The following is a 72,089-nucleotide window of genomic DNA, read 5'->3' on the forward strand; positions in this document are numbered from 1 at the left end:
TGATTAGGATAATACAGATGAATATATATGTTATTTGTTCTAATTAGAATTCCATTTAATTCTGGATACAGCCAACTGGCCTGGCTAAACATCTGCAGTTCAACTGTAATCCTCTTAGAGTGAACTGTCCAAAAACTTAAATGTGTAGTTTGTTAAACAAGTCACAGTAGTACTTTGCTGCTGGGATTTGGTCTACAGCTCTAGATAAACTAAATAAAAATGATTACCACCAACAGCAAGTGTCCTTGAATATTGTATTTCTACAATTGGAAAGTGAAAAGAGGATTTGAACAAACCTACATTTAAAATCATGTTTCCTCAAAATGTGTGTTGTCACTCAGTCATGTCCAAATCTTTGTGACCTCTGTGGACTGTAGCCTGCCAAGGCTCCGCTACCCACGGGGTTCTCCAGGCAAGAATATTGGAGATGGTAGCCATTCCCTCCCCCCGGGGATCATCCCAACTCAGGGATCAAACCCGGGTCTCCTGCATTGCAGGCAGATTCTTTACCATTGAGCCTGGGAAGCCTCAAAACAAATGTTTTAAGTGGCTCATTGTATATATTCATTTTGAACTCCTTGTAAATCACTATGTGCCTATATCCAGTACTGATGATAAGAAGATTGTCCTCAAAAATCATTTTTATCTTCATATTACTTAGAACTAAGATTTTATATATATACATATATTTATTTATATAATATCTGTACCTTTCTCTTTAATAAGTCATAGATGATAAAAGCAGATGTAAGTTGAAACCCAGAGTTGATTCAAGGGAAAATATGAATAATATTATGGTGTATTCTAATGCCACATGCTTCCTGTCAGAGTTAATATGATTAACAAAGGTATTATTTCATTCATCATTTCCTTCAAGTACAGGACTTTCCAACATTTTCCCTCCATAGTGTTCTTAGAAAATATTTGTTCAGTCCATCAGGACAAGCTAACAAGAATGCTTACAACTTGAGATGGCAAGCAGCCCCAGGCCACCTGGCTGCTAGTAAGCTGGCACCTGTAACACATCTGCAGTACACTGATTGGACAGCTATGCTTAGACTCTCCTGGTCTTCCTTACCCTGTACCCCATTCTCCCAGTCCCCCAAAATGCCATTGTACTCCAACTCTCTTCTCAAACACAGTACTGAGTTAAACACTGAAGAATAGGAGGATGAAGTGTGGAAGAGATAAAGGTAGGCATCCACTGTATTCATGGCAACTAAACTGTCTTTCTTTGAAGTTGGGACTGTATTACTTTCATCTTTGTATCCCCTATAGTACCAAATTCAGTGACTTATATGCAGTTGTTGCTCAAAATTTACTGAATTAAAACTTTGGGTACCCACCACTACATCATTTTTAGACTTGCAATTCTAAGCATCATACTTATGTCTTTAGACATACTCTAAAACATATGATAAATATTTTTTATGAAAAGGAAATTATGATACTATTAACACAAAACATTTGCCTTTGATAAATCTTAAAATGATAAAAGTAGATATAACTGAAAACCAAGAGTAAAAGGCATCAAAAGCAATGCATTGCTTTCCTGACATTAATAAGTTATTTTCTGGTTGAAAGTTCAAGTCAAAATTAAAATACCAATTGATCTAAGTTTCAGTTTTCTTAACTGTAAAATGAAAAGTAGCAATAATAGATGACATCATAAGGCTGTAGGAATTACATAAAATAATGCATAAAGAATGCTCATTAAGTGCATTGACAGAAATAGCTCTTAACATTTTAGCTATTTGAAGATTAATTTTACTTCTTTAAACACATTGGCTCCTGAGGTAACTTTTCAGTCTATCACATTTATATTTCTTTACAAGTATTCAATAAACACAAATATTATGTTGCAGAAACCAGTACTTGAGAAGCCAAGCACCACACTTGGAGTTGGAGAACTCATGAATACATGAATACACCGGCAGGCAAAGCTCTGAGCCCCAGACAAAGGGGTTACAGAGTTTTTATACACGGATAGGCATGATTAGGCGGGTTTGTGGGTTTGCAGGGGCTGGGTGATTGCAAAGAGCAGGACAAGGGCAAGTGAGATAAGCTCCAGTTTCTAGTATTGTCAGTACCCATTTTCTGAGACCTACATGATCCAGACTTCACAAGGAACAAGCTGAGTTACAGAAGCAGAAGGAGCAGGAGGTTATGTAAAATTTTAACTTTTCCTCTCCAATTATAGAGTAACATTAATTAAAGAAAATGTCTGTAAATGTATGACTTGTGTGTGTAAACTGTACAATTTTTCCCTAACGTAAATAAATAGCACAATATACTTTTTCCATTTTTTTTTCTGTAAGAGCCATAAGCTTTCTCTTTAAAATTCAAATAGTAAAAAAAAAAAAAAAAAGATAAAATTCAAATAGTATCAAAATAAGACTATTTAAATGAGTCAATGTGGTCTTTCATACAACCTTCTTCATTCATTAAAATGACAGTTTGACTTACAGTAGAAGACTGTATGAAGAATAAGCTGACTTTAATTCCACAGCAATGTTTGATGCCCTCTCTTGAGTCAAGTCACAGATGATGATACATACTATATATATGTTTTCAAACTATTACAAATGAAAGATCTTGAAAATATTAAAACTTTAAAAAATTCTGTAAAAATCTGTTATTTCAAGGTTTTCTTTCATTGGCAAGTATTTGAGTGCTAAGTAATTGGAGTGGTAGATGAATGAGTACTGCAGCTATTAATATAATAGGCAAAAATACCTCTTCTAATTATATGTATACAGACAATAAGCAAATCAGTAAATATGTATAGTATTTCACAGAGATAGATGCTATGCAAGAAAAGTAAAAGGCATGGAAAAAAGAATGGGAATTCCATGGTTCAGGGGTGTTGCAACTGCTTCTACCTTTTTAAACCTATGCACAACTTATCAAAGAGTCAGCTAGTATTTTAGGAAGGAAAAAATGTCGAAGAAGGCAATGCTTTTAACATGGTGATAAGTAACATGAATATTCAAAATTTTAGGAAATTCCATATTACTTAACTCAAAAAACACAAGATTATCCATAAGAACAAAATTAAAATTAAGATATAAACAAGTAAGAGTGTAACTTAAAAAAAATTATACTTTATATGTGAACAAATAACTTCTGGAATAAAAGACTTTATCTCAAATTCATGAAAGCTTACATTTGAGTGAAAAATGAAAGTGTTGTCACTCAGTCGTTTCCGACTCTTCGCAACCTCGTGGACTGTAGTTGGCCAGGCTCCTCTGTCCATGGAATTCTCTGGGCAAGAATACTGGAGTGGGTTGGCAGTCCCTTTTCCAGGGGATCTTCCCAATCCAGGGATCAAACTCAGGTCTCCTGCATTGCAGACCAATTACCTTATTTAAAGAAATCTGACTTTAAGCTCATTCTTGACTTTTTATAGGTTTTTACAGATAGCATTTGTTTTTATTCTGAAGTTATTGACAAATTATTAAGACAAAAAGGTCAGTTTTATTTAGAGAATGTACCCTTTAATATTTAAGAATTAAATATCTGAAACAGATTTGGTATTAGAATTCTAGGTAGTTCTAATCTCTTTGTGGAAATTAAAAAAAAGTTATTATCAATATATTCTATTAGAATGTGAAACTCATTAAATGAAAATAAACGTTCAACTGTTCTTACAAAATCACTTTAAGATACATTTCCCAAACTTTTAAAAAAAGTTTCCTTTGAAGACTAACCATTTGAAATATATTTTCCCTTGTCATTTTCAAAGCTATTTTTAAAATATAAACATAAATTTAAGGTTTTACTTGCCCAGTTATGAAATATATTTCAGTCATCAGCCAGAGCAGCTTTAAACTGCACTGTTATCATTAAAGAAGTGACTGGACATCATACTCTAGACCAATGGTTTCGGGGTCCATTGTGGAAGATGGATAGTGAGGGATTGTGGGTCTTCCCCCAATAACATCAAAGTGGCTCTGTTTTGCCACTTATTGGGGCTCTACATAAGACTTTGTATAAAAAAATAGGTTTTGTAACTTAAAAAAAATTCTGAAAGTCACTGAACAAAAAACAGACATCTATCAGGGGTAAAAAAAAAAAAAAAGAAAAACACCTCATGAATTTGTTCTTCTTTCTTGAGAAATTGGCTAGGAAATGCACATGCACATAATAAATCTTTTTTTCACCAAGATACTACAGATCACATTTCATCTAACTTCAGATCATGCGACTTGATAATAGATTTTTAAAACCTTTAAAAACACTAATTCTAAGCTAGCAAAATGCATTTGAATAATGATTATAAGTTTAAAACAAGTTTTAAGTTCAGTTCAAAACAAAAAGTTAGAGTTCAAAAACAAAATAAAAAATATTCTTTGTGATTAGGCAATTCTTTTAAAAGTACACAAGTGGAAAAATGTCACCAAATATTTCAGAAAGTTCCGATGAAAAGGAGAGCAGGGTAGGACATCTGAGCAGGGTGTTGGAAAAGAAGTTTGGGAGACTAAAGAAATGGTTAAATAATGTTCTAGAAAAAGAGAATGAGCAAAGTGTGGACAAAGGAAAGGAATGTTTCCAAGGAATGGGAAACATCTCAGTTTGCCTGGGGCATAAGGGAGGGGCAATGACAGGAAATAAAGACTATGAATTGTAGGTTGTGGCCAGATTGAAAAGAGATTCCCAACACCACAGTTGGGACTAGGGCTTTATTCAGTAAAAAAAATTAGGGACTAATAGCAATAGAGGTTTCAACTACAAGACAGATTTCAGAGACATTAGTAGACTAGACAGTATTATATTAGGCAATAGATTAGAAGGGAAGCAGATGAAAAAAATCAATTTCAAAAGCATAACCAAGACACTTGACTGATACAAATTTTATTTTTCATGCTAAAATTTTTACAAATTTGATTTTGTCATACACAATTACAAGAGGAACAGTTACAAGTGAATTAAAAAATAGTATTTGGGGGCACTTCTATTCACTTTACTGTCATAAGTATGTTTTGTTATAGGTACAGCAACAATAGTTAAAACTACAGAACTGCTCAACTTGGAAATTTAGTATGTTATAATGGAGGCTAATACCTAATATAAACAAATAGTAAGTGCCCAAACATAGTCTCACACTCTATCATTATTTATTGCACAATTAAAATCACTGGTTAGAACCTACCCACCAATGCCAACAATTTCTGACCAAGCATGTCAAGTCAGAAAGCATTTTAAAATGATTTCCCAAAATCTTACTTAATTTAGTTCTATGAGGAAATATAAGACAAAACACACAAGACAAGCTTGCTGATATTATATGCCTAAATCATTATACAATGAAATTATGCATCTTGTGCAATGTGGCATTTCCCCCTTCTCACACAGTAACAAAAGATGAATACAGCTTACAGCATTTAGTCAACCGCCGACAGCTGACATAGCATCTCCCAGACTTCTAGTTTCTAAAATTCTGGGGGGAGTGGGACAATTTGAACTGTAACAGTCTACAAGGTAGAAACATTACCTCTTGGCCATTGGCCCAATACTAACCCCTTTTGTTTTTTAGTATACAAAATATGCTGAAAACATTTCTCTTAAACACATTTCAATTAATGTAATTAAATAGAAGGCAATAACTTCCTTCTAGAAGAATTAGATTCAGGTATGAAAAACCTGCCATATATTTGTTTAATTTATGGAATACTTTTTGGGTCAATACAGACCACAGTGTATTTTGTAACTTAAAAGTCCATGCTAAACATGAGTAAAAGGAACTAAAAACATAATCACACTGGTAGCTTTTTAAAAATGAAAATTACCATTTTTATCCCTATAGTATATAAATATATCACTTGCTTTCATCCTAATTAAAGGTCAATTTCAAGAAAAAAAAATCCACTGTGAAATTTAAATTCTGACTAAGCACAAAAATATACAAATATTGGTTCTAATCAGAAATTTCAGCTGACAAGTGAGCATTTTTACTTTGAAATATGTAGATCTGGGATACAGTAGTGAATTTTTTGATTGAACACATCACAAATATATCTAGTTTTCATGTAAAAATAATTTTTTTAAAGAAATAATGTTTAACAGTCTTTTTATCCCACCTCAAACATATTTTTTCCTTAAAATAGTTTAACATCTTATTTAAAATCTGATATTACAAAAAAAGAGAAAGAAATAAAATTCTTAGATGTATTTGAGCCAAGTAGTTACTGTTTTCAGATGTTATGAGCTAAAAAATCATAAAATGGTGAGCAACCTCTGGCTTACAATCTCACTAATGCCAACTGGGAAGCCCAATCTAGGAAGACATATGTACCTGTAAATTTAAAATTTTATCTCTTTTAGAAAGAAACCCTAACAGATAAGCATTAATAATTAAAGATAAACATTTTATACTGAAGATTTATAAAATAATAAAGTATCTTAATAGTATTCTTAAAAATACTATCAAAAGCCTCAGTCCTACATATTAAGTGCAATATCCAATACATTTTTATGAATAAAACATTTTCAAAGGCTAGAAAGAAAATATGCTTACTGTAAGAACAATGATGCTTGAGTAAAACAGACCTGTTATGAATCTCTAATCTGCCACTAAAGTAGCTTATGTATATTTCTTAATCTCTCTAAAACCCAAATTTGCTCAGAGATAAAATGGGGGAGGGGTAATGACAGTAACTACCTTAAAGGACTCTTCTGAAGGATAATGAGAAAAGTTAGTACAGTACAGTATGTGACACAGAAAGTAAAAAAAAAACATTAGCTACACTGAAAAGTGACTTACTCTGGGGTCAAGTATCTAGCAAATCATTTTCTTAAATAAGACATAGCAATATACAAAAAATTATTTTAAAACTCAAAAAAAAAGTCAAATGGCATGACAGAAAGTTGGGGACACGTACTCAAACATCCAGAATTATATTGCAATAATGATAAGACTAAGAACCACAAAGATTCATCAGGCTGACGTCTGAAGTCTTTTAAGTTACTTTCATTTTGTTTTGGCGATCACTTCCTATCTATTTGAACACCACACTGTGTTGTTCCCAAACTACAAACCAGAAGATCTAAAGTGAATTTTATTTTCTTGTCATGAATTCTTCGAGAAAATAATTATGTCATTTGCCTAAACAAACAAAAAAGCATGGAAAAAATGCACACAAATAAAACCATGGTCATTTACATGTTACATGGTACAGTAAAGATGGCTATTTAGAAACTGCAAGCAGTTTACCTGGGTCTAATATTTTCAAACTTATTTCAAATCTTAAATCCATTAATCTCTTCTTTATAATTAGTCTATTATCTTTACTGGAATAATCACAGATTTAACAGAAAATTAAGCTACTTAAAAAAATTAAGTTCTAGATTATGCTCCAAAATATCTTACAAGTGTTCATTTCCCATTGAAAATATTTAAGGTACTAATTTCAAGATATCCAAAATCTTAGTTCATTAGTATTAACTGGACTGTCACTATGTTACCTATGTATCTATTTTCTCTGATTTTTACTTATACTAACCTGAGTCAACAGGGCTTTCCAATGGGTGATTTAATTGACCAAGCACAGATATGGCAGACAGAAAAATTCAGTCTGGCATCAGTTAAAGTATTTATTAAATATTCAGCAAGTCCCTCAACTTCTCCATGCCTCTTTTTCCTTTTCTAAAAGATGGGGCTCCTACCACCCTCCTTTTCTGACTCACAGGACTCTGGCAAATGATATGACAAAACAAGAGTTCTGCAAAGGGCATGGTGCTATATAAATATAATATCAAAACATGTAGGCTTGGTTAGAATGACCAGTCTATTAAAGGTGCAAGGAAGTTATTCTTGGAAGTATCAGAAAAAAAAAAATTAACATCTTTACCATGTTTGTTGAATAAGATCTGAGAATAGTTTTTAAAAAATCTTATTACCATGTAAGAGACTGCACTGGACAATGACCTAAGAAATGACCTCATCTGTTCTTTTCAGATTTTTTTTTTAATAGCTATAAGTCTGCATCACTAGAATGTGCTTTTGTAATTGTATTAATTTACAGCCTACTTTGCTCTAGGGTTCTCTGGCAGTTACTTAACCCTCTGTGAAAATAGTCACAAGTGATCTTTATTTCTCTACTATTTTTCTTTAACTTATTTTAAATTTCAGTTTCTTTCTGATTTGAATGCCAGAGAAAGCAGGAATAATAAGGAATTTTTAATTTACAGAATGAATAAATATTCAGAACTAAGTCAGTAAAAGCAAATGTTCTCTAACTTTCCTGACTTTTCAGCAGATGCTCTGTGTCCTCTCTACAAGGATATTAGAGCTACATATCAAAACAAAAGTCCACTAGTTTACACTATATAGTTTTCCAAGGTTAAAAGATACAAAGTAGCAAAATAATTTAGGATTGATTTTTGAAGAAGGCATACGTGAAAGGATGATTTTGAACAAATGGGACAAAACATGTTTTTTGTTTTTTTTTTTTAACATTTTTTCCTTTTACACAGTCACTGAAATACTATTTTCTCTAAAAGCTGTCAGTCATTCAGTCGTGTCCAACTCTTTACCACCCCATGGACTACAGCCTGCCAGGTTCCTCTGTGCATGGAATTTTCCAGGCAAAAATACTGGAGTGTGTTGCCATTCCCTTCTCCAGGGGATCGTCCCAACACAGGGATCAAACCTGGGTCTCCTGCACTGCAGGGAGATTCTTTAATGTCTGAGCTACTGGGGAAGTCTAACTCATTAGCTAAATGAGAAACTAGATAGGTTACTGGTCAGGGATGTAGGAACGGATCTGGATGTACTAACGGAGGTGATTGTTTAAGACACAGAAGTAGAAATTTTGAGGCAGAAGAGGGTCTGGATACTATTCATAATAACATCAGAAGATAGGAGAGTGAGAAAAATGAAATGAGAACAATATGAAAAATACAAATAGAACCCACATGGTAGTGAAGTGTGCAATTTCAAGGAGACAAGGGGTGGTCAAAAAACATGGCAGAAAAAATATTAAAGATTGGGTTGGACCACAAAATCCATAATTAATTTAAAGGGGTGATTTTAGTTTAATAGTAATAAGGATGGATGAGTTAGCAATGGATTAAGGGGAGACTAAGTAGTTAAAAACAAAAAAAGAAGTTAGTACATTTCATCCATTAAAATGGTTCATTGAGGAAAACTTAGAAAAAAGGATATGAGAGCTAAGGGGAAACCTGAGTAGGTTTAAAGGCAGAAAGGAGGGCTTCATTAGCTTTAATTACTTATAATTAAATAAAGCTCATGTTTTATAGTTGAGAGAGTCAGACTTATAAATAAGAATGTTTCAGACCTAAGTCAGGCACTTTTCGGGCAGAGAGAGGGGTAACCTGATTTGCCACTAAGGAACTGAAGGAGATTAACCTCAAGCCAATGACTGGTTTTGGTATCAACAGTCAGCCCCAATGCTCGGCAGCATGTATTTAAAAGGTACTCTGAACCTGGGAAGTGAAAAGGCCAAAAGCCCAAATGCAAAATGGTAGTAAAAATATAAAATAGTAAAGTAAGTCAACAATTTACACTTGAGAACAACTTTAAACAAAATCTAAACCAAAAGTAGAAAACTTAAAAAATGTAACTCCTAGAGGCCTGATATCGATGATATGCAAAGTAATTAAATTTTAAAAAGCAGAGTATAAGTTTTATTTTGCTATAGCCACCATAATTTATAACAGGATTTCCTGGATAATTTTACCAAAATAATAATTTCACCTCTAAAACATTCATAAAATTGATGATCTGAGTACCTAACAGTTGTGAAAAGTGTCTTCATAATTCTTTAGTATGAAAAGCAACATTAAAAAAAAGTGGATCACCAAAATATTTTATTTCAAATCTATGTTATACCTGATCAAATATGTATTTGGAAACATATTCACATTCTAGAGGTTTCTGAATTTCATTTTCCTGTTTTTTTTTAATTTTTATGAGCAACTTACTAGATTTTAAATCTGTACCACTTTAACATTTATTACAACTATTTAGAATCCATGCATAATTTATTTACAATACTGTACATTAAATGGTTATACTTGCATATTACACAAAAGTTTCACACAACTATAACATGGAAAGACATGTGAAACACATTATATAAGGGTTTTCAAAATTTTTCAGGTACAGAAATTTTGCAAAAATTATTTTGGTTTATAAGTGTTATGCAAACACTAGCTTGAAATAACACTGACAAAACCATGCAAATGAGTGGGATTTCAAAATGAAAAAGTAAAAATATTTAGCTAAAAGCTAAAATAGCACATAGTTTAAATACTACCAAGTAGCAATGGGAGTTTATAAAACAGGAAAAAAGAAAAGGTATTCTTTAAATGTCTTCATCAGTAATAGGCCCTCTGTAATTTTCTATAAAAACATCCAGAAATAAAGTTTCTCAAATTATGTTCATCACCAAAATTATCTTTTCAGTAGTGATTAGAGCTGTGAATTTTAAATAAGTATCTATTATCCTGAAGGAGAAGTCTTAGTTTTCCCCTTTGGGAAAGGAGCGAAGAACATCAATCAGTAAATTTAGGTTCAAATCAAGGATGCTGGTACAAATATCACAAACACAGAATGGAGAGTTGTGATAAACTACAAGTCCACATATTTTTAGATGTACTCTTAAAACAGAAGTGTAAACTTTAGGTTGTTCAATTTAAGATCTCCTATCACGAAGTACCTCATCCTTCAGAGTTTGGAAAATATCAGTAGGTATTTTTTTTCTCCAGGTGCATCTCTGAGTCTTCACTGTTGTGGCTGAAGTACATTTAGATATTCAGATTGCCCCAAATGATACGTGGTGTTTCTTCCACAATCAACATACTGGTACCTTTCCTGGGATATCTGTTCTGAATGTCCAAAGTAAGTTGTCGTTACAGTAACTCTAAAAATAAAATAAATGGAGAGAAGCACTGAATAGTTATATATAAAAAAATCTTTCTAAAGTGGGAATACTTTATATATTAAAATTCTTTTCAGGGAGAGGTCATTTGATTAATGATAACTTAATGTTGTAGACATGGGTCTCTTAGGGAGTACTTCCCCAGTAGATAACAGGAACGCCGGCTGAGCTAGCCCTATCCAAATAATTATATACAAAAAAATGTAATTTTTTTCAAAACACCTATCTTTGGCTAAAAATATATTTAGTTCATTGCACTCTTAAAAAAATTCACACAGTTCTCTCATCAGAGGAAAAGGGTTAATCAGGTGTTAGCTAATGGCCTAAAGACCCAACCTATAACTGACAATGTTTTCATGGCTTAGGAAAACACCCAACTTGCAAACCAATAACACTGTTTCTCTTCACTACTGTTACTGAAGGAATTGGCTGTTGAGCTCATCCTTCTCTCTGTATCAATTTATAGCATCTTCCCGAGTTCTCGGAAGGTCCAGATTCACTACGTGGCAGCCATGTGGTTCTTCACTACTTCTCTGAGCTCCCATTTCCTCATGTGTAAAGTGGGAAACTGTTTACTTCACCTCACTGCACTCATGTAAGGCTTAAAATACAAATGAGACAGCATTTATAAAGATGTGTATACTCTAAGCTAATGTTATACATCTGAAGTTGAAACAAAGAAATTCTTTCCAAAAAAAATTCATACTTACTGCATCATGAGCACTATGTTATGTACTTTGATGGTTGCCAGTGTACAGAAATCACTGTTAAAGAAAAAAGCAATGTAAATACACACAAACTATGACATTATAAATTTATTAATAAAACAGTTAATTACAATTCCTCTCCCTATGTTAAAGCCAGTAGAAATACTATTAAGATATAATAAATAGTCATTAAATGGTTGAGCATTTTCTGTATCTCAAATGATTAATATTTTCATTGCTTCTTATTCTATGCAGTTGTCTACTAACTACTTCTATTTTTTTTCACCTTTTGAAATTTTAGTAACCAGATTATTACCTACTCAGAAATTCTGTATCAGGCTGATATCAAAAGAGGATAAAAAATTATCACAATTTTTTACTTAATGAGAGTTAATAATCATTTAGACCTAATTTAAAAGTTTCACAACTTCAAACCAATAGACTATTGGTTTGAATAGACTTCAAAGAATAGACTATTAAACATCATTAGCATTTGCAGTCCTCCTATACAAAAACAAAAAAATTACAGAATATGAGAATATGATTTTTATAACATAGTAAATAAAAAGTGACATGGTATGCAAGATCCTAATTGTGAAAAAAACTATGTGTACAGGCCATTTTGAAAAGAGAGAACAGAGATGATCAAAGGCCAGAAGGAATATTCTAAAAATGTGGTCTTGTCTCTGCTAAAATGATGGAAAATTAAACACATATTTTCATTAAATATATATATTCACACATATATGTCAGACTCTTTGTGACCCCATGACCCCATAGACTGTATATGGAATTCTCAAGGCCAGAAACCGGAGTGGGTAGCCTTTCGCTTCTGCAGGGGATCTTCCCAACCCAAGGATTGAACCCAGGTCTCCCGCACTGCAGGCAGATTCTTTACCAGCTGAGTCACAAGGAAAGCCCAAGAATACTGGTGTGGGTAGCCTATCCCTTCTTCAGTGAATCTTCTCAACCCAGGAATTGAACTGGGGCCTCCTGCATTTGCGGGCGGATTCTTTACCAACTGAGCTATCAGGAAAGCCCTATATATTCACACATACACACACTTATTCTTTATAATTTAATAAGAGAAAATAATTAAAAATCAGAACTTACAACATATAACTCATCTCCTCTGCTATGATGGTAGGTACTGTATAATCAATCTGAAAGGCAAAAAATGAAAATAAACCAACAGAGAATAGTATCAAAATATCAAATATTTCAGACATATTTGAGAGTTTGGAAATCTCTCTTTTTACGGGTTTGATTCTATGACTTTCTTTTACATATGTATGGGATACATTTCAAAGTCTAATTTTTTAGGAAAACCCCCATCTCCTGAAAGTTAATATTATATACAAAGTTGAGATGCATTTAACTCCTCCAAAGTATTTTCTGAATGAAGCTTACTTGTTTCATATCCAGTGGACCAATACTGGTTATGTTGTTTAAGCGTGCCTTTCCAATAACTGTTTTTGAAAACTGAACTTGTGCAGTGATGTTTTCAACTTCAACAGAATAATAGTTATTGTTCGTTATATTTAGTGTATTCTGAAAAAGAAAGGAGGTAGAAAATGTGCAAGTTGTCTTAGAATAGGCATAATAAAGAAGTATTCAAAATTAATAGAGAAAATGACTCCAGCTGTGGCTATGCTTCATTTACCAGGAGGAAGTAAACTGTCCCCCAAAACATCAAAGAACATTCAATGAACCAATTATTTGGATTTTGCATGAGTGCTATGTATATAAAATGCCTACAATGAACATACACTTTTAAAGAGTCGGCCCAGGAAATGTATAGCACCAGCACATAGAAAAATCAACGTTATAAAATGTATCTGTGGCCTTAGCAAAAATTCAATAAAAGTTGTTGTTCAGTCGCTAAGTTCTGTTCAACTCTTTGCAACCCCATAGACTGCAGCACGCCAGGCTTCCCTGTCCTTCACTATCTTCTAGAGTTTGCTCAAACTCATGTCTATTGAGTCAGTGATGCCATTTACCATCTCATCCTCTGTGGCCCTTTCTCCTCTTGCCATCAACCTTTCCCAGAATCAGGGTCTTTTCCAATGAGTCAGCTCTTGGCATCAGGTGACCAAAGTATTGGAGCTTCAGCATCACTCCTTCCAATGAATATTCTCAGTTGATTCCCTTTAGGATTGATTGGTTTGATCTCTTTGCTCTTTGCTGTTCAATGGACTCTCAAGAGTCTTCTGTAGCACCACAGCTTGAAAGCATTAATTCTTCAGCGCTCAGCCTTCTTTATGGTCCAACTTTCACATTCATACATGACCACTGGAAAAACCATAGCTTTGAGTCTATGGACTTTTGTTGGCAAAGTGATGTGTCTGCTTTTTAATATGCTATCTAGGTCTGTCATAGCTTTTCTTCCAGGGAAAAAGTGTCTTTTAATTTCATGGCTGCAGTCACTGTCTGCAGTGATTTTGGAACCCAGGAAAATAAAATCTGCCATCTTTTCCATTTATTCCCCTATCTATTTGCCAGGAAGTGATGGGACCAGATGCCATGATCTTAGTTTTCTGAATGTTGAGTTTTAAGTGAGCTTTTTCACTCTCTTCTTTCACCTTTATCAAGAAGTTCTTTAAGTCCTCTGCTTTCTGCCATAAGTCTGGTAACATCTGAGGTTTTTGATATTTCTCTGGGCAACCTTGATTCCAGCTTGGGATTCATTCAGCTCAGCATTTCATATGCTGTACTCTGCATGTAAGTTAAATAAGCAGGGTGACAATATACAGCCTTGAGGTACTCCTTTCCACATTTTGAACCAGTCCATCGTTCCATGTCCAGTTCTAACTGTTGCTTCTTCACCTTCATACAGGTTTCTCAGCAGGCAGGTAAAGTGGTCTGGTATTCCCGTTTCTTTAAGAACTCCCCACAGTCTGTTGTGATCCACACAAAGGCTTTAGAGTGGTCATTAAAGCAGAGTAGATGTTTTTCTGGAATACCCTCGCTTTTTCTATGATCCAACGGATGTCTGCAATTTGACCTCTGGTTCCTCTGCCTTTTCTAAATCCAGATTGTACATTTGGATAACCACAACATATTGGTTATCCAGTTTATTAAGAACTTTTTGTACAGTCCTTTTATGTATTCTTCTACCTCTTAATCTCTTCTGCTTTTGTTAGGTCCCTGCCATTTCTGTCCTTTATTGTGCCCATATTTGTATGAAATGTTTCCTTGGTATCTTCAATTTTCTTGAAGAAATCTCTAGTCTTTCCCATTCCATGTTTTATTCTATTTCTTTGCATTGTTCACTCAAGAAGGTTTTCTTATCTCTCCATGCTACTCTCTGGAACTCAGTATTCAGTTGGGTATATCCTTCCCTTTCTCCTTTGCCTCCTGCTTTTCTTCTTGTCTCACCTATTTGTAAGACCCCCTCAGACAGCCATTTTGCCTTCTTTCATCTTTTTGGGGAATGGTTTTGGTCACTGCCTCCTATACAGTGTTATGAACCTCTGTTCATAGTTCTTCAGGTACTCTATCAGATCTAATCCCTTGAATCTATTTGTAACTTTCACTGTATAAACATAAGGAATTTGATTTAGGTCATATCTAAATGGGCTAGTGGTTTTCCCTCCTTTCCTGAGTCTGAATTTTACAATAAGGAGCTCATGATCCCAGCCACAGTCACTTCCAGGTCTTATTTTTGCTAATTGAATAGAGCTTCCCCATCTTTGGCTGCAAAGAATATAATCAATCTGATTTTCACACTGACCATCTGGTGATGCCCATGTGGAGTCATCTCTTGCATTGTTGGAAGAGGTATTTGCTATGACCAGTGCATTCTCTTGGCAAAACTCGGTTAGCTTTTGTCCTGCTTCATTTTGTACTCCAAGGCTAAACTTGCCTATTATTCCAGGTATCTCTTGATTTTCTACTTTTGCATTCCAATCCCCTATAATGAAAAGGACATCTGGTTTTGGTCTATGTCTAGGTCTTGTAGGTCTTCACAGAACCGTTCAACTTCAGCTTCTTTAGCATTAGTGTTTGGGGACACAGACTTGAATTACTGTGATGCTGAATGGTTTGCCTTGGAAACCAACAGAGACCATTCTGTGGTTTTTGAGACTGCACCCAAGTATGGCATTTCAGACTCTTTTGTTGACTATGATGGCTACTCCATTTCTCCTAAGGGATTCTTGCCCACAGTCGAAGATATAATGGTCATCTGAATTACATTTGCTCATTTCCATTTTTCTTCACTGATTCCTAAAATATCGATGTTCACTCTTGCCATCTACTGCCTGACCACTTCCAATTTACCTTGATTTATGGATCTAACATTCCAGGTTCCTGTGCAATACTGATCTTTACAGCATTGGACTTTACTTTCACCAGCAGACACATCCACAACTGGGCATTATTTCTGCTTTGGGCTTTGGCTCAGCCTCCTCATTCTTTCTGGAACTATTTCTCTACTCTTCTCCAGTAGCATACTGGACACATCAACCTGAGGAGCTCATCTTCTGGTGTCATATCTTTTTGTCTTTTCATACTCTTCATGGGTTCTCAAGGCAAGAACACTGAAGTGGTTTGCCATTCCCTTCTCCAGTGGACCACGTTTTATCAGAGCTTTCCACCATGACCCATTCCCCTTGGGTGGCCCTGCACGGCACAGCTCATAGCTTCACTGATTTACACAAGAGTATGATCCATATGATCATTTTGGTTAGTTTTCTGTGATTCTGGTTTTCTTTCTGGAGGCCATGGGGCTGTACTTCTTGCTTCTTCTGTCTGCTCTCTGATGGATGAGAATAAGAGCATTGTGCAAGCATCCTGATGGGAAGGACTGGCTATGGGCAAAGGTAGGTCTTGCTCAGGTGGGCAGGGCTCACTAAACATTTAATCTAATTTTCTGCTGATGGGCGGGGCTGTGCTCCCTCCCTGTTAGTTGTCTGGCCTGAGGAGGCCAGTCCTGGAGCCTGCAGGCTCTGTGGTAGGGCTGGTGGCTCAGATGGTAAAGAATCTGCCTGCACTGTAGGAGACCCAAATTTAATCCCCAAGTGGGGAAGAACCCCTGGCGAAGGGACTGGCAACCCACTCCAGTATTCTTGCCTGGGAAATCCCATGAACAGAGAAGCCTGGTAGTCTACAGTCCGTGGGGTCACAGAGAGTCAGACACAACTAACTGACTACACGCACAGGCTCTATGGTGGGGCTAATGGCTACCTCCTCCAAGAGGGCTTACGCCAACACGCTGTATGTCTCCGAGGAAAATTACTTTTCTATTTTTCAATAAAAGTAATTCTAAAGTTCCATCCAAATTTTTCTAAATGTTAGTATGTACATGTCTTCACAGGCTAAGTTATTTCTGATTCTACTGAATACAAAGACAACCTTTTAAAATGTTGAGCAAAACTTTAAATAAACTATTTTAAAAAAACTATTTTAAAAAAACTAAATAAAAAATTTTTAACTTATACATGAGTAGAGGTTTCCAACAGGTCACTTTTAAGAGGAACTGGGACAGATTCAAGACTTGATAAAAAGAAATATAGCTGCATCATTTCCACACTTAATTAACAGCTGGGCCGAACTCCTGCAATTCTAACTTAAACAACTGTTTGAAATTAAACAGTCAATGAAAAGAAAAATTGTTAAATCAGGAAATAACCAAACATCTAAAATAGTGCTAACAAAAGAAATAATAAACAAAATCACGAAACATTAAATAATAAATCTTGAAGAAATATTTGGAAGAGATAGTAATGGTTATCACCTATACTACGAGGCCTTACAAACTGGAAAAGACATAAAGCCTCTTATTAAAAAAAAAATAAGAGCAAAGGATATGAGTAAAGAAATCAGAAGAGTACAAATATAAATGGCCAAGAAACACTATTTGTCAAATTAATTTATGGTGAGAGAAAAGTTGATTTAAATAAAAGTCAAATATTGTTTTATATCCACTAAACTAAAAGTTATAGAAAATGACGGATTCTATTTCTGGCAGGGATATGGGCAAAAGGGTGTATTTTTGCATTCCTGGAAAATATATGAAGGATTACAGCAATATTCATTGAAATTTAAATTATGTATTATCCTTTGACCTAGCAATTCTACTTCTGAGCAATTATTCCACAGAAATAAACACATTAGGATATTAATGACAGTGTTATTTGTAGTGGCAAAAAAACAAAACAAAACACAAATCTTGAAAATAAAGTGAATGTTCAATATAAAGTAGAATGCTTGAAAAATAATATTATGTTATTACACGCAATAATATGCAGCCATTAAAAAGAATGAATGAACTATAAGCAGAAAATCAGGAGTGATTCCTGCAAAGTATTAACAACTGAGAAAACCAAGATGCATAAAAGTATAAAGAAAATATTATTTTTAAAACTAAATAATGATTTAAGAAAAGCTGAACATGTGAGTTTGTAAACTAATATGAATATGGAGAAAGATAAGGAATGAGGCAACATGGGATAAGTGAAGAGAAGATAGAAAATGGTCTTAGTATAAAAATGATTAAAAAAAAAAATGTGCTAGCAACCAGCAATTTTATGATCACATTTATGCATTCATTTTGCTAAATGTAGAGAAATGTTTTAAAATTCCATAAAATAGTAGAAATAACCTGTCTCTAAATATATAAACATTTCCACCTACTTGGCTCTTAATACCAGTATCATTTTATTTCTAGCTGCTGCTGCTGCTAAGTCGCCTCAGTCATGTCCGACTCTGTGCAACCCCATAGACGGCAGCCCACCAGGCTCCTCTGTCCCTTGGATTCTCCAGGCAAGAATACTGGAGTGGGTTGCCATGTCCTTCTCCATTTATTTCTAGACACTACAGTAAAAAATTGCAAATTTAAGGTCAATGGACCCTCTGATAAAGACCAAGGAATAGGATCCAGGAAAATTTTAGAGTCCTATTTAATATTGGTACACATTTTTTCTGATGAGGTGTCCATACTTTTCATTAGAATATTAAAGGGGTCAAAGATGCAAAACAGGCTGGAAACAGAAATACTTGTAAGAATTACAGAAAGATAAATTGGTAGTTAAAAAGATAACACAAAGATAAACATCAAGAGAGACAACAAAAAGTAAGACAGGACAAAAAAGTTTAGTATGAAAAATAAAAAATTTTACTGCTGAAAACAGTGAGAATCCATTTAATTTATAAGGCAAGGAACTGAAGTAATAGGCTTTTAAATAATGATGATTTATTATCAAAGGCCTTAAACTTATCTATGATCTTTAACTGCAAATTTACTTTCAGGAATTTATCCTTAAAAAATAACCTGAAATGGAAGCACAAAGTTTAATCACAAAGATGTTTTTGGAATAAATATTTATAATATCAAAACTAAGCAACTATTAAGAAGGTTGAGTAAAAATTGTAATATGGCCGTGTAAAAGGCTACATGCAATCACATAATATGGGAAAATGCAGTGAGATAAATTAAGTGAAAACGTGCATGTATATACACTCACATATATGTGTGTACCCTTTATATATAATTCCATTTTAAAATGTATATGTGTAAATATATGCATGGAAATGCTTATATACAGAGTTAGCACATGTATGTTTAGTCATCTCTTGGTATCCATGGGGGATTGGTTTCAGGACCAACTATCCCATCCACTCAAGCTTCCATCATACCAAAACCTGCAGATGCTCAAGTCCCTGATATAAAACGGTGTATATTTGCATATAACCTATGCACAGCCTCCACATAACATCTCTAAATTACTTCTAATATCTAATACAGTATAAATGCTACATACATAGCTGTGAATACAACATAAATGTTATGGAAATAGTTGACAGAGTATAGCTAATTCAAGTTTCTTCTTTAAAAAGAAGGATAAATAAATCCATGTGAATTCTTTTTTTCCAGTAATTAAGTAGCAATTCTACCCAACACACATTTCCCTTTCAGTCCCTATCTCTCTCAACCCCCCTACTCCCAACCAGCACCACAGGCACATCTACCTCTTCAAGGAAAACGAATGAAATCCACTATCACCCTTCCAAACAAATCACTGCCACACAGATGTACCTTAAAGCCAGAAGCAATGTATCTTCCTTATTAATAATACAGAGATTTGCAAACCATGCTTACATAAATGTAGAACAGGTACAAGACCTTCTCTGAGGCTTTTGTTTGCTTGTTTTCAGGTGTGGGAAGGCTGCAGAATCCTAAAAACTACTGTTCTGAGAAACAAAGATTTTCACACATACTAATTTACAAGAGAAGTCAATCACTTGTTTACTACCTTTGAAAACAAACAAATGGTCTGTTAAAGACAGCAAAAATTGTGTTTCACAAAACACAAGGACATGAAAATATAATAGCTATTCAATCAACTATATTAACATCTTGCTAGGAGCAACTGAGGGTCTAATGTTGAAAAGTAAACAGATTGTAACAATTTTTCTCCCAGTTAATTATTTTATTTTACCCTCCCAAAGGCATCTTCAAATGCTAAGGATTCTGAATACACAGAATTTGCCATTTTCAGCAGAATCACAGATGATAGAAAAGGTCAATACATCAGACATAAAGAAAGAAAACCAAGTATTAAAGTGTTACCTTTCATGCTCTCTCAATAAGGACAAAGATGTTGCTCAACATGATAAAGGAATGACGTCTTCATGTTGATGTATGGCAGAAACGAGCACAATACTCTAAAGCAAATACCTCGCAATAAAAAATTTAAAAATAAAGGAATGAAGTCAAATATTAATGTAAACATGTTCTTACCGTGATATTTAAATATATTGTGCGTTTTTGAACATCGTAACTAACATATGCTGATTTGACGCCAATGTATTTCACGTCAATAGAACGAGGGAAAAGGAAAAACACAGCCAGTCCAGAAAGCAGCAGACAGACAAACACAGAAGCCATCACATACAGTTTTCTGGAAAAAAAAAAGGAAAGTGAAATATTTAAACATACATGCATCAAAAAGTACATAATTAAACATTCAGAGAAGACATTTTCATTTTCAATTTTTCCCCTATTACACCAGCAGGAAAAGATGTATAATTTTTTTTTTACCATCTTTTTACATTATAAAAGTATTGAACAGAGTAGGTTTGAATCTATTAAGCATTAAAATGTTCTTCTTAAAAGACATATTTATCTTTTTGGAGACTAAAATTTCAGGCTTATTATAGATAGAACAATTACTGTGGTAATTCCCAAAGCAGGCTGCTCATTAGAATCAAGCTGCAGAGTTTTATAAAAGTATAGATTTCAAGACTCCCTGATGAATTTACTGAAATGGAATTTTCACTTGTGTGTGAAAATCTGTGGTTATTTTACCAACTGGATATACAGTTAGAATCAATTGTTTCAGTTTGTTTCAATTTTTAGGAACTGCTTTTTTTTTACTTTTGATACAATCTTTTAAGTGATATTAAAAAAAGGACATGATCTAAAGTCTAAACAACAGAAATATATACATGTACACACAGATATCTAAATTGCTTACCTGCTTCCTCTTCAAAGCTCTGTCCCAAACTCTGAAGGTAATCAATTTTGTTAGTCTATAGTTTATCATTCTATTGTCTCTCTCTCCGTGTGCATGCCTGTGTGTGTTTTCAAAAAAAATGTGCTTTGGATATCATGCTATAGTAAAATACAGTTCTTCCTCATTCCATTCTATCATATAGATCTAGTGTAACTTCTTCTACTAGTCCCTTACTAGTAGCCATTTACATTATCTATAGTTTTTGGTAAAATAAATACTGCCACAGTGAATAACGTGTGCAAATGCTATTCACTGTATTTGACAGTAATCCTTAGAATAAATTTTTCAAAGTACAATTCCTGAGCCAAAAGGTAAATGTGTATGTAACTTTGACAGATAAGGCCAAATCCCGCCTTCAGCAGTAAGGCACAAGTCTGCTCGTTTTCACACAGTATTGCCAACAAAATAACACTGTCAAAATTTTGGACTTCTGCTCATCTGATACACAAGAAATGGTACCTCAGTACTGTTCTAATTTGCATTTCTCCTATGAGTGAGATTCACCATCTTTTCATGTTTAAAAGATACCTGCTTTTCTTCCTTGTGAACGGGCTGTTCACAGATCTTACTTTTTGTATGGTTAGCCTTTTTCTTCTCAAACTGTGAAACTCTAGAGTAAGGATATTGGAACTCTACTAATAATTTGCAAATACCACTTCTTAGTTTGCTATTTGTATCCTGACTTGATCTGCATCTTGTTTTTGCTTTCATCTTTTAAAAGTTAACCTACACTTTTATTAACTTTTTAAATTTTATCCAAATTTATTAATCTATTCTTCTATTGCTGGATTCTAAACCACAGTTGGGAAAGCAGCTCCACTCTGAGGTTATTAAGAAATTAACTCTAAATTTCTTGGACATTCTTAATTATCTGCAAATTATATAATCAAGGGTCAGACTGACTGTGTATAAATCCTAGTTGCATTTTTCTTTCCATGAAGACTTGGTGTGCTGTTTTACTGCTTATGTGTTTAAAGCATTGTGGTCAAGAAGGAACATGCCAATCTGATCTTCTATCCCTTTTTTAAATTAATCAGTCCTTTGCTCGGGCGTTCAAAGGGGCTATTCAGTTTTTTGTTATTACCTCTGAAGTCCAGTAATTTCACTAAGATGGGTTATTTCCAAAACTATGGTATGTCTTTTCAGTGTAGATTCATGTCTTGTTTCATTTCAAGGAAGTGATCTTGAGTTAAACGTTTTCTCCTTCTTCAGCTTGCCTCCTTTGATTTTCTTCAAGGACTCCAGTTACATCTATGCTTGATCTCCTTGGCTTGTGTTCTGCACCACTTTCTCTCAAGTACTTTTCATTAATTTTTGTTTGTGTGTGTGCACGCACGGGTGAATGTTTTGACTGCATCCTTTGTATCCACTCTGTCTTCTAAGTGCACTTTCCAAGGTATCTCTTTGTACTGTGTTCTTTCTGTTTGTCTTCATCTCCAAAATTATTTTTCTCTCATTCTTTCCAGGGCCCTGTAGACTCTCTTTTCATATCCTTCTATGGTTTAGTCACTGTATTTCTGAGTTCCTCAATTTTTGATTTTTTTGTTATACTGTCATAGCTTCCATAGTTTCCTTAATCTCTTTCAGAACACAGAAGCATTAAGTTAAAGTTCTCATCTGCTTTTCTGATAATGCTTTATAATCTGTTAGTATTTTGATCAGTTCTACATTATTTCATCAACAAAGGTCTGTCTAGTCAAGGCTATGGTTTTTCCAGTGGTCATGTATGGATGTGAGAGTTGGACTGTGAAGAAAGCTGAGCGCCGAAGAATTGATGCTTTTGAACTGTGGTGTTGAGGACTCTTGAGAGTCCCTTGGACTGCAAGGAGATCCAACCAGTCCATCCTAAGGGAAATCGGTCCTGGGTGTTCATTGGAAGGACTGATGTTGAAGCTGAAACTCCAGTATTTTGGCCACCTGATGAGAAGAGCTGACTCATCTGAAAAGACCCTGATGCTGGGAGGGATTGGGGGCAGGAGGAGAAGGGGACAATAGAGGATGAGGTGGTTGGATGGCATCACCGACTCTATGGACGTGGGTCTGGGTAAACTCTGGGAGTTTGTGATGGACAGGGAGGCCTGGCGTGCTGTGGTTCATGGGGTCGCAAAGAGTCAGACACGACTGAGCGACTGAACTTTTGTATGATGCTTGACTGTGATTTTTTCAATGCTCATATTTAAATTAGATACATTTTTGTACTTTTAAGAGAAGTTGCCTTTTGTGTGGTGAGGATGGGCCAGGATTGCTTTCATAGCTTCACTGTTCAAGGACTCCATGCTCTGTTGTTACACAAAGTATTAGATGGTCTCTACATACATCCACTTCTATAGTTTTGGGACTAACTGTATAGTTTCTGAACCCCTTCTCTCTTTTATCCCTACTCTTGTTCTATACAACCTGGATTCTACTGTCAGTAATTTTTTTCCCTTAGGTTGTCTCTTCCTTTTTGTAGGAGTTTCTGTTGAGTTTCCTTAAGGTCTTTGAGGACTTAGGATGGCCCAGTTCCTTTAGATTTTCTCAAGGCCCCTCTGTGTATCTCTCTGGACTTTTGTGCATTCTCTCCAAGTTAAAGAGTTTTTAGATTTTCTATGTTAACAGGATATTCTCAGAGGAAATTCACTGGAAGTCTTCTGAGTGGGGGCCTCTTCTTTGGGATAAAGTATTCACTTTTTCCAAGAATTCTTAGGAACTCTCCTTTTGCGTTTCATCACAACCTCCACAAAGCTGCCAAGCACTTTTGGGTCCTTATGTCATCATGGTATGAATAACCATACTTATTCTGAAGTTAGTGGGAATACCTTAACACCTATTTTTGATGAAAATGTTGTCTCTGTGTAACTGAGACCTAATTTGCTCTTTTTAGGTCTATCTGTTTTAACAGATTTAAGATTTAGATACTACACTGCTTTCAAGAACTTATGCAATCAGGAATCTTTTTTATTTTCTAATGACATAATGGATATGATGGCATAACTTAACCTGATTCTATTTTTCCTTTTAATAGTTTTAACTAAAATACTTATTTATACATATTTGAAAAGCAAAATATTTTTTAAAAAATTGCCATGTTCTAATGATTACTTACGTTCTTCTTGGCCTTAATCTCTGATCACTGTATGGAATCAATGCCACCAGTTGGTTTTCTTGTCCTAAAAGAATTAGATTTAGAAATGTATTAACATGATTAATTAAAAGTATAATGGCTCCTCATCAAAGTCTGGTTTGGAAAGAACAGAAAACCATCTGGCTTTCATCTCATTCCTTTATTAAATTCTCTGAAGATCTTCAAAAATTATCCAATAGCAGCTGAGCTCCAAAGCAGACACTGTTTTTTCATACCTGTATTTATAGCTAATCAAAATACTATGAAGAATGAGAAAGAGTTATTCTTTTTTCCAGTGGAGGAAAAAAAAAAAATTACAAAGTCCAGGCTTTCAGATCTGAATTTACCAGGCTTTCCTTCACCCAGTTTTCCATCAAGATTTCAACTGGGTTATCTGAATGAGCACAGAAGCAGTATATTGTTACTGCTGTGTCTGAAAGCCCTGTAACTACAAAGGCTCTTAAACTATTCCCCTTGAAAACCAAAACTGACATATATTAACTCTCAGGCTTCAAGAACCCAAACATACACATAGCCTTCCAGGACTCTTTCAGTACTCTTTCAGGACATCTCTCTCTATATTAAGTTACTTCAAAATTCAATATTTCTTTCTTGGGTTGAGCATTATCCACTATCCACTCCCTGGTGGACCAGACGATAAAGAATGTGCCTACAATGCAGGAGACCTGGGTTCGATCCCTGATTTGGGATGATCCCCTGGAGAAGGGAATGGCTACCCATTCCAATATGCTTTCCTGGAGAATTCCATGAGTCTGGCAGGCTACAGTCCATGGGGTCACCAAAGTGTCAAACATGACTGAGAGGCTAACACTTTCACTTAATGAATAAATGGACCTCTAAACGCCAATTTTCCAATCTTATCAAAACTTGATTCTTCATATTAACTATCAAAGCCCCATAGTCAAATTCTCTTTTAAAGCTTTCCATAATACTTTTGTTATACCTCCCTGCCCCCTCCACAAGTCTCCCCTCATTCATACTTCCCCTACTATATTCACATATAAATATGTATCTGTGTATGAGTGTGTATGCATATCCTATTTGGTGCTATTCATCTGTTTAAATGGCTACTGATTAAACCTAACCCTTTAGCTACTATGCCTGTATCTACACAGCTAAAAGTAGATAGAGAAAAACAGTCTCATTTTAGATCACTAATCTCAAGTCGCCTTTAATAATGCCAACACTTACACTATATTTCCCGAGGTCATACTCTCAACCTGACTCTCCCCAACTACAATTTCATAACTTCAACTTTCTCTTCAAACCTCCAATGTCTTCTCGCCTGTCCTTACACTCAGTTCACGACGCGGCAAAGACAGAAGAATTCCCACCAAGCTGCGACCACCACCACATCCACCCCCTCACCTGCTTGTGCACCGATGTCCTCTTCCACCCCTCCTCCTGCTAGGAGTAAACTGGCCATGCTCCTCTGGTGGAGGAGCCCGTTGTGCCCGCGCACTGCAATACTCCGTCACCTGCCTTAGCAGTGTTCTCTCTATGGCTCAGTCTCATCAGCAGACAAACACATTATCCATTCCATCGTCAAAGAATTCTCCTGACCTCACAGTCCCTTCTAGCTATCACCTGTTTCCTGTCCTCTCTTGCACAACAAAACTAAAAAAAAAAGCTCTCTTCTGACGATATAACTTTGCGCCTCCTATGCACTCCTGATCCCACTCTACACACGTTTATGCATTTCTTTGCTACCAAAACTGCTCTTTTAAAAGGTCTCTGGCCTCTAAATTACCAAATCCCCAGGTCAGTGCTAAGTCCTCACATTATCTGATCAGGGGTATCTAACATAGTTGACCAACTTCTCCCCCACCAAGGAGTACATTTTTTTCATTTATCTGACGTCAAGGATACCGCAGACAAAGGGATTTCCTGTTTCTGCTGGAGCTGCTCTTTTTAGAGTCCTTATGCTAATTCTTCCTCATGTCACCGACCTCAAAATGTTGCAATGCTCCAAGGTTCAGTGCTAAAGTCTCTTCTGTTTTCTATTCACACTGACAACCTTGGTGCTCTCATTCATTTTAGCTTTAGGTATCATCTCTACACCGACAGGACTCCAGCCTAGGCCGTGTATTTGAATTCCAGGCCGTTAGTATAACTAACTTCCTACTGAACAAATCTACTCAGATGTCAAAAGTGCATCTCCAGTTTTATGTATCTAAAACTGAACTCCTGCTCTCTCCCCTGATACACATACTCAAACCTTTTCTCTATTTTAATAAGTGGCTACTCCAGTCCTCCAGCTGCTCAGACAAAAATATCTTCAAGATCACCCTTCACCTTACTATCCACAATGCACTTCCAGGCAGCCAAAAATGCCTACTGGCTATACTTCGAAAATATATCTAGATTGCAAAACTGAGACTCCAGCCCTCCCCAGGTCCCCAGTCTGGCGTTGTTAATCCTTTAACTACAATAATCCTTTAATTCTCAAATAGCTACTACCTCTGCAAAGGTATTGTCATTCTGGCCTTCCCTCAGCATCTCTCCAGGGTCAAATACTGACTTCAATCAAGCAGTAAATGAGAACAGTACAAGGTTTTTAAATTATTTCTCCTTACTTCCATTGCTACTAAAGTAACCTACAAACAGCACATGGGGATTACACCCTACTGACTCCTCCCATGACAAGGCACAAACTGATTTTTTTCCTATATGGCTCATCTTCATGTATCATCCCTCTTCACGTAGTTCCTTCAAAAAAGAACTAATTAGCGCGTGACCAGCTTATTATTATTCTTTAAACAACAAATTAAAAATATTTGGTCACCACATTACTTATCCTAACACCCACTATAGCAAAGCAACTGTGACCTGATCTCTGTTGAAACCAAACGGGACTACAACTTTACAGTCAAGACACACTGCATATCTGCTATAATTTCAGGTGGGTAAGAAAAAAATACTGGAGGTAGAAGGGTGGTTTTCATTATTGCTATCCTTATGTTTGTGTCCTTTTGACAAAAGATAACTGATAGGAAGTTTTAACTTTAATCCTGTCTTTAAAACATAAACGGTTGTGCTTAGACCCATCAGTTTTAAAGTAATTGTGAAAATTCCTGGAATTATTCTTTAATGGAGAAACAGTGCAATAACACATACCCCTAGGAATTCTTCCTGTTCCTTGACAAGTGGGGCAAGTGACACTATCTCTTCCTGTAAATTCCACATATGGAAACTGAGAGACATCTCCACTTCTTCCATCTTCATTATGGACTTCACCATTAACCAATCCATTCCTCATATTTTCAGTTGATGTAATGCCATCATAACCATCTTCTTTATTTGAATGTAAAGGCAAATGAGAAAAAGACTTTCCCATGTCTAAGAAAAAGAAAAAATCTTACAGTAAACTTCAGTTTAAAAAAAGTATACTTAACATTACAGGATATTTATACTCATCAAATTAATTAAAATAATCTTTAAGGGAGTATTCAAACTACTATTTGGGTTGGAATTATAGTCAATCAAAATAATGTCTGAAATAAAGGAGCCATTTACTAGAGTCCAAAAGTGCTTTTCTAACAAAATATTATGAAATGGTATCATATCAAACTTGTGATAACAAAGGGCTTTCAAAGAGCATTAAAATTTGACAGAAATCTACACATTCTTAAGAGTTCTCTGAAAAGAAACACATGGGCTTCACTTTTCTTAGAATAAAACAAAAATATGTTCTACCTTTAAAACAGCAGCAAAGCAAAAGTTGCTTTGGGCAGATTAAAGCTAGGTATCACCAGGTAATGTCAAAGTAGTATTTTTCACCTTTTAAAATTCATGCCCTTAAGTGATAGACAAAATCTACAATCTTTCTCACGCTCACATTTCTACCTTTAAACATTTGCAACAACAAAAAAATACGAAAAACAAACCTTCAGATTTTTTTCTTTCATTCAACAGTTAGTGAAAGTTAAAATTAAGAAATTAATATTTCAAAATATTGACTATAATTCACCAATACAAAGCAGCAAAATTTTGAATATTAATTTCAAATTTTTAGGATAACAGTATCAAAAATGCAGGTGGGAAATTAAATATAAATTTAAAGACAAATAAAAATACGAAGTGCTAGTGCCTATATCAAAAGAACATCCACAGGTAAGTAATGCAGTAAAACTGCAGTTGAAGTCACACAAATTTTAGGATTAAAAAAAAATTTTTTTTAAGCCATATATTTTAATCTGTTGATATTCTGGGCACAAATTAACAAAGGGTGAAAGCAGAATTTAAAAACAATCCACTTCTGTTCCTAAACGTGACCATAAATTTTTTATCACTTCCTAAAACAGATTATTAAAGGAATTCACATAAAAAGATATGTCTTTAAAAATGCTCGTTGCTTTGAATAAGAAAAATTGACCCTCAAAATAATTCAACTTATCTTATTCTATGAAGAAAAGTCTACTTTTTAAAACTTGTATGTGATCCATGTGTTGGGGTCACTCAAACACAGGGTGAACAGCAGGATAAAAAATTATATAACTAGTACACGAACTTAAAATTTCAGAGTGATGAATAAAATGCTTGTTTTCAGTATTAAAAAAATCTATGTACACACTGCCCATTAAGTTCAAAAACATAAATAACTTACGACTTCTAAAAATGCATATATTTCTCTGGATTTTGCCCAAAGACATTTAATGCAAGCCAAACCAATACTTGCCAATCACAGGTAGTTCAGGGGTGAATTAACATCACTGCCCGCACACACTTTGACCTTGGGTTTTTGTGGAATACTAGATGACCAGGGATCAGGGCGCCAAACGCACCCTTTTAGGATCGCAATTAACACACCAGAGGTATAGGGTGCCTCCCACTGTAATGACTTAAAGGGCAAAGACACAGAAGGCGAAAAAATAAAACAAGAGGCTCTGAGTCGGAGTCTGTTTTCTATCCTTATGTAACAGCTGCCTTAGAGTCGGCGTGGGACTGGTGTTTGTTTCATCAAGGTTAATGGACAAGTGCCAGGCTTTGTCAGGTACTGCCCATTCCTGCCCTCCCTACTGGATTATCCTCAAAGCGCTGCTAAGTTTAACCACTTTTATTCTTGGAGACTTATAAAGAGGTACTAGGCCCCTGTGCTCAATATTTGTTTTTTTGTTTGTTTGTTTTTTAAATCAAAATCCCTTCATTTACTTAAGAGCAACACGAATCTTAGGCTTATTATGGAAGTGGGGGGGGGGGGGAAGTACAGGACTCCATCCAATTTAAATAGGTCGTGAGCTTCTAAACGAAAGAAGTCGGCGCCTTTCGTAAGCTACATCAAACCCAGGATGCAGCCTGCCGACTCTGGAAAGCTTAAAGATGAAACACAGGCAGTCGGACAAGAACACTGAAAAAGAGCAGAACTAAGGGCTACCGGCCGCTCAAGGCGTGGGGGCCTGGTATCTTCCCCATGCGCCGGACTTGCACCGAAGCCCGGAGCCCCCTGGCAGAAGGCTGGGCCGGGGGAAGAGGAGCTGACACACCTCCATCGCCCGGCCCGGAGCGCCTCTCTGCCCTGCAGCCTCCCCTCCGCCACCTCCTCCTCCGGCTCGGCTCTTCCCGGGGCGCCCGCTCGGCCCCCGCTGGTGAAGGGGACCTGGGGGCTGCGCGTCCCGGGTCGCTCACCGGCACGCGGGGTGCTGCGCAGTCCCGAGCTGCTCCGGCTCGGACAGGCCCGAGGGCAGGGTCACGGAGTCCGCAGTCCCGGGCGCTGGGGCGGGAGCGACGGGTCTGCAGCGCTGGGTCGCCGCGGGGTCGGGGTGGGGGTGGGGCACCACCACGGCATCAGCCGAGGCCCTGCGCGGTCGCTGCAACCTGCGCCCGCGCCTGCGCAGAGCGCTCCCGGTGGGGCCTGGTGGGGGAGGGGGCAGTGTGTGTGCGCCGGGCCCGGAAGCGTGCACCACGCCTGCGTCCTTCCTCCGCCTTCTTAAAGCTCGGAAGGGCTGCTGCGGTTTTTGTCTGCGGTCTCCCAATTTCATTTCCTTGGTGTCCCAAGAACTAGCGGTAAAATTTGACCGCTCTCGCCCTGGAAGATTTGAAAATAGTAATACTCCCTCCGTTTTCCCCGGTCAGGCTGTTTCCCTTTGCAAAGGGAAAAGACTCCCTGAGCTGAGCAGCCTGTCGTCCAAGCTCTTCAAGTTCTCCCTGACACTCGCCACGCTGGGAGTGACAGAAACTGGTTGGTAGACGCGTGTCTGGTAGCTGAGAAGTCACATCTGTTTTAATTTAGAACCTCTTAAGTATAGAAAGGAATAGTAAGTGGATGGGAACCAGATTTGGTTTTGTTGTTTTTTGCACGTTTTGTCTCCCTCCTCCCCATAAGTGCTTAGTTACAAGAGTGTGAGATCCCCGCCCAAATCCCCGTGTTTCAACTCATCCCTGTGACTTGGGGCTACTCTCCCCAATATCTCAAAGGGTAGATTATCTCATGTGAAAAATGAGAATAACCATACAGAGTTGTTTTGAGAGTTAAATGAGGTATTGGCAATGCCTATCCACCATGGACTGGACTCTGCCTGCAGAGAACTTCACGTTTAATGAATGAAAGCTACTTTTATAATCACGGTCACAAGGTACCTCATAACCAAGGAAGTGAGTGATAGTAATTTATTGTATTTTTGTGTTCTGACAGGTCAATAGAATCTGAAGGCATGTAAAAGTAAGAAATGCAAATAAAAAACATACAATTTAATATCTTAAATTCCTATTTAAGAATTATACACGTGTAAGATAATGAGTCTGCTCACACAATGTTGGTAAAGATATAAGCTCATAAATATCCTGGCAAGCAGTTAGGCAATGTGTAGCAAGAGTATTAAAACTAAATTTTCACATCTTTTTTCCCCACAGACCTGCCTTTTGGAATTTATCCTAAGCCTAAGGGCAACCTTTGTGGCTCAGCTGGTAAAGAATCCGCCTGCAATGCAGGAGACCTGGATTCAATCGCTGGGTTAGGAAGAACCCTGGAGAAGGAACAGCTACCCACTCCAGTATTCTGGCCTCAGCCCATGGGGTCGCAAAGAATCGGAAACGCCTGAGCAACTTTCACTTTCGAGGAGAACTCTAGTACAATGTGCATGGATGCTAAGTCGATTCAGTCGTGTTGGACTTTTTGTGACCCCATGGACTGTAGCCCACCAGGCTCCTCTGCCCATGGGATTCTCCAGGCAAAAATACTGGAGTGGGTTGCCATTTCCTTCTCCAGGGGATCTTTCTAACCCAGTAATGGAACCCAGGTCTCCTGCATTGCAGGCAGATTCTTTACCGACTGAACTAGGAGGGAAGCTCTCAAAGTGATAATTGTTCAGTTGTGTCCGATTCTGTGACCCTATGGACTATGCAATATGGAATTCTCCAGGCCAGTATGCTGGAGTGGGTAGCCTTTCCCTTCCCCAGAGGATCTTCCCAACCCAGGGATGAAACCCAGGTTTCCCTCACTGCAGGCGGATTCTTTACCAGCTGAGTCACCAGGGAAGCCCAGGTGAAGCCTATCCCTTCTCAGGATCTTCCCCAACCGGGAATCAAACCAGGGTCTCCTACATTGCAGGTGGATTCTTTACCAGCTGAGCTAGTAGGGAAGACCAAGAATGCTGGAGTGGGTTGTTATTCCCTTCTCCAGGGGATCTTAGCCACCCAGAGATCCAACCTAGTATTGGCAGATGGGTTCTTTACCACTAGCACCACCTGGGAAGCCCTCACTTAACCTAAATGTCCAACAATGTGAGGTTAGTTAAATCATTCCTCACCTCCCCTTTTAGCGCATATCTTCCCTTGGAAGCATTGATTAAATTGTTTGAGCCCTCATATTTAGCCCAGGCCTTCCAAAGGTGAGGAGAAGAGTGAGCATCTTTCACTAACATTGTTTGAAATTTCAAAATAAATATTATGGCTAAAAGAAATCAGAATCATGGAGAAAAAAATATAACTTGCAAATCTATTGTAATGGCCTACCTGTATGACCTTACACTTACAGAATTAAAGGGTTACCTAAATATAGAATAGCCATGCAATTAGATCTTATAAAACTTGTAAAAATTATGTTGTAAATGTTTTATTACATGAGAAGTGATGATAATATACCACTAAATAAAAGCAATATGCAATATATAGTGTATGAAATATTATAAAGGCTGTAAAGTCTATTCACGTTTGGAACATATGGGTATAAATGGAAGGAATTATATAAAGTAAGCAATCATTTGTAGTTTGAGGCTACGCTTTTTTTTTTTTTAATTTTGGGAAGTGAGGCATCTGTTTATTTATTTTAATTTGATTGGCTGTGTTGCATGGCACATGGGGTCTTAGTTTCCTGACCAGGGATCGAATGGACCCCTCTTGCATTGGAAGCAGAGTCTTAACCACTGGACCACCAAGGAATTCTCTCATTTTTGAATTAGCAAATGTTTCTTTAATTTAACATATACTGCTTTTTAGTTAAAAGGTATTTTTTAGTTCTGAAGGCAATACTTAGTCATTATTCTATCAACTGTTCATGGGAGTGTAACTTAGTTCAGCCACTGTGAAAAACATTATGGAGGTTCCTTCAAAAGTTAAAACTAGAAGTACCATATGACCCAGCAATCGCACTTCCATAGTATATATCTGAAGGAGATGAACATAAGGTCTTGGGATATCTGCACTTCCATGTTCATTATAGCATGGTTCACAGTAGCCAAAATGTTGAAACAAAGTAAGAGTCAGTTCAGTTCAGTTGCTCAGTCGTGTCCGACTCTTTGCGACCCCATGAACTGCAGCACACCAGGCCTTTCTGTCCATCACCATCTCCCGGAGTCCACCCAGACCCATGTCCATCGAGTCGATGATGCCATCCAACCATCTCATCCTCTGTTGTCCCCTTCTCCTCCTGCCTTCATTCTTTCCCAGCATCAGGGTCTTTTCAAATGAGTCAGCAATTCACATCAGGTGGCCAAAGTATTGGAGCTTCAGCTTCAACATCAGTCCTTCCAATGAATACCCAGGACTGATCTCCTTTAGGATGAACCGGTTGGATCTCCTTGCAGTCCAGGGGACTCTCAAGAGTCTTCTCCAACACCACAGTCAGTAGATGAATCAATAAACAAGATGTGCATATATATTGATATATATATGTGTATATACATATGTATATACACACATACACAAACACATAGGAATATTATTTGCCAGTGTGAAAGAAGGACATCCAGTTATTTGTGGCAACATAGATAGAATTTGAGGGCATTGTACTAAGTGAAGAAAGCCAAGCAGAGAAAGAAATACCATATGATACAGTTAATACATGGAATTTTACAAAGCTGACCTCATAAAAACAGAAGCTAGGATTGTGGTTAAAAAAGGAGTGGGAGAAAAAGGAAATGTTGTACAAACTTCCAGTTACAAGATTAATAAGTTCTGGGGACTCTAATGTACAGCATAGTGACTATAATTAACAATACAGTATCATACACTTGCAAAACTAGATGGTAAATGTTCTAACTGCAAAAGAAATGGTAATTATGTGACATAATGCAGGTCTTAGATAATGAATGCTATGGTGGCATTGTTTTGCAATATATTAGAGTATCAAATCAACGTGTTGTACTCCTTAAGCTTACACAATGTTATACGTCAATTATATGTCAGTAAAGCTGAAAAACAGTAAAAATAATTAAAACTAGTTTGTGACTTGAATTATCTGAGTTTTTTACAGGATCTTAATAATTTCTAATGAGAATAATTCTAAGAGTTTGAGAAAGCTGTCCTGAATGAATGAATTTATTATACCAGGCATTCTTTATATCACCTCATTTAAATGTAATAGGTTCTGTTATTATCCCACATCTTTTTTTAAAATAGAAGAAGTAGAAGATTTGAGGTATTATGACTTATTCATAGCCACAAAACTAGCAAATAGCAGAACTGGAACTCAAATCTTCTGGTTTCAAAGGCTAAGGTATTATCTGCCATAGCAGAGGTGTCTGTATTTAATTTTAAAGATGAATTTTTGCCTGAAAAAAAAAGGTTAAAATACATGAAGACTGAAAAATATATGCTAATATAAAAAGTAATTCTTAAACTTCATAGCAGAGACTGTGAAGGGAATGAAACTGTTCTGGGTTTTCGTGGAAGAGAATGCTGAAAGCAGCAACAAGAATTTTTTTTTTTTTTTTTTTGATTTGTTGGACTATAAAGAAAGCTGAGTGCTGAAGAATTGATGCTTCTGAACTATGGTATTGGAGAAGACTCTTCAGAGGCCCTTGCACTGCAAGGAGATCCAACCAGTCCATCCTAAAGGAAATCAGTCCTGAATAGTCATTGGAAGGACTGATGTTGAAGCTGAAACTAAGTATTGGAGTTTCAGCTTCAACAATACTTTGGCCACCTGATGCCAAGAACTGACTCATTGGAAAAGACCCTGATGCTGGGAAAGATTGAAGGTGGAAGAAGAAGGGGACGACAGAGGATGAGATGGTTGGATGGCATCACCGACTCAATGGACAGGAGTTTGAATAAACTCTGGGAGTTGTGATGGACAGGGAGGCCTTGCATGCTGCAGTTCATGGGGTCGCAAAGAGTTGGACACGACTGAGCGACTGAACTGAACTGATAGAGGTAGGATCTTAAATATGGTCTTAAATTTTTTTCAGATATTCTTCCCCAATAGATAAAGAGTTTTACTACTCTTTGCTACTCTTTGTGTTTTCAAATTTAGTCTAATACTTACATATGAGATGATAATTTTCTTCTGTTTTTGTTTCTTTGTTTGTTTTTGCCACACGTACAGCTTGTAAGATCTTAGTTTCCTGACCATGGTTAGAACCAAGGGCCTCATGAAAATGCCAAGTGCTAACCACAATCCCCACAATAGGTTTTCTTTAAGAGATAACAGGATTCATCAAATCAAAGTTTATTTATTTATTTGACTTGCTGTATCTTAGTTGTGGCACACAAGATCTTTGATCTTTGTTCCAGCATGTGGGATCATTTCATTGTGGCATGTGGGATCTAGTTCCCTGACCCGGGATTGAACCTGGGCCCCCTGCATTGGGAGTGTGGATTCTTAGTCACTGGACCACCAGGGAAATCACCTAGAGTTCACTTAAAAGACATTCCAAATCAGTCCTTGTTAAATTATTTTCAGAAATCTATTTAGTAATCTTAAATATGATATGAAACTACTCTCCCAAGGTGGGAGAAAAGAAACAAAAACATTTTGTGTACATTCTCAAGGGAGTCTCAGATTTCTCTGATGTCTGGCCATGTGGGCCAGATTAAAAACCCTTGCTGTAAAATCATTAAGGATTAATGTGGCAAGAAAATGGATTATAAAACCCAGTTAGATAAAGATGGCTCTATTTAGACCTCAGTCATTAAAACAATGGTGCTATATTTGCTAGCCATTATTTGTTCTAATTTTCAAAAGGGGCTTTGGGAAATAGTAATTATGAATTAGATACAGAGACAGGATTCCACTGTGGCATATCAGCACTAGGTGACCCCACATTTCTTTTCAAAATACCCTGAAAAGTTTCATCTTTCTTCTTTTTTTTCTTTATAGTTTTTCTACTCTCTGTATTGCCATACTTTAAATTGCAGTTTAACCTTAAAAACAGGTAAGTTTTAGTTTTTATTTATAAGTGGGACATAGCTTGGACACCCTGGATTCTGGCTATGTGTTCTTCAAATTTGCCTCAGTGATCACTGCGGTACTAAGTATACTCATTGTTTTATGGATTGTCATTTTAAAATAGCCTGGTCATATGGAAATGTTACATTTTCTATGAATACCCTAATCATAGAAATAATATTCAAAAATATAATAAATTTAAGTTAAGAGTGAATTAGTAAGAATCAAATTAATTAAAACTTTAAAGTCTTAAGGGAGCTTCTAAATATTGAGATCTTACCACTTTGACACCTAGTATCCCCCAAGCTCAAAATGATGTTTTAAAAATCTAGTTAGAGCTTGTAATTAAATGAATTGTTCTTTCTCATTAAATATTAAATCTAAAATAGGAAGTGAAAGCAGATGAGAAACTGGAAATACCTGAATAGAGATTTCATATGTATAAATTATGCATTGTGTCTTCCTAGTTCTTCAGTCTTCCAGAGTCACCCTTTCCATTAGTAGGCAAATAAAACTCCATGAACCCTCTGTCCTAGAGGCATGTGTTGTTGTTATAGTGTGGTGGTGGTGTTGTATTTGACTCTTTGCAACCCCATGGACTGCAGTACGCCAGGCTTCCCTGTCCTTCACCATCTCCTGGAGTTTACTCAAGCTCATGTCCATTGAGTCAGTGATGCCATCCAGCCATCTCATCCTCTGGCCCCTTCTCCTCCTGCCTGGGGCATGTACTCCCCAGTTTTTCTAAAAATATCTGCGAAGGAAGGCTTACAACATTTTGCTGAAAGTTGACTGTTGTTATTTTCCATGCTCTGCTTCTGGCTGGAATCTTGATCACTTTATGGTGTCTTATCACTACTTCTGGATTCTTCATTGCACTCTCTGCATCCTTTTCCCATGCATTTAAACATGGTTCCTTTCTGTCAGACCGCAAGTCATCAAGAACAGAAAGCTGTATGTATAACAGCTAAAGTGGTTTAAGCATACAAAAAGCAAACAACTTAAAACTGTGTCAACACTGATTTTTATTAAAGTTCAAAGTTCATTTTCTGCCACGAGTCATATTGTACTGATCCTCCATGCGCCTGAGCCCAGTCCATTAGTTACCCAGGAGCCCATTCTGATTCTCCAGCAAGATTTTTCCCAAATGCTTTCCTGTCAGTCCAGGGGCCCAGACTCTCCTTTTCTCAAGATACTACAGTGAAAATAGAAAATTACTCTTATAGAGGCCAGTTTGGCTGTACCTTTACCTTGATGTCTGTTTTAAGACTAGCCTTGAGACTTTTATTTCTTTTCTTATGACCAAAATGCCCTCTCATGTTTATTCTCAAACACAGCAGTGTCCTCCCAGCTTCTTTAGAATGTAGTGACATTTATATTAAAATTTTGAAATCCTTTCTTCTTTTGTTCCTTTATTGAAATACAATGACTACAATGTAAAAGGACTAACCTGTAGGTATGAAAATTCTTCCTCTGAAATGCCAGTTATCAGTTCAGTTGTTGGATGAAAGTGTTTATTCTCTATAAACAGTTCTGTTCAACAAAAATATAATTGAGCAACAAATGCAAACCATGTATGTAATTTAAAATTTTCTAGCAGCCGTATTAGAAAAAGTAAAAAGAAATGGGTGAAATTAATCTTAATGATCAGTCAGTATGCCTAAGTCATTATTATTTCAACATAAATATAAAATATAAAGATAAAAAATTAATGAGATGTTTTAAATACTGTTTTTCATATGAAGTTAAAAATTTATGCATTTCAATTCAGAGTAGCCACATTTCAGGTGCTCAATAGCTATATGAGGCTATTATCTTATAAGTTTATAAATAAATTTATATTTATATACATATTTTATCTATCTGTAAGTGAATAAGCATGTTCTTTTATTTACTTCTTTATTTTTGGCTTTGCTGGGTCTTTGTTGTTGTGTGCGGTCTTCACCAGCTGCCGTGAGCAGGGCTTGTGGTGCTCGGGCTGCTCATTGCAGTGGCTTCTCCTGTCGTGGAGCACGGGCTGTCAGGGCGCAGGCTCAGTCCTTATGGCACGTGGGCCTAGTTGCTACAAGGCATGGGGACGAAGTATGTGGGATCGTCCCGGACCAGGGATCAAATTCACGTCCCCTGCATTGGCAGGAGGATTCTTAACCACTGGACCACCAGGGAAGTCCAGGATATATTCTTTTAGTAACAGAATTCCATGCAGCAACACAACATAACCAATAGAGTTCTTAGTTTTTGCTTTTTTAAATTTATTATTATATAACTAGAAAATTTTAGTTTAAGGGAGGAAAGAATACCACTTACCGCTCATCTCTTTTTTCTTTTTAAGTTAATTTTTGTTGGGGTATAGTTGCTTTCCATTGTTACGTTAGTTTCTGTTGTACAGCAGAGTGAACCAGCCATAAAATACAGGTATCCCCTCCCTTTTGGATGTCCTTCCCACTCTGGTCTCCACAGGGCATTAAGTAGAGTTCCCTGTGCTATACAGCATGTTTTCATTAGATATCTATTTTATATATAGTATCAACAGTATATATTTGTCTATTCCAATCTCCCAATTCATCCCACCCCCATTTACCTCTCATCTTAATGCCTGTTTAGACTTTTGTGCTAACTCCAAAATTTCCTTTAATTTTCATTATATTTGTTCTCTTTTCCTGTTGACTAGAAAATATATTCACAACCTAAAAGTTAGAGTTATGTTTTATTTAGCAGGAATTTTTAGGACTTCAGGCTCAGGAGTCAGCATCTCAAGTAACCCTGAGGGAACTGCTCCCAAGAGGTAGGCGGAGAGAGGCCAAGATACATAGGAGTTTTGTAACAAAGGGCAGGTAACCTGAACTTCAAAAGATTATTGTTAATTAAAGAAAACTAGATATGTGAAGTTTAGACATTTAGTGCATTTCTATGTATGGGAAGACACAAGAGTCTGGGCTCATTGAAATCATTCCTTTGATATGCACCTTAGCTATCTGGGTCCAGTATCCTGTGTTTTCATATTCAGGTGTTCTTTCTCTCCTGAGTTCCCTCAGAGCTCATCAGCTCACCACAGACTGTGGTGCAATCGTTGATGACTGTGACAATCTTTCTTTACTGATATGGCAGGAAATACTCCATTTCTCATTCCTGAACACTGTCTGGCTTTCAAAAGCTCTTCCATACTCCAACTCCTAAAATTATGGCAGTTGGATACAGCCTAGCCTATTAGCATTATTATCTTTTATGTTTCCCAACATGTAACCCCTAATGAAGTTTCCCTTGAGTGACAGATATGCAGAGGAATATCAGGTAGTTTTAAATTTAAAACAGAAGAGCCAAATGGAAGCTGGCATATCTACATGGTGTGTGTTAAAGTATATGTATTAAACCTGATTTCAACTTTTCAAAATTATTAAGTATCACTGTGAAGATGTTCAGTTCTTCTCAGATTAGTCTTAAAATTTCAGTCATTAATAATTTATAATGATGGTTTTTGACAAAAAAATATTAGTATATAGACATAGACCTTTGGCATATGGACAAAAATTGTTGCCTGCCATTTTGGTAAACATAATGTTGCCCCACCATCAAGCCATTAACCACCGTAGCTGCCTCTGAGGGGCATTCAGGATGGAGAAAAGCAGGATATTGGCCCTAGGTAGTTAAGATGCATATCTAGGAAATAATTGGAGTGAGCCCAGACTCTTGGATCTTCTCATACAAAGGGAAGCACAAAAAATCATTAACTTGAGAAGTCTGTGTTTAGCAGACAATCAGATTGTCAGTAATCTTTATTAGCTAGTCTAAGATTAGCAGTAATCTTTTGATGTATGACTACATTTTTTTTTTTTTTTTTCAGCAAAACTTCTGTGTTTCCTGGCTCCTCTTTTACCTCCTTGGAACGGTTCCTCACAACTATCTTAATAGCTCAGAGATATTTCTCAGAGCTATGGCTGTCTCCCAGGCAATAGGCCTCAGTAAGATCCCCAAGTAAAACATAACTTGCAACTGTTAGGTTGTGCATTTTTCTTCTGTCAACAGGTATCAGTAGAGGGTAATGTCCATTCAAGTCACTATTCTACTTTGAATAGAACCAATGTGTGTTTTCAGAGAGGGTGTGTCTTATCTCTAAGAAATCACTCTCAGAAATAATATCCCCCTTTATATTGCTTAAAATCTAGTGAAGTAGAAAGGTAAATCAAGGAAAACAATGAAATATGATAAGGTATATGAATGATAGAAGTAAGCGTAAAAGAATGCTATCTACTAGTATCTGGAAATAAAGATTGATGATGATTCCTTGGAGAAGTGAGGAATGTGTAGATTTTTTTTTAATTTCATTAAAATTTTCCTGTGGTATAATTGGCATGCCATTAGCTATACATGTTTAAAGTACACAATTTGAGAAATTTGGACATATGAACATACTCGTAAAACCAAAACTGTGATAGAAATAATGGACATATTCACACCCACAAAAATTGCTTTGTGTCCCTTTGTAACCTCATTCTTGCTACTCTTCTGCTGATATACTTTGTCATTATAGATTAACTTGCATCTTCTAGAATTTTACATTAGTGAAATCAAACATTATGTACTCTTCTTTGTCTGGCATTTTTCATTCAGTCTACTTGATTCATCCATCTTGTAAGTATTCATAGTCCATCCCTTTTTACTGTTGAGGAGTTTTCTCTCATAAGGAAAGACCATATGGATGTGGGTCATGGTCCTGTAGAACAATCTATATTGTCTATATGGTTTTACACCTAATCCTGAATGTATAAATGGAACCACATGCGGAAAAAAACTTGATATGGTCATTCCTTTTAATTTTAGCCATTAAATAGATGAGTAGTGGCTTCCTCATGTGGTTTTAATCAGCATTTCTCTAATAGTTACTGATGATGAACATTTATTCAAATCTGTATTTGCCATTCTCATAGAGTATTTGGTGAAGTGTCTGTTCAAGATTTTGCCTAGTTTTTCTTTTTTCTTTTTTTTTTATTAGTTGGAGGCTAATTACTTTACAATATTGTAGTGGGTTTTGTCATACATTGACATGAATCAGCCATTGATTTACATGTGTTCCCCATCCCGATCCCCCCTCCCACCTCCCTCTCTGCCCGATCCCTCTGGTTCTTCCCAATGCACCAGGTCCGAGCACTTGTCTCATGCATCCAACCTGGGCTGGTGATCTGTTTCACACTTGATAATATACATGCTTCGATGCTGTTCTCTCGGATCATCCCACCCTCGCCTTCTCCCATAGAGTCCAAAAGTCTGTTCTATGCGTCTGTGTCTCTTTTTCTGTTTTGCATATAGGGTTATTGTTACCATCTTTCTAAATTCCATATATATGTGTTAGTATACTGTAATGGTCTTTATCTTTCTGGCTTACTTCACTCTGTATAATGGGCTCCAGTTTCGTCCATCTCATTAGAACTGATTCAAATGAATTCTTTTTAATGGCTGAGTAATATTCCATGGTGTATATGTACCAGAGCTTCCTTATCCATTCGTCTGCTGATGGGCATCTAGGTGGCTTCCATGTCCTGGCTATTATAAACAGTGCTGTGATGAACATTGGGGTGCACGTGTCTCTTTCAGATCTGGTTTCCTCGGTGTATATGCCCAGGACTGGCATTGCTGGGTCATATGGCAGTTCTATTTCCAGTTTTATAAGGAATCTCCACACTGTTCTCCATAGCGGCTGTACTAGTTTGCATTCCCACCAACAGTGTAAGAGGGTTCCCTTTTCTCCACACCCTCTCCAGCATTTATTGCTTGTAGACTTTTGGATAGCAGCCATCCTGACTGGCGTATAATGGTACCTCATTGTGGTTTTGATTTGCATTTCTCTGATAATGAGTGATGTTGAGCATCTTTTCATGTGGTTTTTAGCCATCTGTATGTCTTCCTTGGAGAAATGTCTGTTTAGTTCTTTGGCCCATTTTTTGATTGGGTCATGTATTTTTCTGGAGTTGAGCTGCAGGTGTTGCTTGTATATTTTTGAGATTAATCCTTTGCCTGTTGCTTCGTTTGCTATTATTTTCTCCCAATCTGAGGGCTGTCTTTTCACCTTGCTTATAGTTTCCATTGTTGTGCAAAAGCTTTTAAGTTTCATTAGGTCCCATTTGTTTATTTTTGCTTTTGTTTCTAATATTCTGGGATGTGGGTCATAGAGGATCCTGCTGTGATTTATGTCGGAGAGTGTTTTGCCTATGTTCTCCTCTAGGAGTTTTATAGTTTTTGGTCTTACATTTAGATCTTTAATCCATTTTAAGTTTATTTTTGTGTATAGTGTTAGAAAGTGTTCTAGTTTCATTCTTTTACAAGTGGTTGACAAATTTTCACAACACCACTTCTTAAAGAGGTTGTCTTTTTTCCATTGTATATCCTTGCCTCCTTTGTCGAAGATAAGGTGACCACAGGTTCGTGGATTTATCTCTGGGCTTTCTATTCTGCTCCATTGATCTATATTTCTGTCTTTGTGCCAATACCATACTGTCTTGATGACTGTGGCTTTGTAGTATAGTCTGAAGTCAGGCAGGTTGATTCCTCCAGTTCCATTCTTCTTTCTCAAGATTACTTTGGCTATTTGAGGTTTTTTGTATTTCCATACAAATTGTGAAATTATTTGTTCTAGTTCTGTGAAAAATACCATTGGTAGTTTGATAGGGATTGCATTGAATCTATAGATTGCTTTGGGTAGTATAGCCATTTTGACAATATTGATTCTTCCAATCCATGAACATGGTATATTTCTCCATTTATTTGTGTCCTCTTTGATTTCTTCCATCAGTGATTTATAGTTTTCTATGTATAAGTCTTTTGTTTCTTTAGGTAGATATACTCCTAAGTATTTTATTCTTTTTGTTGCAATGGTGAATGGTATTGTTTCCTTAATTTCTCTTTCTGTTTTCCCATTGTTAGTGTATAGGAATGCAAGAGATTTCTGTGTGTTAACTTTATATCCTGCAACTTTACTATATTCATTGATTAGCTCTAGTAATTTTCTGGTAGGGTCTTTAGGGTTTTCTATGTAGAGGATCATGTCATCTGCAAACAGCGAGAGTTTCACTTCTTCTTTTCCTATCTGGATTCCTTTTACTTCTTTTTCTGCCCTGATTGCTGTGGCCAAAACTTCCAAAACTATGTTGAATAGGTGAGAGTGGGCACCCTTGTCTTGTTCCTGATTTTAGGGGAAATGCTTTCAATTTTTCACCATTGAGGGTAATGCTTGCTGTGGGTTTGTCGTATATAGCTTTTGTTATGTTGAGGTATGTTCCTTCTATTCCTGCTTTCTGGAGAGTTTTAATCATAAGTGGATGTTGAATTTTGTCAAAGGCTTTTTCTGCATCTATTGAGATAATCATATGGTTTTTACCTTCCAATTTGTTAATGTGGTGTATCACATTGATTGATTTTTGGATATTAAAGAATCCTTGCATTCCTGGGATAAAGCCCACTTGGTCATGGTGTATGATCTTTTTAATATGTTGTTGGATTCTGTTTGCTAGAATTTTTGTTAAGGATTTTTGCATCTATGTTCATCAGTGATATTGGCCTGTAGTTTTCTTTTTTTGTGGCATCTTTATCTGGTTTTGGAATTAGGGTGATGGTGGCCTCATAGAATGAGTTTGGAAGTTTACCTTCTTCTGCAATTTTCTGGAAGAGTTTGAGTAAGATAGGTGTTAGCTCTTCTCTACATTTTTGGTAGAATTCAGCTGTGAAGCCATCTGGTCCTGGGCTTTTGTTTGCTGGAAGATTTCTGATTACAGTTTCGATTTCCTTGCTTGTGATGTGTTTGTTAAGATCTTCTATTTCTTCCTGATTCAGTTTTCGAAAGTTATACTTCTCTAAGAACTTGTCCATTTCTTCCAAGTTGTCCATTTTATTGGCATAGAGCTGCTGGTAGTAGTCTCTTATGATCCTTTGTATTTCAGTGTTGTCTGTTGTGATCTCTCCATTTTTCGTTTCTAATTTTGTTAATTTGGTTCTTCTCCCTTTGTTTCTTAATGAGTCTTGCTAATGGTTTGTCAATTTTGTTTATTTTTTCAAAAAACCAGCTTTTAGCTTTGTTGATTTTTGCTATGGTCTCTTTAGTTTCTTTTGCATTTATTTCTGCCCTAATTTTTAAGATTTCTTTCCTTCTACTAACCCTGGGGTTCTTCATTTCTTCCTTCTCTAGTTGCTTTAGGTGTAGAGTTAGGTTATTTATTTGACTTTTTTCTTGTTTCTTTAGGTAGGCCTGTAATGCTATGAATCTTCCCCTTAGCACTGCTTTTACAGTGTCCCATAGGTTTTGGGTTGTTGTGTTTTCATTTTCATTCATTTCTATGCATGTTTTGATTTCTTTTTTGATTTCTTCTATGATTTGTTGGTTATTCAGAAGCGTGTTGTTTAGCCTCCATATGTTTGAATTTTTAATATTTTTTTTCCTGTAATTGAGATCTAATCTTACTGCACTGTGGTCAGAAAAGATGACTGGAATGATTTCAATCTTTTTGAATTTACCAAGACTAGATTTATGGCCCAGGGTGTGATCTATTCTGGAGAAGGTTCCGTGTGCACTTGAGAAAAAGGTGAAGTTGATTGTTTTGGGGTGAAACATCCTATAGATGTCAGTAAGGTCTAGCTGGTCCATTGTGTCCTTTAAAGTTTGTGTTTCCTTGTTCATTTTCTGTTTAGTTGATCTATCCATAGTTGTGAGTGGGGTATTAAAGTCTCCCACTATTATTGTGTTACTATTAATTTCCTCTTTCATACTCGTTAGTATTTGCCTTACATATTGCGGTGCTCCTATGTTGGGTGCATATATATTTATAATTGTTATATCTTCTTCTTGGATTGCTCCTTTGATCATTATGTAGTGTCCATCTTTGTCTCTTTTCACAGACTTAATTTGAAAGTCTATTTTATCTGATATGAGTATTGCGACTCCTGCTTTCTTTTGGTCTCCGTTTGCGTGGAATATTTTTTTCCAGCCCTTCACTTTTAGTCTGTATGTGTCCCTTGCTTTGAGGTGGGTCTCTTGTAGACAGCATATATAGGGGTCTTGCTTTTGTATCCATTCAGCCAGCCTTTGTCTTTTGGTTGGGGCCTTCAACCCATTTACATTTAAGGTAATTATTGATAGGTATGGTCCCGTTGCCATTTATTTTGTTGTTTGGGGTTCACGTTTACACCACCTTTCTGCGTTTCCTGTCTAGAGAAGATCCTTTAGTACTTGTTGAAGAGCTGGTTTGGTGGTGCTGAATTCTCTCAGGTTTTGCTTGTCTGTGAAGCTTTTGAGTTCTCCTTCATATCTGAATGAGATCCTTGCTGGGAAGAGTAATCTAGGTTGTAGGTTATTCTCTTTCATTACTCTAAGTATGTCCTGCCATTCCCTTCTGGCCTGAAGGGTTTCTATTGATAGATCAGCTGTTATCCTTATGAGAATCCCTTTGTGTGTTATTTGTTGTTTCTCCCTTGCTGCTTTTAATATTTTTTCTTTGTGTTTGATCTTTGTCAATTTGATTAATATGTGTCTTGGGGTGTTTCACCTTGGGTTTATCCTGTTTGGGACTCTCTGGGTTTCTTGGACTTGGGTGGCTATTTCCTTCCCCATTTTAGGGAAGTTTTCAGCTATTATCTCCTCGAGTAACTTCTCATGGCCTTTCTTTTTGTTTTCTTCTTCTGGGACTCCTATGAATCGAATGTTGGGGCGTTTCACATTGTCCCAGAGGTCCCTGAGGTTGTCCTCATTTCTTTTGATTCTTTTTTCCTCTCTGCTTCATTTATTTCCACCATTTTATCTTCTACCTCACTTATCCTATCTTCTGTCTCTGTTATTCTACTCATGGTTCCCTCCAGGAGTGTTTTTGATCTCATTTATTGCATTATTCATTTTTAATTGACTCTCTTTTATTTCTTCTAGGTCCTTGTTAAACATTTCTTGCATCTTCTCAATCTTTGTCTCCAGGCTATTTATTTGTAACTCCATTTTGTTTTCAAGATTTTGGATCATTTTTATTATCATTATTCTAAATTCTTTTTCAGGTAGATTCCCTATTTCCTCCTCTTTTGTTTGATTTGGTGGGCTTTCTTCCTGTTCCTTTACCTGTTGGGTATTTCTCTGCCTTTTCATCTTGTTTAGATTGCTGTGTCTGGAGTGGGCTTTCTGTATTCTTGTGGTCTGTGGTTCCTTTTTATTGTGGAGGTTTCACCAGTGGGTGGGGTTGGACGATTGGTTTGTCAAGGTTTCCTGGTTAGGGAAGCTTGTATCAGTGTTCTGGTGCGTGGAATTGGATTTCTTCTCTCTGGAGTGCAATGGAGTGCCCAGTAATGAGTTTTGCGATGGGTCTATGTGTTAGGTGTGACTTTGGGCAGCCTGTATGTTGACACTTAGGTCTATGTTCCTGCGTTGCTATAGAATTTGCGTGGTATGTCTTGTTCTGGAGCTTCTTGGCTCTTGGGTGGTGGTTGGTTTTGGTGTAGGTATGGAAGCTTTTGGATGGTCTCTTATTCCTTAATGTTCCATGTAGTCAGGAGTTTTCTGGTTTTCTCAGGTTTTGGGCTTAAGTCTCCTGCCTCTGGATTTCAGTTTTATTCTTCCAATAGTCTCAAGACTTCTCCAACTATGCAGCACTGATAATAAAACTTCTAGGTTAATGGCAAAAAGATTCTCCACCGTGAGGGACAACCAAAGAGGTTCACAGAGTTACATGAAGAATAGGAGAGGGAGGAAGGAGATAGACGTGAGCAGGAGGAGAGAAAGGGGGACTCAAGAGGAGAGAGACAGATCTACACAGTTATCTGTTCCCAATGTGTTCTCCGTAGCCCAGACACCCACAAAGATTCACAGAATTGGATTGGGAAGAGAAGGGGAAAGGAGGAAATAGAGGTGTTCTGAGGTAGAAAACAGAGAGTCGAAAGTGGGAGAGAGTAATCGACACACTCCTGAATAGAAATGGGAATTGAATATTGGATTCTTAAATGTCCAAAATTTATATCACATACTGAAAAACAAAGATTAAAAATCTAGCGTAGAGGTTAGACTCTTTGAAATACAATATTTAAAAACAAAAACAAAAACACAAAATTTAGAAATATATATGAAGTTCAGTTTAAAAATAGGGCTTCTCTCTTTTTTTTTGCAAGGTTATAGTGAAATGAAAATGAAAATTAAGGAATAATAGAGGAGTATTAGAGGACTTTAAAAGGAAATAGGAGAGAAAAACAGGAAAAAGAAAAGAAAAAAAAATTTTTCCCCAATTTAAAAAAGTCATAAAAATATATGAAAAATGAAAGTTGAGGAGTAATGGGGGAGTAGTAGGGAATTTTAAAAGAAAATAAAAGAGAAAAAATTTAAAAAAGGAAAGGAAATTTTTTTTTTTAATTTAACAAAAAATATACATATATATCTAGGAATTTCTCTGGAGCTGTTGCAGTCAGTGTAGGTTCAGTTCAATTTCAGATAGCTCCTCTTTCCAGCTTACACGTCTCGATATCTATAGGCCCCTTCCAGTGTAGTTGGTGTTACCTTCAGGGATTTTAATCTGTTGCACCCGTCCTTTCTGAAGCGGTTCCCTTTGTTTATTTGGCTTCTGTTTGCCGTCTCTTCGGTGTCTAATTTCCGCCCTGACACAGGCGGGCGGAGGTGATCTCTTATTTAGGTTTGCTAGTTCCGTTCTGTCCTGCTACGGGGAGGGCGGGGCGCTGCAGACAGATACCACTCTGTGTGGATAGCACTCACCGTGTTCTGGCCACACTGGGTTTGCCCCGCTCATGGGTGTCAGTGCCCTCCCCGTCTACACTGCTCAGGCTCCCGGCTGCTCTATATGGAGCGGGCCCTGCGTTGAGTGCGGTTCCAGTTTTCGGGTACTCCACAAAAGCGCGGATTCGGTTGCGCCTGCGTTTTGTGACTTTCCTGGCCTGAGCGGTTCAGGCAGCCAGAGGCTTGGGCGCACTCTCCCCGGATGCGGTGCGCCTTTTCCCTCCTCAGCGAGCAGCTCAGGCATCCAGAGGCTTGGGTGCACTCTCCCTGGGTTCGGCGCGCCTTTTCCCTCCACGGCCCCAGCACGCCGCCGGTCGGGTCTCAGGAAGTCTTTAGATGGGAACCGGGGGCCTGTTTGCAGTGTGGGAGGGGGTGGCTTCTCTGGGGCTGAGTTTGCCCCTTTCCCCTCCCCCCTGCCTCCTACCTCCAGTGGGGATGGGCCGGCTCTTCTCTGGAGTTTCTCAGTCCCTTTGTTTTGCGAACTGCCGGCAGTGTGTTCGGGCCGGTTAATTTTTTCTTGCTATCCCACAGTTTATAAAAGCTCCCTCTGACTGCTCTCAGGGCCTTCGGGCCCAGTCCTTACCCTAAGCAATGCAGCCCGCTCCTCTCCGTTTCGCCCCCACTTGCTGGTGGCGGGTGCGGGCGCCTGGAGTACTTTTCTGTTGGGAGTTGCTTTTAGGCACGTAATCTGTGGGCCTTATTTAATTTTTCCTCCCAGTTAGGTTGCCCTCCGAGATTTGAAAACTTCCCTCAGACCCGCCAGTGCAAGGGTTTCCTGGTGGTTGGAAACTGCCTCTATTAAGACTCCCTTCCCGGGACGGGTCTCTGTCCCTAGCTCTTTTGTCTCCCTTTTTATCTTTTATATTTTGTCCTACCTCCCTTCGAAGACAATGGGTTGCTTTTCTGGGCGCCTGATGTCTGCTGCTAGCGATCAGAAGTTGTTTTGTGAACTTTGATCAGCGTTCAATTGTTCTTTCGATGAATTTGTAGGAGAGAAAGTGGTCTCCCCGTCCTATTCCTCCGCCATCTTGGCTCCTCTCCCCCCCCCTGCCTAGTGTTTCTTATTATTTTGTTTTCTTTTTATTGAATTTTGGGAGGGTTTTAAAAATATATTCTGGATACAAGCGTTTATCAGATATATATGATGTGCAGAATTTTTTTCTCTTCAATCTCATTCTTTTAACTTTGTCTTTCAAAGAGCAGAAGTTCTTAATTTTGATAAATTTGAATTTATCAACATTACCTAAAGCCAAGTAGGTAAGAGAGTTAAGTAAATCAACAATTACAAGATAATGTGATAAGTCCTATGATAAGGATTTGCACAGGATGCATGAAGAGATGGTGTTTGACTCATACTTAATAAAGACTTTGTGAAGGAGGAGATACCTGATAAGAAGCTAATTGAGTACAGCTGGAAATGGAGTTGCAGGCAAGATAAAAACATGGGCACAGTCTGTGAAAGAGACTTATATTTTTAACTATGAAATCTGTATAAGTAGAGCATAGTATATATATGAGGGCAAAATAGAAAATGAAATTAGGCTGAAAACTGAGAAAATAGTCATGAAGGATCCTGTGCATTAAGGGGTTATGACTTTATGCTAATAATTATGGTCATAAGTGCATTTTTAAATGATCTTTCAGTAGTTGTTGCCAAAAATACACGGGGAATGGATGGGATGAATATTGGGGGCTGAGAGACCAAATAAGAAGTGTGAGAAGGACCCAGGACAAAAGTAATGATGCCTGGGAGACAGAGAAGGTTCAGTTCAGTCGTTCAGTCATGTCTGACTCTTTGTGAACCCATGGACTGCAGCACACCAGGCCTCCCTGTCCATCACTAACTCCCGGAGTTTACTCAAACTCATGTCCATTGAGTCAGTGATGCCATCCAGGCATCTCATCCTCTGTTATCTCTTTCTCCTTCTGCCTTCAATCTTTCCCAGCATCAGGGTCTTTTCAAAAGAGTCAGTTCTTTGCATCAAGTGGCCAAAGTATTGGAGATTCAGCTTCAGCATCAGTCCTTCCATTGACTATTCAGGACTGATTTCCTTTAGGATGTATTGGTTGGATCTCCTTGCAGTCCTAGGGACTCTCAAGAATCTTCTCCAACACCACAGTTCAAAAGCATCAATTGTTTGGTGCTCAGCTTTCTTTATAGTCCAACTCTCACTCCGTGACTACTGGAAAAACCACAGCTTTGACTAGACAAATCCTTGTTGGCAAAGGAATGCCTTTGCTTTTTAATATGCTGTCTAGGTTGGGTCATAACTTTTCTTCCAAGGAGCAAGTGTCTTAATTTCCTGGCTGCACTCACCATCTGTAGTGATTTTGGAGCCCCCCAAAACGAAGTGTGTCACTGTTTCCACTGTTTCCCCATCTATTTGCCATGAAGTGATGGGACCAGATGCCGTGATCTTAGTTTTCTGAATGTTGAGATTTAAGCCAGAGAAGATGGACAGCTATAAATAATTGGAAAATACACTAAGAAAGATTTGACTATCACTGAATATTTCCTATGAGACTGTGGAAGGAGTTAAATGTGAAAATTGGAAAGAACATTTTTAAGCATAAATGACCTAAATGGTGTAGCCAAGAAACAGGGAGGCATAATTTGAAATTTCATTGTTTGTTTTATATATTTTGTTCTCTGAGGAACTAGCGGAATGAGATTGATGAAATGGCTGGTAGATCAACATGGTCATTAGATTAGTAATGGACACTAGTAGTCAAGGAATAGGAGAAGGCAATGGCACCCCACTCCAGTACTCTTGCCTGGAAAATCCCATGGACGGAGGAGCCTCGTGGGCTGCAGTCCGTGGGGTCACTAAGAGCCGGACACGACTGAGCGACTTCACTTTCACTTTTCACTTTCACACATTGGAGAAGGCAATGGCAGCCCACTCCGGTGTTCTTGCCTTGAGGATCCCAGGGACAGGGAAGCCTGGTGGGCTGCTGTCTGTGGGGTCACACAAAGTCGGACATGACTGAAGCGACTTACAGCAGCAGCAGTCAAGGAATAGGTGGAGCTACATACTCAAGGGCTTCCCTGGTGACTCAGAGATATAAGGAATCTGCCTGTAGTGCAGTAGCCTCAGAAGACATGGGTTCAATCCCTGGGTGGGGAACATCCCCTGGAGGAAGGCATGGCAACCCACTCCAGTATTCTTGCCTGGAGAATCCCATGGACAGAGGAGACTGGCAGGCTTCACTCTGTAGGGTTGCAAAGAGTTGGACATGGCTGAATCGACTTAGCACGCACATACTATACTCAAAATACATCCCCATGTGTTTTGCAAATTGAAGGTTATTTGGGATTCAAATCTTTATAGGAGAATAATCAAATCTTTCCAGGGGAATAATATATCATAATTAATACCTCCTGTGTTTGTATTTTAAGATTAATTATTAAATAATCAGAGTAATCTCAGTTGAGACAACAAATTTGCTAAGTGACTTGGGAGATAATTAAACTATTCATGTTGGAGTTCAAGTGAACAACAGGAAGTGAAACTGATGGATTTTTTTTTTTTTCTGTTCAGAGTTTGTAACTATAGAGATCAGTGAAGTCAGAGAATGATAGGCAAGTTTTATGTGTTTAGTTGGGCAACTGATCAAATCCAAAAGGTCAGCCCAGCTTGGAAGTAGTACTTTCCCTTACTAGGCTAAGACAAGTTGGTTAGTATTAAAGAAATAAGAGCTTTCGGGATAAGGCTATCCTTATACAGTGTGTGAACCCTGAGCAAAGAGCCAACCAATGCAAATGAATGATTCAGGCAAAATATCTGAGCAGTGATACATCTGTGGTGGAAACCAAGCTAAGAATATAGCTTAATAGTAAACCAAGATCTGTGGCTTCCCCGGTGACTCAGTGGTAAAGGATCAGCCTGCCAGTTCTGATCCAGGAAGATCCCACATGCCGTGCAACAACTAAGCCTGAGAGCCGCAACTATTGAGTCTGTGCTTTAGAGTCCAGGAGCACAACTCCTGAGCCCATATGCCTCAACTACTGAAGCCCACACTCCCTGGAGCCCATGCTCCACAGCAGAAGCCACTTCAATGAGAAGCCCACACACTGCAATGAAGAATGACCCCCTCTTGCTGCAACTAGAGAAAAGCCCACACAGCAATGAAGACCCAGCACAGCCAAAAATAAATGAATAAAATAAGCCCTTGAAAACCAAGATCTGAATTGTTCTCAACATATTGGAAGGTCCAACAATGCACAGGTAGAGAAGGAAATATGACTGGAGTCAGAGACTCAGGGAATGAGAAACATGGTCAGATAATAACAGTCATAGGAGATCAAGTACTTTTTAACTACATGAACAAGCACAGTTAAGTGGTTAGGAAAGAAAGAAGGAAGTATTTCACTTTTACTAGTGATCATCACTCATGCTGAAAAGAGAACTCTTGAGTTTTGAAAGTGTTGTAAAATAGAAATACAGAATCCAATCAAGTTACAAAGTGGTTGAGAACCTGCCTGCATTTGCAGGGTACACAGATTTAAATCCCAGTTCAGGAGGATCCCACATGCCTTGGGGCAACTGAGCCCATGTGCCACAACTTCCAACTTGTACTTTGGAGCCCACGAGCTGCAACTACCAAGCCCACATGCTGGAATTACTCAAGTCCAAGCTCCTGGAGTCCATGCTTCACAACAAGAGAAGCCACCACGATAAGTCTGAGCACTGCATTGAAGAGTAGCTGCTTCTCACTAAAGCTAGAGAAAAGCCTATGCAGCAGCAAAGACCTAGTGCAGCCAGAAATAAAAGCCAGTGTATTAGAAAAAAAATACGAAGAAGTAAAAGATTTATTCCACTTCACAAAAATTCAGTTATATACCATAAACTTATGCTTCCCCCCAAAAAGCACAAGCCAGAGAAGATTAAAAACAAACAAATTTAAAAAAAAAAAAAAAAGAGAGCTGAGGACACAGGTAAACCTTAAGAAACTTAAATCCAAAACATAATGACTTCCTGAGAGAGACTGACAACTGCTTTCATTTCTTACAGAACAGTTAATGGTGTTTATGTGCCTCAAGTATCTTTTTACTACATGAGTGCACTAAAACAGGAGTAAAGGGAGACCAGCCAAATGTTTAATGGCTGTGTGTGGGCTGCAATGATATAATAGATTATAATCTCATGGCACTTCAATCATCATGGGAGTCTGTGCCCAGCCTCTAACTCATTCCCAAGGCCTGAACTAAGTGCTCAAAAGTAATATGTGAAAGGCCTTGAGTAAGGCAGGATTACTGGAAAAAAATCCCTTTAAGCATGCCAGGTTGTCTTCAAATGCATTGCAACAATGCTCTGAAGATTACGGGCAGGCAGCAGGATGGAGGGAGTTCTGCTCAGGCACCAAAAGGCAGGCAAGAGTGGGTAGTAAAGAGAAAAACCCACAGACATACTGGAAGCTAAGCTTCTGAGCCAAGAGAGTTAACAATTCAGTGGACTGACTGTCAGGTACAAAGTCATCTCTAGAGCTTTGCCAGTGCTTAACACCCAAGCACTTTGAAAGGACATGGTGAGCTGAATCTAATTAATTTCAAGAAAACCCAGACTCAGCAAATTTAAAGATTCAGTTTATGCAGGCTTCCAAATTAGAAGCCTAGTAAAAAAAAGTGTGGTATAAGGTACTTTTTAGGGTAAATGTTACTTATTGTTCTGTTTTACATAATATCTAGCACATAATAATTGTGAAATATGTGAAGGCACAAGAAAATGTGAGCCATGGTCAAAAAGGAAAATAATTAAGAGAGGCAAACACAGAAATGGCCCACATATTATAATTATCTGAAAGTGAAAGGGACTTTAAAGTCACTGTAATAAATGTTATAGAATCTATAGGAAAAGTGAACAACATGAATGGACAGGATATTATGGTGAAGCGAAGGGAACTTTTAAAAAGCAAAGAAAATGCTATAAATAAAACAGATAAAATATCAGGCATAAAAAGTTCATTTGGTAGGATTATGAGCAAACTGGATACAGCAGAAAAAAGAATTCATAAATTTGAGACAGCTCAATAGAAATTATATTTGTATGTTTATATAAATATAAATTTATATTATAAAATGGGGTGGAGCGGGACAGATGGAAGTGTCTGACATTTGCAGGAAAGTATCAAATGGTCTGGCATACATGTACTTAGAATTCAAGGAGAAGAAAAAAGAGGACAGAAGTAGTATTTGAAGAGAGAAAAACTAAGAAATCTCCAAAACAACTGAAGATATCAATCCAGAAAGCTCAGTGAATCCTAAAAAGCATAAAATTGAAAGAAAGGCAAACTTAGGAGATGATAGTAAAAAAAAATTTTAAACAGAAAAATGATACACATACAGGGAAAAAAATGTTTTAAAAAATCATTAGTGATTTTTTTATGTCAAAGACAACAGATGCCATAGAAAATGGAATAGAATTTTTGAAGTGTCTTAAGACTATAAAAAACATATATCAATTTAAACTTTATGTCTAGCAAAAAAAGCCCAAATATTTCAGCCAAAATAAAGCTATTTTTAGACCAACAAAAGCTGAGCAAATTCATCTCCAGAACATTTCCAGCAGAAATTCCAGAAGTTCTTCAGGCTAATGTGAAATGATATCAGATGAAAGTTTTGATATATAAATAAATATATAGAGAAATTTTCTTTTTCTAAAGCTACACATACCTTTAAAAGATTATTGACTAAAATAGGAGAGCAAGGTAGTGGAGGAGTAGGTGGACATGGAGAACATCTCTCTGCATGAATACATCAGGAATACACCTTCAGATACGGAAAACCAGCTGAGAGCAGACAAGAATACCTGACCAGAGGAAAATAATATATAGAACCACGCAAAACTCAGTAGGATGAAGGAACTAGGGGGGAAAAACAGGAGTGTTAGTAGGACTGGACATGCTTTGGCAGGCGGGGGAACTGAAACAGGGGTCTGATCCCCGCACTGGGGCAATTGTCTGAATCAGAGGAGAAACGCTTAAGGCTGAGAGTAAAACAGCTGGTCCGTAGCAGCCTAAATGGGATGAGAATCAAACAGTCCTCGCTGCAGCCATACATACCTGGCACAGGGACATGGGTCAGGTGGAAGGTGCAGCAGCTGGGAGCTGGAGTTTGGGGATTGTGGAGTGATCCCAGGGTGAGGACTGCTGTTGACTGCGGAGAGACGGATTGAGGGGAGATGAGGAGAGAGATTGTGATGGGAAATGCCTGTGGAGGAAAGCTGGGCAGCGATAGAAGCAAGGTGATAATATGTAGGGGGTGGAGCCAGCACCTTAGCCTCTCTCTCCCCACCTGCCAGCATCAGCAGCTGAACAATAGAGAGGCTGGCCCATCAAATGCCTGACGCATGGAACTACAGAGCAGGACCCCATCCAGGATGCCCCTTTAAGTGCCTGACGTGCTGATCTACAGAGTAGGACATCAGTCAGGGTGCCCCTTTAAGTACCTGATGTGCGATCTACAGAGAAGGACCCCAGCCAGGGGGCCCCTCTATGTGCCTGACGCGCCAAACAACAGAGAAGGACCTCATGCAAGGGAGCCCTCTAAGTGCCTTATATCAAATACAAGAAAAAAGCTGTAAGAGACACAAACACATGGAGGTTAAATAACAGGTTTATAACTAAACAAGAGGATACTGAATAAATCAAAAGGGAAATCAAAAAAATTCTAAAAACAGATGACAGTGAAAACACAACTCAAAACTTCTGGGATGCAACACCAACAAATCATAGAAGAAATAAAAAAAAAGAAATCAAAATATTCATAGAAACAAATGAAAATGAAAACACAACAACCCCAAACCTATGGGACACTGTAAAAGCAGTGCTAAGGGGAAGGTTCATAGCATTACAGGCTTACCTCAAGAAACAAGAAAAAAGTCAAATAAATAACCTAACTCTACAGGAGAAGAACCAAATCAATAAAATTAGAAATGAAAATGGAGAGATCACAACAGACAACACTAAAATACAAAGAATCATAAGAGACTACTACCAGCAGCTCTATGCCAATACAATGGACAACTTGGAAGAAATGGACAAATTCTTAGAAAAGTATAACTTTACAAAACTGAACCAGGAAGAAACAGAAGATCTTAACAAACACATCACAAGCACGGAAATCAAAACTGTAATCAGAAATCTTCCAGCAAATAAAAGCCCAGGACCAGATGGCTTCAAAGCTGAATTCTACCAAAAATGTAGAGAAGAGCTAACATCTATCTTACTCAAACTCTTCCAGAAAATTGCAGAAGAAGGTAAACTTCCAAACTCATTCTATGAGGCCACCATCACTCTAATTCCAAAACCAGACAAAGATGCCACAAAAAAAGAAAACTACAGGCCAATATCACTGATGAACATAGATGCAAAAATCGTTAGCAAAATTCTAGCAAACAGAATCCAACAACGTATTAAAACGATCATACATCATGACCAAGTGGACTTTTTCCCAGGAATGCAAGGATTCTTTAATATCCAAAAATCAATCAATGTAATACACCACATTAGCAAATTGGAAGATAAAAACCATATGATTATCTCAATAGATGCAGAAAAAGCCTTTGACAAAATTCAACATCCATTTATGATTAAAACTCTCCAGAAAGCAGGAATAGAAGGAACATACCTCAACATAACAAAAGCTATATATGACAAACCCACAGCAAGCATTACCCTCAATGGTGAAAAATTGAAAGCATTTCCCCTAAAATCAGGAACAAGACAAGGGTGCCCACTCTCACCACTACTATTCAACATAGTTTTGGAAGTTTTGGCCACAGCAGTCAGAGCAGAAAAAGAAATAAAAGGAATCCAGATAGGAAAAGAAGAAGTGAAACGCTCAGTGTTTGCAGATGGCATGATCCTCTACATAGAAAACCCTAAAGACTCTATCAGAAAATTACTAGAGCTAATCAATGAATATAGTAAAGTTGCAGGATATAAAATTAACACACAGAAATCTCTTGCATTCCTGTACACTAACAATGGGAAAACAGAAAGAGAAATTAAGGAAACAATACCATTCACCATTGCAACAAAAAGAATAAAATACTTAGGAGTATATCTACCTAAAGAAACAAAAGACCTATACATAGAAAACTATAAAACACTGATGAAAGAAATCAAAGAGGACACAAATGGATGGAGAAATATACCATGTTCATGGATTGGAAGAATCAATATTGTCAAAATGGCTATACTATCCAAAGCAATCTATAGATTCAATGCAATCCCTATCAAGCTACCAACGGTATTCTTCACAGAACTGGAAAAAATAATTTCACAATTTGTATGGAAATACAAAAAACCTTGAATAGCCAAAGCAATCTTGAGAAAGAAGAATGGAACTGGAGGAATCAACCTGCCTGACTTCAGGCTCTACTACAAAGCCACAGTCATCAAGACAGTATGGTACTGGAACAAAGACAGAAATATAAAGCAAAGGAACAAAATAGAAAGCCCAGAGATAAATCCACATACCTACGGACACCTTATCTTCAACAAAGGAGGCAAGGATATACAATGGAAAATAGACAACCCCTTTAACAAGTGGTGCTGGGAAAACTGGTCAACCACCTGTAAAAGAATGAAACTAGAACACTTTCTATCACCATACACAAAAATAAACTCAAAATGAATTAAAGATCTAAATGTAAGACCAGAAATTATAAAACTCCTAGAGGAGAACATAGACAAAACACTCTCTGATATAAATCACAGCAAGGTCCTCTATGACCCACCTCCCAGAATATTGGAAATAAAAGCAAAAATAAACAAATGGGACCTAATGAAACTTAAAAGCTTTTGCACAACAAAGGAAACTATAACAAGGTGAAAAGACAGCCCTCAGAATGGGAGAAAATAATAGCAAATGAACCAACAGACAAAGGATTAATCTCAAAAATATGCAAGAAACTCCTGCAGCTCATTTCCAGGAAAAATCATGACCCAATCAAAAAATGGGCCAAAGATCTAAATAGACATTTCTCCAAAGAAGACATATAGATGGCTAACAAACACATGAAAAGATGCTCAACATCACTCATTATCAGAGAAATGCAAATCAAAACCACAATGAGGTTCCATTACATGCCAGTCAGGATGGCTGCTATCCAAAAGTCTACAAGCAATAAATGCTGGAGAGGGTGTGGAGAAAAGGGAACCCTCTTACACTGTTGGTGGGAATGCAAACTAGTACAGCCACTATGGGAAACAGTGTGGAGATTCCTTAAAAAACTGGAAATAGAACTGCCATATGACCCAGCAATGCCAGTCCTGGGCATACACACCGAGGAAACCAGATCTGAAAGAGACACGTGCTCCCCAATGTTCATCACAGCACTGTTTATAACAGCCAGGACATGGAAGCCACCTAGATGCCCATCAGCAGACGAATGGATAAGGAAGCTGTGGTACATATACACCATGGAATATTACTCAGCCATTAAAAAAAGAGAATACATTTGAATTAGTTCTAATGAGATGGATAAAACTGGAGCCCATTATACAGAGTGAAGTAAGCCAGAAAGATAAACACCAATACAGTATACAGTATATTAATACATATATATGTAATTTAGAAAGATGATAACGATAACCCTATATGCAAAACAGAAAAAGAGACACAGACGCATAGAACAGACTTTTGGACTCTATGGGAAAAGGCGAGGGTGGGGTGATCCGAGAGAACAGCATCGAAGCATGTATATTATCAAGTGTGAAACAGATCACCAACCCAGGTTGGATGCATGAGACAAGTGCTCAGGGCTGGTGCACTGGGATGACCCAGAGGGATGGGATGGGGAGGGAGGCGGGAGGGGGGATCAGGATGGGGAACACATGTAAATTGATGGCTCATTCATGTCAATGTATGACAAAAACCACTACAATATTGTAATTAGCCTCCAACTAATAAAAATAATTGGGGGAAAATAAATAAAGTTAATACAAAATAATGGCTATAAAACAAAACAACAACAACAAACTTTTGGGATGCAACAAACGCAGTCCTAAGAGGGAAAAGAAAGAAAAATGAAGTTGCTCAGTCGTGTCCAACTCTTTGCAACCCCATGGACTGCATGGTCTACCAGGCTTCTCTGTCCATGGGATTTTCCAGGCAAGAATACTGGAATGGGTTGCCATTTCCTTCTCCAGTTTATAGCTATACCATCCTACCTCAAGAAATAAGAAAAACATTGAATATACAACCTAACTTTACACCTAAAGCAACTGGAAAAAGAAGAACAAAAACCCCTCAAAATTAGTAGAAGGAAAGAAATCATAAAGATCCAAGCAGAAATAAACAAAAAAGAAATGAAAGAAACAATACTAAAGATAAATAAAACTAAAAGCTAGTTCTTTGAAAAGATAAGCAACATTGACAAGCCTTTAGCCAGACTCATCAAGAAAAAAAGAATCGAATCAACAAAATTAGAAATCAAAAAGTAGAGGTTACAACAGACAGTGCAGAAATTCAAAGATTATGAGACTATTATGAACAACTATATGGCAATAAAATGGATAACCTGGAAGAAATGGACAGATTCTTAGAAAAATTCAATCTTCAAAGTCCACCAGGCTCCTCTATCCATGGGATTTTCCAGGCAAGAATACTGGAGTGGCTTGCCATTTTCTTCTCCAAGGGATCTTCCCAACCCAGGGATCGAACCTGGATCTCCTGCACTGCAGGCAGATTCTTTACCATCTGAGCCATTAGGGAAGTTCCACCTGCCCCCCCCCCCCCCCCCCCGAAAAGGAAAAGATAGTGAAAATTTAGTCATTTGGTAATGCAAATAAAAACTATTTCCCATCCACTTGAAGGGCTGAAATGTGAAACAAAAGCAAAAAACCCTGAGAATATGAAATGTATCAATATTAGTTCATTAATGGTAACAAGTTTACCTTACTCATATCAGTTCAGTTCAGTCTTTTAGTTGTGTCCGACTCTTTGTGATCCTATGAATCGCAGCACGCCAGGCCTCCCTGTCCATCACTAACTCCCGGAGTTTACTCAAACTCATGTCCATCAAGTCGGTGATGCCATCCAAGCATCTCGTCCTTTGTCATCCCCTTCTCCTCCTGCCCCCAATCCCTCCCAGCATCAGGCTCTTTTCCAATGAGTCAGCTCTTCGCATCAGGTGGCCAAAGTATTGGAGTTTCAGCTTCAACATCAGTCCTTCCAATGAACACCCGGGACTGATCTCCTTTAGGATGGACTGGTTGGATCTCCTTGCTGTCCAAGGGACTCTCAAGAGTCTTCTCCAACACCACAGTTCAAAAGCATCAATTTTTTGGTGCTCAGCTTTCTTCACAGTCCAGCTCTCACATCCATACATGACCACTAGAAAAACCATAGCCTTGACCAGATGGACCTTTGTACCTTACTCACATAAGCTGTTGCTATTGTGTAAACTGTTGTACATAGGACTCTGCCCTATGGTGAACATGTTAAACAACTAAAATCCTCGTAAATTGCTAATGGAAATTGAAAAGTAAATTCTTTGGAGAACTATCTGGCAGCTTCTTATTAAGTTAAACATCTATCCATCCTATGACCCAGGTACCTAAAGGAATATCAAACATGCATAAAAAGACTTATACAGGAATATTCATGGCAGTCTTATTCTTCTTACATCAAAACTTGAAGAAAAACCCCAACAAATATCCATCAACAGGGTCAAGCAAATGATATACATTTGTACATTCATTTAATAGATTACTACTCAGTAATTTTTTAAAAAGAACAAGTTACTGATACAAACAGCATGGAAGAATCCCAAGAATATTTTGATGTGCAAAATAATCTAGATTTTTTTTTTTTAGTCTGTCATAAATAGTTTTATTAGGTTGAGGAGGGTCTCCTCCTGATTCTGATGAAAGGTTCTATCATAAATAGATGTTGAATTTTGCCAAAAGTTATTCTTTTGCCCTCTTAACTTGTGATTTATTATTTTTAGTGTTATGTTTGGAATTTCTTTTTTTAAATTAATTTATTTTTTAATTGAAGCATAATTGCTTTACTGAATTTTGTTGTTTTCTGTCAAACCTCAGCATGAATCAGCCATCAGTATGGCTTTTGAAACTCACTTGCATCTCCCTCCCCACCCCACCCCTCTCAGTTGATACAGAGCCCCTGTTTGAGTTTCCTGAGCCATATGGCAAATTCCCATTGGCTACCTATTTTAGATATGGTAGTGCAAATTTTCATGTTACTGTTTCCATACATCTCACCCTCTCCTCCCCTCTCCCCATATCCATAAACTTGTTCTCTATATCTGTTTCTCAATTGCTGCCCTTTAAATAAATTATTTGGCACCATTTTTCTAGATTCCATATACATGTGTTAGAATATGATATTTATCTTTCTCTTTCTGACTTACTTCACTCTGTATAATAGGTTCTAGGTTCATCCACCTCATTAGAGCTGACTCAGATCCATTCCTTTTTATGGCTGAGTAATATTCCATTGAGTGTATGTACCACAACTTCTTTAGCCAATCATCTGTTGTGGACATCTAGGTTGCTTCCATGTTCTAGCTATTGAAAATATTGCAGCAATTAACAATGGGATACATGTGTCTTTTCGATTTTGGTTTCCTCAGGGTATATGCTTAGGAGTGGGATTTCTGGGTCATATGGTGGTTTTATTCCTAGTCCTTTTTCAAGGAATCTCCATACTGTCTTCCGTAGTGGCTGTATCAGTTTATATTCTCACCAACAGTACAAGAGCATTCCATGTTCTCCACACCGTCTCCAGCATGTATTGTTTGTAGAGTTTTTGATGATGGCCATTCTGACCCATGTGAGGTGATATCTCATTGTAGTTTTAACTTGCATTTCTGTAACAGTGAGCAAAGTTGAGCATCTTTTCATGTGTTTGTTCATCATCTATACGTCTTCTTTAGATAAATGTCTGTTTAGGTCTTTTCCCACTTTTTGATTGGGTTTTTTTTTTTTTTTCTGGCATTAAGTTGTATGAGCTGCTTGTATATTTTGGAAATTAATCCTTTGTCAGTTGTTTCACTTGCTATTATTTTCTCCCATTCTGAAGGTTGTCTTGTCACATTGCTTATGGTGTCCTTTGCTGTGCAAAAGCTTTTAAGTTTAATCAGGTCCCACTTGTTTCCTTTTGTTTTTATTTCCATTACTCTAGGAGGTGGGTCATAGAGGATCTTGCTTTGATTTATGTCATCGAGTGTTCTGCCTATGTTTTCCTCTAAGAGTCTTATAGTTTCTGGTCTTACATTTAGGTCTTTAGTCCATTTTGAGTTTATCTTTGTCTATGGTGTTAGGAAGTGTTCTAATTTCATTCTTTTACATGTAGCTGTTCAGCTTTCCCAGCATCATCTATTAAAAAGGCTGTCTTTGCCCCCAGTGTATATTTGCCTCCTTTGTAAAAAATAAGGTACCCACAGGTGCATGGGTTTATTTATGGGCTTTCTATCTTGTTCCATTGGTCTATATTTCTGTTTTTCTGCCAGTACCATACAGTCTTGATGACTGTAACTCTGTAGCATAATCTGAAGTCGGGAAGGTTGATTCCTCCAGCTCCATTCTTCTTACTCAAGACTGCTTTGGCTATTCGGGGTCTTTTGTGTTTCCAAATGAACTGTGAAATTTTTTGTTCTAGTTCTGTGAAAAATGCCATTGGTAATTTAATAGGGATTGCATTGAATCTGTAGATTGTGTTTGGTAGTATAGTCATTTTCACAATATTGATTCTTCCTACCCAGGGACATGGACTATCTCTCCATCTGTTTATGTCATCTTTGATTTCTTTCATCAGTGTCTTATAATTTTCTGTGTACAGTTCTTTTGTCTCCTTAGGTAAATTAATTCCTAGATATTTAATTCTTTTTGTTGCAATCGTGAATGGGATTGATTCCTTAATTCCTGTTTCTGATTTTTCAGTTAGTGTGTAGAAATACATGTGATTTCTGTGTATTGATTTTGTATTCTGTATTCTGCAACTTTGCTAAATTCACTGATTAGCTCTAGAAATTTTCTGATACTATCTTTAGGGTTTTCTATGCACAGTTTCATGTCATCTGCAAACAGTGAGCACTTTACTTCTTATTTTCTGATCCAGATGCCTTTTATTTCTTTTTCTTCTCTGATTGCTGTAGCTCAGACTTCCAGAACTATGTTGAATAATAGTTGTGAAAGTGGACACCCTTGTCTTGTTTCTGATCTTAGGGGGAAGGCTTTCAGTTTTTCACCATTGAGAATAATGTTTTTTGTAGTTTTATCATATATGGCTATTACTATGTTGAGGTAGGTTCCTTCTATGGCCACTTTCTGAAGAGTTTTAATCATAAATGGGTGCTGAATTTTGTCAAAGTCTTTTTCTGCATCTCTTGAGATGATCATATGGTTTTTATCTTTCAGTTTGTTAATATGTTGTATCACATTGATTGATTTGCATATATTGAAGAATCCTTTCATTCCTGGAATAAGTCCAACTTGATTATGGTGTATGAGCTTTTTGATGTGTTGCTGAATTCTGTTTGCTAAAATTTTGTTGAGGATTTTTGCATCTGTGTTCATCAATGACATTGGCCTGTAGTTTTCTTTTATTGTGTTGTCTTTGTCTAGTTTTGGTATCAGGGTGATGGTGGTCTCGTAGAATGAGTTTGGAAGTGTTCCTTCCTCTGCAATTTTTTGAAGGAGTTTTAGAAGGATAGGCATTAGCTATTCTCTAAATGTTTGATAGAATTCTCCCGTGAAGCCGTCCTGTCCTGGGCTTTTGTTTTATGGGAGCTTTTTGATCACAGCTTCAATTTCAGTGCTTGTAATTAGGTTGTTCATCTCTGTTCTTCCTGGTTCAGACTTGGCAGATTGAATTTTTCTAAGAATCTGCCCATTTCTTTCAGGTTATCCATTTTATTGCCATATAGTTGTTCATCATAGTCTCTTATAATCCTTTGTATTTCTGCATTGTCTGTTGTAACCTCTCCTTTTTGATTTCTAATTTTGTTGATTTGATTCTTCTCTTTTTTCTTGATGAGTCTGACTAAAGTCTTGTCAATATTGTTTATCTTTTCAAAGAACTAGTTTTTAGTTTTATTTATCATTACTATTGTTTCTTTAATTTCTTTTTCATGTATTTCTGCTCAGATCTTTATGATTTCTTTCCTTCTACTAATTTTGGGGTTTTTTGTTCTTCTTTTTCCAGTTGTTTTAGGTGTAAAGTTAGGTTGTCTATTTGATGTTTTTCGTATTTCTTGTGGTAGGATTGTGTTACTATAAACTTCCCTCTTAGAACTGCTTTTGCTGTATCACATAGGTTTTGAGTTGTGTGTTTTCATTGTCATCTGTTTCTAGAAATTTTTTTATTTACCTTTTTATTTCTTCAGTAAGCTGTTAGTTATTTTGAAACATGTTGTTTAATCTCTATGTCCTTGCATTTCTTACAGTTTTTTTTTTTCTTCTTGTTATTGATATCTAGTCTCCTAGTGTTGTGGTCGCAGAAGATGCTTGGTGTGATTTCAGTTTTCTTAGATTTACTGAGGTTTGATTTGTGACCCAAGATGTGGTCTATCCTGGACAATGTTCCATGTGCACTTGAGAAGAAGGTGTATTCTGCATTTATATGGAATGTCCTGAAGATATCAATGAAATCCATCTCATCTAATGTATCATTTAAGACTTGTGTTTCCTTATTCATTTTCTGTTTTGATGACCTGTCCATTGGTGTGAGTGGGGTGTTATTGGCTTCTACTATTATTGTGTTACTGTCAGTTTCTCCTTTTATGTCTGTTAGTGTTTGTCTTCTGTATTGAGGTGCTCCTACGTTGGGTGCATAGATACTTACAATTGTTATGTCTTCCTCTTGGATTGACCCCTTGATCATTATGTAGTATCCTTCCTTATCTCTTGTAGTCTTTATTTTCAGGTCTGTTTGGTTTGATATGAGGATTGCTACTCCAGATTTCTTTTGCTTCCCATTTGCATGGAATATATTTTTCCATCCTCTCACTTTCAGTCTATATGTGTTTTTAGGTCTAAAGTGGGTTTTTTTGTAGACAGCATGTATATGGATCTTGGTTTTGTATCCATTCAGCCAATCTGTGTCTTTTGGTGGGATCATTTAATCCATGTACATTTAAAGTAATTATTGATATATATGTTCCTAGTGCCATTTTCTTAGTTGTTTGGAGTTGATTTTTCTTAATTGTTTGGGGCAGATCTGTTTCTTCTCTTGTATTTCTTGACGATGTAAGTCCCTGTAACATTTGTTGTAAAGCTGGTTTGATGGTTCTGAGTTGTCTTAACTTTTGCTTGTCTGAAAAGCTTTTTATTTCTCCATCAATTTTGAATGAGATCCTTGCTGGGTAGTGTAATCTTAGTTGCAGATTTTTCCCTTTCAATACTTTAAGTATTTCTGCCATTCCCTTCTGGTCTGCAGAGTTTCTGCTGAAAGATCAGCTGTTAAGCATATGGGGTTTCCCTTGTATGTTACCTGTTGCTTCTCCCTTGCTGCTTTTAGTATTCTTATTTGTGTTCAGTCTTCGTTAGTGTGATTAGTATGTGTCTTGCCATGTTTCTCCTTAGGTTTACCCTGTATTGGACTCTTTATGCCTCTGAACTTGATTGACTTTTTTCCTTTTCCATGTTGGGGAAATTTTCAACTATAATCTCTCCCAAAATTTTCTTATACCCTTTCTTTTTCTCTTCTTCTGGGACCTCTATAATTCGAGTGTTTGTGCACTTGATATTGTCCCAGTAGTCTCTGAGACTGTCCTCAGTTCTTTTCATTCTTTTTATTTTATTCTACTCTTCAGATGTTATTTCCCCCATTTTTTCTTCTAGCTCACTGTTTCATTCTTCTGCTTCAGATATTCTGCTATTGATTCCTTCTACAGTATTTTTTAATTTCAGTAATTGTGTTGTTTGTCTCTGTATGTTTATTCCTTAATTCTTCTAGGTCTTTGTTAATTGATTCTTGCGTTTTCTCCGTTTTATTTTCAAGGGTTTTGATCATCTTTACTATCATTATTCTGAATTCTTCTTCAGGTAGTTTTCCTATTTCCTCTTCATTTATTTGGACTTCTGTGTTTCTAGTTTGTTCCTTCATTTGTATGGTATTTCTCTCCCTTTTCTTTTTTTTTTTTTTTTTTTTTTTTAACTCATTGTGTCTGAGGTCTCCTTTTCCCAGTCTTCAAGGTTGAATTCTTTCTTCGTTTTGATTTCTGCCCTCCACTCCAGTGTTCTTGCCTGGAGAATCCCAGGGACAGAGGAGCCTGGAGGGCTGCCGTCTATGGGGTCACACAGAGCCGGACACGACTGACGCGACTTAGCAGCAGCAGCAAGGTTGGTCCAGTGGTTTGTTTACCCTTCGTATAGGGTGAGATTTGTGCTGAGTTTTTGTTTTTTTGTTTGTTTTTCCTCTGACGGACAAAGCTGAGTGAGGTGGTAATTCTGTCTGTCGATAATTGGGTTTGTATTTTTGTTTCTCGTTTAGAGGAGGCTTCCTGCACAGGGTACTACTGGTGGTTGGGTGATGCCAGGTCTTGTATTCAGTAAACTTTCTTTGTGTGAGTTCTCACTTTCTGATACTCCCTAGGGTTAGTTCTCCGGCAGTCTAGAGTCTCGAGGTCAGTGCTCCTACTCCAAAGGTTCAGAACTTGATCTCTGCACCACTGTGCACCAGCCCGGCTCCCAGATCCCAGTCCCGGCCAAAAATATAGGTTTTAAAAAATGTATACAATGTAATTCTGTTTGCATGAATTTCAAGAAAAGGCAAAGCTAATATATGATTATAGAGGTCAGAAAGTGATTGTGTCAGGTAGAGGTAGAAATGGATAAAAGCGGCATAAGGAAACTTTCTGGGATTATATAAATGTTCTTTTATTTTAGCTTTGACAAAAAAAGTGTTGCATGCAATTGCCCAAACTCTTTGAACTGAACATTGGAGATTTTTCTTATATGTAAATTATACTTCAATAAAAGTTTTTAAGTTTATACCTTAGAAAACTTAAAGTATTAGATGTACTTTTCTTTCTCTTTATCTCACTTCATCTTCTGTCCTGGAGTTTTCTGTTTGTCTTGACTTTTCATTGCAGAGGCTTAATATTCCATACTTTTTCCCATGAGACAATAAGATCATATTCAATTAATTAGTTTGGAGCTCTATTTGATGTTTATATCTTGTTACTCTCATTAATATTTAGTTGGGCTCTAAATTCCTGTTGTATAGAGCATGTGCCTTTGTCTGACCTGCCCAGTCTTTTTGCTGCTTTATTTCCTTACCTGTTTTCCTGGATTTTGAACTTATTGCCTCTTCTGACCTTCAGTACCTGTATAAACTTTAAAGTTACTTCTTGTGTCTATGTTTCTTTTTCATTCATTGCACTGTCTCTATAATGCTGTTCCATGAATTGGAGGAAAGATATACTGGTTTTGAAATAAATGTTTGCATTGCATACAGTACATTTGAAAGAAATTACTTTTTTTTTTCCATTTATTTTTATTAGTTGGAGGCTAATTACTTTACGATATTGTAGTGGTTTTTGCCATACATTGACATGAATCAGCCATTGATTTACATGTGTTCCCCATCCCCATCCCCCCTCCCGCCTCTCCATCCCATTGCTCTGGGTCTTCCCAGTGCACCAGCCCCAAGCACTTGTCTCATGCATCCAACCTGGGCTGGTCATCTGTTTCACCCTTGATAGTATACTTGTTTCAATGCTGTTCTCCCAGAACATTCCACCCTCGCCTTCTCCCACAGAGTCTAAAAGTGTGTTCTGTACATCTGTGTCTCTTATTCTGTTTTGCATATAGGGTTATCGTTACCATCTTTCTAAATTCCATATATATGCATTAGTATACTGTATTGATGTTTATCTTTCTGGCTTACTTCACTCTGTATAATGGGCTCCAGTTTCATCCATCTCATTAGAACTGATTCAAATGAATTCTTTTTAATGGCTGAGTAATATTCCATGGTGTATATGTACCACAGCTTCCTTATCCATTCATCTGCTGCTGGGCATCTATGTGGCTTCCATGTCCTGGCTGTTATAAACAGTGCTGCGATGAACAGGGGTACATGTGTCTCTTTCAGATCTGGTTTCCTTGGTGTGTATGCCCAGAAGTGGGATTGCTGGGTCATATGGCAGTAAGAAATTACTTTTTAAAAAAGTAAATTAAAGTAATGAAACTGAGTAATAAATGAGTTGATGCTTTGACTGTATTTGAATAGATGTATTTTCTTCTGTGTATCTAGCCTGATTTGATCATAAGTAATTTGGATGAAATTGTAAAATTCAATACATGTATTGTGTCATGGAAATCATTATGTATTATATATATCTTAAATTATTTTTTAATATTTGCTATTAAATAATTGTTTTGTGCTTTATTTTTAAGGTTTTTCTGGTCAAAGACTAGGAAGAGAGTGAAGATAGGCATAATTAATTTTATATATTGATCATTAATAATAAATCATGTTAAATAATTAAAATTAAATAATAAATATCATTCAGAATTTTGAAATGGACAATGGATACAGATTTAATATTCTAGACCAAAGAGGCAAAGTTGACAGTAGCTTTGAAGAGCTGTTATCAGATAATAATAGTGAAATGCCATTTGCACTTTAATCTAGAGAAGGAGTTAGGGAAGGTTGTCAGTTACTGGAAAAAAGAAATGAGAATTGTATCCTGCAGAATTGGCTCATTAATTCCACTCAAATGTGCCCTTTTGTTCATCTAGTCACATTTGAGCAGTTTAGCCCCTCCGTGTCTGACCCCAGATGTGTGGGCTTGAGTATTTGATAGGATGGCTATTTAACAGGATACTGATGCCTTCTGCAAGGGAATTCAAGTGTAAACACTGCCAGGAGTCTGCAGTCAGTCCATGGTCTTCTGTCTTTCCTGTCGTGTTCTTCCTGTCACTTTGTTTTCATTCCTGCTCTGCTTCTAATGTACTCATCACCTTGCAATTGAAGTTTTATATGTTTTTACTAGGAAATCATTATTTCCTAGCTAATGTTAAACACTTAGTATATCATCAGTGCCTTACTTTAATTATTCTCATTATATTAAGAATTAATGATGTACATGGAAGTACTTCCCCCTGCCCTGATTCCCTGACAGATGTATTTGACCTTTTCCCCTAATGTAATCATTCCTATGACATTTGCCAACCTATTTTCATTGAATTATTTTGGAGAGTTCATAGAATACTTGGCGGCAATACTTTGAGTGACAAATACAAAACTAAACAGCAAACAGGGAACATTTGAACAGGCTTTGGCACCAGCTAAATAAACCAGTTGGAAGACACAATCTGCTGCTTGAATCTAGTACCTGATGACTAATGGAAAATTACAGAGCCTCACTTCTAACCTTGACATTGTTATAGGATGTGTTTCACAAGAGATCAGGCATGTATATGCAATAAGTAGAACACCCAAAGATAAGCTCTGTTAAAGACAGCATCTATGAGAACATTCTACTTATTTTGCTTTCCCTATCCTGGCATTAGAACTTGACTAGAATAATTATGGAGAGGTCATTGTTACAAATGTGCCTGCAACAATTCTTTTATTAGGACTCTAAGTTATTATGTGCTTGTCTAGAATCACTGAACTCACTATGGAATGAGAACTATATGGACTTTACTATTCAGTCTACTGGGAACATAATTATGTGTAACAGACAGTGGATTTCCATATTCCTTTTTCACTGAGAAATTGCCATAAAATTTGTCCTGATGTATGAAAAGACATCACCTTCTTTTAAATCAAGCTTTGGTTCATTTCTTTTGTTCTCTAATTATGGTGGGTATGCTGTTGTGTCTCTATGCTTATGTTTCCTGTTTGTTTTGAAAATTTTTCTAATTCTTACTCCAAGTCTTCAAAGTTTAATTGTCTTTAATAGTTATATTTTTTAAAGGTTGACACTTTTATCTTTTTCATAAAATACGTAATGCCAGTTTTATATTTCCAGATCCAGTGTGCTTTTCTTTTTAGAGAGAACGTGAGAATGTGTCACACCTCTTTTTTTGTTTTTTTTTTTAAGGAATATATCCATGTTCTTTGGGTAGCTGACTAAGTGGTTTCTTCAAAAGAGAAGAGTGGGATAGGGTACAGAATTCTGATTTTGAAGAGAGGAATCCACATTGGAAAGAGCAGAAATATACATATGATTTTGTGTAATGCCAAAGAATAGCTTCTTAAACATTCACTGTAAACTATTTTATACTGATAATGTAGATTTTATACAAGTAATTTTAAGCATAGTAATACAGATTGTTGAACCTCAACCATTTTTGTCTACGGTGTCTGAAAACAGGGGGCTTAACAGTGGTCTTAAAAAACAAACCAAAACTGCTAAGGGATTTCTTCGTAACCATTAAGACCCACGTGCCAACAGATGATATGGTTTATAATAATTGTTGGCATACTTAATTGCATCTATAATTTTTACAGTGAAAATGACCTTTTCGTCTTGACACATATCATTGTAAACTTCCACTGATTCTTTTTCCACATGGGAACCTCACATAGAACATAGATGAGAAATTATAATACATTCACAACAACTTCCCAATTGATATTTTTTTCACAAAATAGTAAAAATTAATTTCATTTTCACAAATTACCTCAGGAAAGAATTTTTGATCACTGTGGTGGTTATCAGTTCAGTCTCTCACTTATGTTCGACCCTTTGCGACCCCATGAACTGCAGCACGCCAGGCCTCACTGTCCATCACTAACTCCCAGAGTTTACCCAAACTCATGTCCACTGAGTTGGTGATGCCATCCAACCATCTCTCCTCTGTCGTCCCCTTCTCCTCCTGCCCTCAATCTTTCCCAGCATCAGGGTCTTTTCAAATGAGTCAGCTCTCTGCATCAGGTGGCCAAAGTATTGGAGTTTCAGCTTCAACATCAGTCCTTCCAATGAACACCCAGGACTGATCTCCTTTAGGATGGACTGGTTGGATCTCCTTGCAGTCCAAGGGACTCTCAAGAGTCTTCTCCAACACCACAGTTCAAAAGCAACAATTCTTCAGCTCTCAGCTTTTTTATAGTCCAACTCTCACATCTATACATGACTACTGGAAAAACCATAAGCTTGACTAGACGACCTTTGTTGACAAAGTAATGTCTCTGCTTCTTAATATGCTGTCTAGGTTGGTCATAACTTTCTTTCTAAGGAGTAAGCATCTTTTAATTTCACAGCTGCAATCACCATCTGCAGTGATTTTGGAGCCCCCCAAAATAAAGTCAGCCACTGTTTCCCCATCTATTTGCCATGAAGTGATTTATAGACCTATGAAATTGCTAACAACAACATAGCCTAGACCTCTCTTGGGTGTGGCAAATGGGTAGACAGTGTGTTTTTCCAAAGTGAAAAATGTAACCTTGTAAGAATAAATCTGTTTTCAAAATTAATGTTTTAATTGAGATTTTATTCATATATTTGTGAGGGATATGGATGTTCTTCGTTTGTTAGAGTTGTCAACTTAAAAAAATTGCACAATGTGAGAGTTGCGAGTTAAGTTTTATTTGGGGCAAAATGAGGACTGCAGCTTGCAAGACAGCATCTCAGATGGGTCTGAGAGACTGCGCCAAAGAGGTAGGGGTGGGAGAAAGGTCAATATATATTTGATTTTGGTGTAGAGGGAGGTCATGCAATCAAGCATTTATCTTTGCCGAGATTTTCTGCTAGTCACAAGGAGCTGATGTTACCATGAAGGGATTCAGTACTTTTCTAGATATGAGGAGATTCAAGTATTGGGTTAATAAAATCGGTTCCCGAAAACATCTAACTCTCTGAACACCTGTTCTGCCAGTTTCCCCAGAGCGTGGAGTGCCTCCCTCTTGATACTCACCGTGCACTCTCTTCTCGGGGAGGTGAAGGTCAGCTGCTGCAGCAGCATTTGTAATTGGCACAGTGTTTTACTACCTTTTAAAAGTTTTTCACAAGTTGAAGTCGGAAGGTACTTATCTTCTATAAGTCCAAAAGGCAAGGGACCTAAAATTCATTTTTATCAGGATGTTTAAAAAAATAATTTTATCTCACACACTATTGCCAGAAATATCACAAGTAAACAGTAAATAGTTGTTGAGTTCATAAAGGAATATCAAGGGAGGAATAATACTTTACTATAATTTGAACCATACATATTTTATCCAGTTAAATGGTGCTAAAGCCTGAGATACAGAAAACAAGCCAGCTTCATTCATCATGCTTATTTAGCCCTTCATTATTTCTAGTTATCCCCATTTGTACTGGTTCCTATATTGTGTACTCCCTCCCCACCAGTATCATCAATTCTTTGCCGCCCACAAAACGTTTTACTGCCCTGAGCTCTGGTAAGCATTTGAACTTCTTCTTAAGACTTGAAAGATACTCTGAAAAAAATGAAGGAACTAAGTAGCCAATTATAAACTATAGAATGATAATAAGACATTATATGGTAACATGCTAATGAAGAGCCACTCAGGAGAACTCATTAAAGTGGCCCACATGGTCTGA

The 72,089-nt window shown here is 37.2% G+C and overlaps 1 protein-coding gene across 2 annotated transcripts; it reads right to left on the reverse strand.

Annotated features, from left to right (window-relative positions):
* Positions 1–4,838: 4,838 nt before the first annotated feature.
* On the reverse strand, positions 4,839–29,967 carry TMEM106B (transmembrane protein 106B). 2 transcript variants are annotated; one of them, XM_020873307.2, is made up of 8 exons: positions 29,879–29,967; positions 27,371–27,592; positions 24,215–24,278; positions 20,355–20,514; positions 13,022–13,162; positions 12,725–12,774; positions 11,615–11,668; positions 4,839–10,886 (listed from the first exon to the last, which is right to left on the reverse strand). In XM_020873307.2, the coding sequence occupies exons 2-8, from the start codon at positions 27,588–27,590 to the stop codon at positions 10,748–10,750; spliced, it is 828 nt and encodes a 275-aa protein (XP_020728966.1). In that variant the 5' UTR covers positions 27,591–27,592; positions 29,879–29,967; the 3' UTR covers positions 4,839–10,747. The 2 variants fall into 2 exon arrangements, with proteins under 2 accessions (XP_020728966.1, XP_070327044.1); XM_070470943.1 differs by lacking the exon at positions 29,879–29,967 and adding an exon at positions 29,737–29,811.
* Between the last annotated feature and the right edge of the window lie 42,122 nt (positions 29,968–72,089).

Source organism: Odocoileus virginianus, chromosome 1 (assembly GCF_023699985.2).
Source record: "Odocoileus virginianus isolate 20LAN1187 ecotype Illinois chromosome 1, Ovbor_1.2, whole genome shotgun sequence".
NCBI lineage: Eukaryota > Metazoa > Chordata > Mammalia > Artiodactyla > Cervidae > Odocoileus > Odocoileus virginianus.

Bases quoted from the DNA above. Each gene is read 5' to 3' on its own strand.
- TMEM106B (XM_020873307.2), bottom strand. From the start codon at position 27,590: ATGGGAAAGTCTTTTTCTCATTTGCCTTTACATTCAAATAAAGAAGAT. The intron at 13,163-20,354 runs GTAAGAACATGT...TTTCTTTTTCAG, and splicing joins CAATATATTTAAATATCACG to AATACACTAAATATAACGAA. The intron at 10,887-11,614 runs GTAAGTATGAAT...TTTTATTTTTAG, and splicing joins AACATAGTGCTCATGATGCA to AGTTACTGTAACGACAACTT.